The sequence below is a fragment of the Sceloporus undulatus genome, chromosome 5 (assembly GCF_019175285.1).
Source record: "Sceloporus undulatus isolate JIND9_A2432 ecotype Alabama chromosome 5, SceUnd_v1.1, whole genome shotgun sequence".
Taxonomy (NCBI): domain Eukaryota; kingdom Metazoa; phylum Chordata; class Lepidosauria; order Squamata; family Phrynosomatidae; genus Sceloporus; species Sceloporus undulatus.
Window position 1 is genome coordinate 161,024,746 of NC_056526.1, and position 61,833 is coordinate 161,086,578.

General features: G+C 38.7%; 2 protein-coding genes across 3 annotated transcripts in view; one reads left to right on the forward strand and one right to left on the reverse strand.

The window, feature by feature from the left end:
* SEC24D (SEC24 homolog D, COPII coat complex component) overlaps positions 1-28,402 on the forward strand; it is a 68,202-nt gene extending 39,800 nt beyond the window's left edge. Inside the window, 15 exon segments of the mRNA XM_042470079.1 lie at positions 1,724-1,839; positions 4,030-4,154; positions 6,272-6,463; positions 7,512-7,605; positions 13,791-13,907; positions 15,651-15,821; positions 17,570-17,666; positions 18,902-18,936; positions 18,938-19,048; positions 21,295-21,433; positions 22,289-22,407; positions 24,614-24,793; positions 25,753-25,944; positions 27,869-27,958; positions 28,134-28,402. Coding sequence (XP_042326013.1) covers positions 1,724-1,839; positions 4,030-4,154; positions 6,272-6,463; positions 7,512-7,605; positions 13,791-13,907; positions 15,651-15,821; positions 17,570-17,666; positions 18,902-18,936; positions 18,938-19,048; positions 21,295-21,433; positions 22,289-22,407; positions 24,614-24,793; positions 25,753-25,944; positions 27,869-27,958; positions 28,134-28,274 — 1,919 coding nt within the window. The 3' untranslated portion in view covers positions 28,275-28,402.
* A 1,725-nt stretch (positions 28,403-30,127) lies between these two features.
* Positions 30,128-56,078, reverse strand: METTL14 (methyltransferase 14, N6-adenosine-methyltransferase subunit). 2 transcript variants are annotated; one of them, XM_042469303.1, is made up of 11 exons: positions 55,976-56,078; positions 52,837-52,925; positions 51,867-51,954; positions 49,349-49,429; positions 48,748-48,835; positions 45,354-45,444; positions 44,367-44,508; positions 42,590-42,682; positions 41,045-41,161; positions 36,770-36,980; positions 30,128-35,090 (listed from the first exon to the last, which is right to left on the reverse strand). In XM_042469303.1, the coding sequence occupies exons 1-11, from the start codon at positions 56,039-56,041 to the stop codon at positions 34,786-34,788; spliced, it is 1,371 nt and encodes a 456-aa protein (XP_042325237.1). In that variant the 5' UTR covers positions 56,042-56,078; the 3' UTR covers positions 30,128-34,785. The 2 variants fall into 2 exon arrangements, with proteins under 2 accessions (XP_042325237.1, XP_042325236.1); XM_042469302.1 differs by lacking the exon at positions 55,976-56,078 and adding an exon at positions 55,551-55,961.
* Positions 56,079-61,833: the final 5,755 nt, after the last annotated feature.

The following is a 61,833-nucleotide window of genomic DNA, read 5'->3' on the forward strand; positions in this document are numbered from 1 at the left end:
TATCTAGTTGGATTTCCTCAGCTGGATCAAAGTGGCACAGAGCTTTCCCTAATACAGTAATCTTTTCAACTCTGAAACATGAACCTTAAAAGACTTATGCCAACTCTTGTTTGTCTCAAAGCCTAATCTGTAGAATGAAATATAAAAAGCCGTCAGCTGCATGGGCTGTTACTCAGCCTGAAGTTCTCACAAATGCCCACTATTTGCATAATGGTGTACTGCCAAGCTATTATTTACACCCATACTGAAAATTAAATAGAATGGCTTGCACTTCGACAGTGCCCTTTCATCTGTGTTTGCTTGTACACTGTAATTAAAGCTTCAACAACCCATCACAAGCAGAAGAATTAAGAGGAAATTGCCCATTCTTGCTGAACAGACATAGCTGTATTAGTCTGGGATATCAGTATGCAAAAAGATCTTGTAGCATCTTTGAGACTAACTGAAAAAGAAGTTGTAGCGTAAACTTTCATAGAGTTGGCCTATGAAAGCTTATGGTTCAACTTCTTTTGCATGGTTAGTCTCAAAGATGCAACAAGATCCCTTTGCATATTGACAACAGTGAATTTAGGAGAATAAAAAGACCTATAAGGTGGTGGGCTTACATCTGGGACTCTCAGTGAAAATGATAGTACAAACTTGTATTGGGATGGAGGAAAGAGAAGGACTACAGCGTGTTGAAAAGATACATAGTGAGATATAAGGTACTGAACTGCCTCATACTTGCCCTAAGATTGCAGAAAGTGGGGAAAGACACTCTGACCTTGGTGACTATTTTAAAAGACTGCCTGTGTGCATGGCATGGGCTGTATCTAAGCTGCAGGCTTTTGGCAACATCTCAATGTGTATGTTATATTTTGATATGATGGGGGCTTGGCAAACATTCCTATTAATAATAGTAATAATAATAAATAATAATATTTATTTATAGCCCGCCTCTCCCCAGAGGATCAGAGTGGGTTACAATCAATTAGGTTTGGATGGTAGGAAATTTTGGTGCTTGGTTGCACTACCTTGGCTAATATAGAATATTAACAGATATTGCAAAATATTGACTTTACATTAGGAAACCTCTATGGCAAATCTGCACTTGTTTAACCTAAAATATAATTATAGCACGGCATGATGTGTTGTTTAGCAAATGTGTGCCAGACAGTGAGCAGGATCATCCTTGGTGTTTACCATATAACATCACAAACTGTAATCACAGAACTTGTTACAGTGTCTCATGTACAGTATGCTCAATAATATTGCACTTATAAAGAGTTGTGAATATATTTAAATCACATTATTTCTGTGAGTTCTATTCTATCTGGGATTAGATTGGATTTAAGACAAAAATACCAAAATAATTTGGGACAAGGTATGTGAATGTAGACATACATAGTAAGGATTGAGTGATCTTAGCTGGAATCCCAAATGTATATTACAAACAGTTTATTTCTTATTGCTAGCAGAGGTAAATGAAAATTAATGTCAAGTGTGTGTGTGTGTGTGTGTGTGTGTGTGTGTGTGTGTGTGTGTGTATAGAGAGAGAGATTAAAGGGTTAGGAGTAGGAGTACTATTTTGTTCATATAAACAAATTCTTGCAGTGCTCTTCTTTTAATATAAAATCTGTTGGAATTGCTAGACATTAGTATACCTATGAAGCAAGAGTTTCTATTTTTTCATCTGTGTTGAACAAAATGGGAGAAATCAGCTTTCCTGTTTTTGTTTCTTCAGTCCCTCCTTTCTATTTTCAACATCTGGACCATGTTGGCAGAAGAATAGACCACTATGAAAGGCCAGAATTATCTCTAGGATCATATGAATACATTGCTACTTTAGATTATTGCAGGGTAAGTCTCTTCCACATAGAAAAAAGGTTGGTAAAATATGTAGTAAATCAGAGAGTCCAGTATGTTTGTAAAATCTCAATATACACACATGATTCAATGGGTCTGCCATAGCTCAAACTAACCAACAGGATTCAGACCAATTGATTCTTTCATTGAACTAACTGAAAAGCTTCAAGATATCTGTGTTTCCAATTGGGTATTCACAGATTACTGGATTTGGGCTGATGGGATTAAATTATTTTCCATTGTATGAATGTTCTTAATTCAACTTGATTTATAAACTGGCTGTTCATGCCCCTTTTACTGTTGACAGTTCACACTGTAAAGTCCCTCACTGATATGGTACATTTCACTATATAAGAAAAGTGAACTGGATCCAACTCAACTACAGTGATGTATTTCCCTCCCCTCCATTTAAAGAAAACCACAGCTTTCCTTCATGCTTATTGAATAACAATGAGGATGAGCTGCTCAGGGAGATGTTAACAAATAACAGCTGTTGAGTGGTGTTGCCATACTTTGGAATTGATTTAGCAAATACAAAGCATTTTACTTTTTCAATAAATGTGCCAGGAAGTTAGCCAAAGTCTTTTAATAGATAGTTATAGAATTTACGTAAAGTATGAAGATTTTTGTTAGCCGGCTGCAAATGCTGAAATTGGAACCATTTTTAAAAACTCAGAACTCCACCTGGGTTGCTGCGTCTGTTTTATTTTACAGGCTGGGATTGTTTCAAAGACACATGGATATGAATAAAAGGAAAATGGAAACATTATTATACATGTATGATTTAAAGTACACTCACAAAACCTGCACTCATTATCACACTGTAGCTGAAGACTTGGGTTAAGTGAAATATGATATTTACTTGCATTTTTACCATATCAATGTGATTAACCTGTGTGTGTTTATATGAACTTTAACAAGTTAATCATGGAGCAGGAAGTAGTTTTGACATAGCACTTGACACATGCTAAAGCTCAGTCTGATGGTTTGATAGTGGAAATATTATGGCCTCCTCCTCTAAGTGTTCATTTAATTCAAGGAATATCCAGCACCAGATCTGTGACAGAACGAATGTTTATCATCTTTATGTTCTTGGGAACAAAGGTCAACCTGCAAATGATTGCTTTGGAACAGATCTCTCAATTGGCTTCTCATAAATTGTCTTTATGTTTTCTTCAGAAGAACTATAAGAAACTTTTGTGTGGGTCTCTCTTTCTCTGTGCATGTGTGTCTGTGTCTCTGTCTTCCTGAGTACTTGGCTTATATTTTCAGTATTTTAATTTTGTAACATAATAAATCTGTTTTTTGAGAAATAAGCAGACATTTTGCAGATGACAAGTGCATTTGATTCAGATTTTATCATGTTCCTGGAGGGTGTTGTGTGCATTTCTGTGCATGCATTAACTCACATAACACACACTCATATATGTGTGTGCTTTAAAATGATACTTGAGGTTGGATCCATACTTGCTGAGACTGAAGGTCAGTCCCTTTGAGGAAGTGGGGTATTACAGGCAGTCATTTTTGCCAATTTCTCATTTCCTTACAGTGCTTACCTGCTCAATGCTCCCCAAAATCTGCCCTATAAAGTTATAGATGCTCTGAAACAGTACTGGGGTGGGAGAGTTTGCCTTAGGTTCTTCATAAGTCAGAAACTACTTGAAGGCACACAACAACAACAACAACAGGATCTTGCCTTTCCATGTTTTAGTAAAAGTTGGAAACAACAGAACAATATTTTATAATTACCACAGACAGCAAAGGTGATATTTTTGATAGAGAATTGCAAATTTTGTTCAAAAGGAAGAAATGGATAGAAGATTAAGGAATAAAAACGGGCAAGCTACTTGTGAAACATTAATAGAGACAATTGGTGTTACATTTTTCCAGTACTAATTCCTTTACTCAAATGTGAAATAATGTCAGTTTGAAATTATGGCTTGAATCCTATTGCTTGGTGCCAACTAGAATATACACATTAAATCAATTGTTGAATAGTAAGTCCACATAAAGGTAAATATCATTGATTCAGTGAGCCTACTTTAGTTGGGATTAATGATAGGATGGGGCCATCATGCTGTGGCAGTTACTTAAGCATGGGAATATCCAATATTTATTTGAATTGTCTGTAAAAATCTGGTTGCATTAGGAATCTTGGGTATTTATTTTTCTTGCTTTTTGCAGAACAACAAGCCTACACAGCCACCAGCCTATATATTCATGATTGATGTGTCATACAATAACATAAAGAGTGGTCTTGTTAAACTCATTTGTGATGAACTGAAGACTGTACTGGATAGACTTCCAAGGTAAGGACAACTGTAAACATGCAGCAGTTTAGCTTTTTCCATTTGGTAAAGAAGTAATAACAACTACATGTTAGTAACAATTTTTCTCTGCCCTTTGGCTGGGGCAGGGGGGAGGCTTTCCCCTTTCTTCTAGTGATACACTTACATAGTTGTGGTGTGAATTTATTTCTCTTCCTACTTCGACCCTATGTCTTCCCATACTTCAAACAGACATTTGGCTTAAATCAGCCTTCCACAACCTGGTGCCTGCAGAGGTGCCCAACTACAACTCTTAGCATACCCAAGCAGCACAACCAGTGACTGTTAGTTGAAAATGGTGGGAGCTGAAGTCCAATACATGTGGAAGGTGCCATAATGGGGGTGGCTGGCTTAAATAAAAACAAATTTTAAAAACCAGAAGTTTGCCCATGTTAAATGTTTATTTATCAATTCTTACTTGTTTGAAAGAATGTTTTAGGAGTGTACATAATAGGAAGAAAATAACTTCACCACTGCCAAGAGACATTGGTGCGTTACAGACCGCCCGTTTGGGGTGGCCTATTACCGGCCCTTTCCCTGCCAGATCGGGGCCTCAGCTGCCAGAACGGCAGCCTCCGAGGCCCTGATCTGCCGCTTTCCAGGCTGCAGGGAAGCGGCAAAAGGCCGCTTCCCCGTGACCTGGAAAGAGGTGTCCTTGGGGCTTCAAGCCCCAAGGACACCCCAACGGCGGCAGGGACTCTCAGAAAGGGGCCACTCAGCCCCTTTCTGATTTGCGTCGCTGGTACAGCCTTCACATGGCTGCGCCAGCGATGCAAACCAGGAAGGATCTCCGTTTCGGAGCTCCTTCCTGCTCTGCCGAAAGGGCGCACTAAGTGCCCTCGCGTGGCGTGACAGCATCACGTCCGCGCCGCCCTATTTGGAGACAGCGCGTTCGTGATGTCCTCATGGTGGCCCCCATGTGGAAGGGGCACCGCCATTTTGTACGGATTCAGTCCGTACTAGGGTTAGTGATGTCCAGAAGCGACGCCTCTTTTTAACCCTAGTATGGACTGAGTCCGTAGTTTAAGGCCCGTCTGTAACGGGCCATTGTTACCAAAAGAAAGGTGGAGGACAGAGGGGTCTCCACATAGTATGACAGTATTAACTTTAATTGTTGGAGGAATTGGCTTTGCAAGGGGCTGGATAACCTTTAGGACTGTTTGCCCCTGTATATACCATTAATAATTGAAAACATATCCAGGGGTAGCTGTGTTGGCCATATAGGAAAGTACAGCTGGCGTGCCCCTTATGCAGGCTTGCCTTACACAGACTTGAGTTCACACGGAAGGCAAGCCGCAATGGGGGACGTGCCCATGGTGTGCCACAGGAGTGCACCACATTATTTTGAGTAGGATTTGAGCATACGCTCGATTCCCCTTACATGGGAGGGTCCGGAACAGATCCCCTGTGTAAGGAGTGGGTGTACTGTACAGTATCACCCCAATCTACAAAACAATGATACCTTTATAGTGATACAACAGGGGATAGGCAGAAAAGTTATCTTATTGCTTTAGGTGCAAGGAGATCCTTTGTCTTAAGCTGCAAGAGGAAATGCAGAGGACTTGGGGAAGGAAGGAGCATTTAGTACACTCATTTAGATTTGATTGTCCTATTACTGGATGTGCACATGCCTTGGGACATGATCCTTTTCTCCTGGAAACCTGACCTAGTGCTGAAAGGTCATCGATCTCTCAAGAAAATGCTGTCTCCAGACATGAGATATGAAAGATGGAGACTTCAAAATACAGTGTGGGGTATGCAGACTGTGCTAACATAGTAACCTGTGAACTTTTTCTTGAAAAAAGAAGAGTCAGTTGCTCCTGAGCTGAATTTCCAGAGAAATGTTTATGTCTTCTAAAGGTGAGAAGTGTAAATGTACATGCACATGCCCAGCAGAAACACTATTCTGGTTTGTAGTTCTGGAAGTAGACATATTCACTCTGTCTATGGCTAAAATCTGGATATCTCATTGAGATATTTGTTGCTGTTCAGTTCTGCCAAAAATAATATGATTGATAATTACAGATAAATCTGATTTTTTCCCCATGCAAAATTGAATATACTTTCAACCATGCTTTCCAAAATCATTTCTCTTAAAGGGAGGAACAAGAGGAGATGTCAAGTATCCGTGTTGGATTTGTCACCTACAACAAAGTCCTCCATTTCTTCAACGTAAAGAGCAACCTGGCACAACCTCAGATGATGGTTGTCACTGATGTTGGTGAAGTCTTTGTGCCTTTGCTGGATGGTTTCCTCGTCAGCTTTCAGGAGTCACGATCAGTTATCCACAAGTAAATAGTTTATACCATTGTTTTGCTCAGATGGAAATATACTCATCTGAGAAAGTCATTCATTTTCCACTTAATCTGTGACAGACACTTCTGCTTATGTATTATAAATATTTTGTTTTCAATAACCTGCTTCTGAAGATATATGCATGGAAAACATTTTTACATATATACTACTATACACACATGCATGCCTAGAAGTTACTGCCAGTGAGATAGCTATTGGTGTGAATCAGTCTGCACACTGATATTCTAAGCAGAAATGAACAACTGCTACATCTGGAGGGCAATTTTCTGCCCCAGCACCATCTGTGGGCTACGCTGACTGCCACAAGTGGCCAGAAGTCCACACCCAGTTTTGAAACACCACTTTGTGTGTGCATATGTGTGTTTGAATCAGTGCAAGAGAGCTCTGCAACCTTTTTAAAATTTCCACTCTTAGAGGCTTTGAGAAGTTTTACATCCTTTTTACTGTCCAGGAACAGGCCATTCTTAGAAGTATGGATGTTCCAAGGGCCAGAAAAATGGGGGGGGGGGATGTGAGCCCAGGACTCAACTTTGCCCATGCTACTTCTAAACTTTTTTCTTATATAGACTGTTATAGAGCTGAAACTTGGACAGGGTGATGATTTTTGTTTGTTTGTTTTTGGTGAATGTTTATGTATCTATGTAAACATTCAGTATGGTGGAAAACATTTAAATTTATAAAATATATGTAGCTTAATGTTCTAAAGACCTCAGAAAATGGATCTGTCAATGTTTGGAAAATTTTGATTGTTGGCCTTTCATAAAAAGTGGTGTGCTTGAGTAGTGCATTTTGGTTAAAGCAGAATTTTTCTTGGTTCAGCTGAGTAGCACTAAAAAACCCAGCAACATTGAAGTAGCTTTGTAAAGGCTGATAAGCCTAACAACTGTAATTCTCTTTTTCACTTGATGTGGTAATCTTTCAGCAAGGGGACCTGGTGTCATTAAGATTTTCTTGTTCTGAAGGATTATCCTGTCTATTTCAACCTGTTGAAACACTGACACTGACCTTTCTCCCTTTCTGTAGCTTGCTGGACCAGATTCCAGAGATGTTTGCTGACACTAATGAGAGTGAGACAGTCTTTGCTCCTGTGATTCAGGCTGGCATGGAAGCGCTAAAGGTTAGAATGTATTCTGCACCACAATGTCCTTATTAGGACAAAGCTATGGCTGAAAGCTAACATTTCCCACAGTGGGATGGTCAAGCAGTTAGAGTATTGGGAGACTTGTGAAATACAGGATATAATCACCTACTAAATCATCAAACATTCCCTGAGTAGCACTTTCTGAAGCCTGATCTACCTCATAGAGTTGTTGTAAGGACAGAGTTGGAAGGAGGACAGCATGCACACTAATATGTATACACTGAATACATATGTAACATGATGATGATGATTGATGATGGGGAAAAACTGCTAATCCTCTGAGGTGCTAGAATTTTGTGATAGCTCTGAGAGTGAATCAGGCATGCTGCTTTTTCTACACAGGTTCCAGTGTAGGGGGTGTCCATCATTCAGTATATAGGATTATATCAAATATATTACTTTCATATACAGTCCTCCCTCTCTCTTTTTCCATTTTCCTTTCCTTCTCTTTCTCCTTCTCTCCTTCCTTCTTATCTTTGTCTCTTTTCAGAGACAAATGCATGTCCACAGGAAAAAAACAAACAAAAAAACATCTTCTTATTTTTCAACTCCTTTTTTGTTAACTGTATAAAATACAACTTTACACATTTAAAAAAGTTACAAGTACATTTTTTCCACCTTATACTTGTGGAAACATGGTAACCGAAGCAGCAGTAGCTGAAAGCTGAGTAAACAGACAGATTTTATCTCACTGCATTTTCTGAGTCTAGATCCTAGAGGATTGCAGAATCAGGGAGAGAATAGGCATGTTTCACAAATTTTCACTTTTCTTGGAGCAAGGCTACCAGGGTGCTGTGAATGAATTTGAAGGGATGACTGGGGAAAATCCTGACTGAATCCCTGGAGAATTGCAGTAAGCATGGGGTGGGAGGGGAGAGGGGTGGGAAAAAAACTGTTACCCAAAAAAGTGGGGGGATTTGGAGTCCCCACCAAGTGTGTCAGTGTCTTCTTCAATACTGAGGGAACTGATAGATAAGAGGAGGCTTGTGAGAAGTTGAGTACTGCAAGGGACCGTTTTCACCTGTGTATACCAGTAGTAACTGCTGGAGAACTCCAGGTTTGATGAATAAATAAGGTTTTTATTTAGAGATATGCAACAGTGCAGCACACAGTAACAATTCAAGTAGACATACCATACAAACACCAAAATACAGTGGACCACCACCACCTCGTGGATACAAAAATATTTGAATGCTGAAGTCCCACAGTAAAATGGTGTCCCTTATATAAAATGACAAAATCAAGGTTTGTTTTTTGGACTTTATATTTTTTTTGAATATTTTCAAACCATGGATACTTGAATCCATGGATAAAGCATTTGTGGGTACTGAGCACCAACTGTAGAGGTATGAAAATTGGATCAGGGAGGCTTAGGGTTGTAGAGGGGATGCTATTGAGAAGTCCTGAAGAATCCATGGAAAGCTGGGTGTGACCCAGGTGGCATGATGATTGGACAGAGCTGCTGTGGTTCCTCACTACAATTGGTGGTCACAAATTGGACATATGCAGTTTGGATATTTATAGCCTGTTTGGTGCCCTCAAGGGTCTGCGCATACTGTGGGTTGTCAGATTGGGGTTTATTCGAAAGGGAGAACTCTGTGGACATTTCTCTCTAACTCGTTTATGTAGATAAGCCCATGGTTACTGCAGATCAGGGTAACCTGAAGATAACCTGGATTTTTCTGTCAGTGTAGTTGTGCCCTCAGTTCAGGGAAACAAGGTTAAAAAGTTGGCTGTGTTCTTCTTTAAAAACAAAGTGCACAGGGAGTGCTTATCTTGTTTTAAAGCAGAATTGCATTCTTGGAAGCCTCCCAAAAGTATGATTCTACTTCAAAACAAAGTACACCTTTGTGTTGGAAGGAAAAAATAGCTTTTTTGCTGCTACAACATGACAGCAGGATCCAGCTACTGGCAGATTGGGAAGGATCCGACATGCAGCCTCCCACCAATGGGAGACTGTCCAGCCCCATGTAAATGATACTCACTTAAATGGATGAGTGCCCTAACTTAGTAAATGTTCCTTACTGCATATAAATTTGATCCTATTTTTTTAAACTTTCCACATGTTCAAAAATAAGTGAATGATTTATTTCTTGCTATGATGTAATTTTAATTTTGGTGCCAGGTGGCAACAACACTTTTTGGTGTCATTCTTAATTATTAAAAGCATGATTATTAGTGTCTTAGCTCATTTGTACTAAATGTATCCAGGTTTCTATGAAGGGGAGAAGAAATCTGAGTTACCTTTAGTTTTAAAGAAAATGTATTTATTTATATAAATTTAGATAAATGCCCAGTACCATCTGTCATGAGTGAAGGAAATAAATAAATATGCTGAGGGCACACACACAAAGAAAATTAAAACCAAAGGCCATTAAATGAATACATCACAACTTCAAAGGGGCCGTTCAGGGTCCATCTGGAATTGTGTGTGCGTGTGTGTGCATGTGTGTATTTACCATGAAAGTGATCTCAGTGGTTGAGCAGACTTTTAGTCTCTGCATTTATTTGTCTTTGTTTTTTTTACTCCACAATGCCAACTGTGAGCAAATACAGCAATGCATATTATTCTACATAAATCAAATGATCACACTATTTTTATATTTCACCATCTCCCTAGGAAGAGGAAATTAATTCTCAGATTAAAAATTGTGCTGTTTGAAAACCTTTCTTATATATTTTGTGGAGGTTTTTTTTGAGGAGGGATGATACTTTAAGTAGTCCATAAATGTACTTAGATAGGCCTTGGTTAATGTGTATAGTGTATGACTGGAGCCCTAGCTTTAGAAAGGGGTAATCTATTACTCTTATTGTTTGTGTGACAGATGTTGAGTTTGTAACTCAGTAAATGCTAGGTGAAATACTTGTCTGTTTGTTAGTCAGTCCAGAGGCATTCCACCAACTTTGGGAAATTATAATCCTGGGAAAAGCGGTTTATAAATAAACAATTTATTATTATTTATTAAATTGCCAAATGCATTTTAATGCATGTTTTCTAAGATGATCCATAAATTCTGTTTAAGTTGCTCAATGCAGTGGACAGATGATTGCCCTCATGTGGGTTTCCTGGAAACTCTGCAGCAAACCCCATCTGTTTATACGGCCTTCTACAATTCCTACCTTTCTGCACCATTGCTAGTACTGAGAAGTCTTCCATCGTTGTGTCTGACATGGAAATGGGGCACCTGGCCACATGGATGCAACTAGCAGGCCTGTTTCCACATCAGACATACAATTTGGGCTTCTCAGGACCAGCGATAGTGCAACAAGGTAAAGAGCCATGCTGGTAGTGGGTCCAAGGTCAGTGTGGGGACAGGTGTGTAAACATCCACTCATCCTCAAGCTGACCCAGGGACCAACCCAGGTGAACAGAATAACATGGGCTCAGCCCCTTATTCAAATTTCTGAAGGTTGGAGGGGCCTGCAGAGAACCGTGGTAGTAAGAAGGGAAGACTTTCTGTTGTTAGGGTACTGTGCCATCTAGTGACTGAAGGTAGTAGACTATAGCCATATTTAAATTAAGTAAAATGAATTCATTTTCAGAACAAAATCAGCTGGAGGCACATGTCTGGTATTCAAACCATAGTTTAGATCTCTGAACTTCCTGGTCTTTCTAGTCATGGTGTAGACGAGTGGTTCTCAAACATTTCTATTCTTGTGACTCTCTTTATATCTGCATGTGAAAATTCCCCCCTTCAAGATAGTATAGGATTAAAAATATTTTGTTTATTTAGTGTATTTTCCTTCACACATTCATGTGTATTCATATTTTAACATTTTATAAGGAAATAGCTCTCCTTCTCTCTCTCCAAGCATTGTCCCTGACTTTGTTTTACCTTCCAGGACAGAAAAAGTTTGGGAAGGGGAGATAAAGGGGGGATCAGGGCCTTCAAGTCTCACACCCCCCTTGAACAACCCTTGCACCTCTGGGCTCCCACCCCTCCATTTAAAAATCATGGTTGTAGACTGATAAGTCTTTCTCCTTTTCTTTTAATACAATTGTACTATAGATATTCAACTTTCTTATAGTAGACTAAGGATGAGAAAGTTTATTAGGATGTAAACTGATGACAATCCCAGTAGTAAAATGCTAGAATAAGCAAGCTTCTGCTTCTGCATGTATTATCACACCTTTTTGGGAGGGTAGATGGGAGTCTGCCAATTCCTCTATCAAGTGGATGCAAACTCATCAATTTATTTTTATCCAAGAAGACTTAGTATCTCAATCCCTGATGAAAAGGAAAAGCAATGGGCATTTCCCTTTTATGGAAAATTGTGCTCCATGTTTGCTCATTGCAAGGGCTTCTTCCCAGAGCTGGGTGTGTAAAATTAGAGAGCAAAGTAAAACTTGATAGTGTGTGATGGACTGATGGATGTTTATAGTTTTTTTGATATTTGTTTTTCCATGCGTCGAAAGTGCCTTGGGAGCAAAGTGAAAGTTTAAGGAACTTCTTTCTGCTTCTATGTTCAATCCATGTGTAGCGTTAAAAGCACAAACAGTGGCAGCCAAACATTTCCTATAGTAATTAGTCGATACTGTGCCAGTCTGGTCATATCACTTGTCTAGAATGCAAACCTTTTGATATTTGCTTTCATCCTTGAGCGACTCACTAAGCCCTGAAACATTAACTGTTGGGAACGTTGCCATCTTTATTCTCTCTTTGAAGCTGGTTCACTGGTTTTATCTTAGATTAGCAGGTAGCTTGATCAGTGCAGTGGGACAGTGCTAAAGCCATCCCCAATTTTGCACTGGATTAGCTGTGAGGTCTGTCAAAGGTTTAGGGATTGCATTAAAAACATCCTATCTGCTGTGCCAATGGCAGCCAGTGGCTCTATTATCAATAGGGCACAAATCCTATTCCAGGTTGAATCCAGAACTTGAAGGAGTTATCTACAGTGCTGATCCTGTTTCCAAAGTAGATTTAGCATCTTGGATAGTTTTTATTAACCAATTTGGACTAAAACTAAGAGTAGATTCGCCATCCTACTTACATTGGCGCCACCAGCCATTACTGTGCTGTGCTGAAGGCAACCACAAACTGTAATGAACTTTATCATGGTTAATGAAGAGATAATACACTTATCTAATAGCTATTTCACGTGGCTTAAAGAGCAAAGAAGCATTCAAGCTTCTGTTTATGGCCCTGGGCTGTAGCTTGTGCCAGTGTAAAGCCACTTAAACCTGTGTGCTCAGTGTGGCTGATGTTCACAGGGTGAAATTCAGTGCCATAAAATCACTGGGATTCTGCTTATGGGACAGAGGTTTACCCTCTTTATCTCCATGCAGCCCCTCACATCCCTTCAAATATCGGTTCTGGAGGGTCCCCCAAGAGAGGTTGCATGCTTCCTTTATCATTGGTCTATCCTTGGGATGGTTAAATTACATCTTTGCCATACATCAGATCTACCCATGACTACTGAAACCTGCATTGTCTTGTACTGAGAAGGTGCAGTGAATATGGTATATTTGTTGTGTTTTCTGACAGCAGAATCAAAGAATAATATCAACATGGGCAGTTTGACCCTTGCATTTTTGTTTTTATAATGGCAAAATACATATGAATCTAAGCTAGTGTTGACATATACTTCCTTTGACCCAGATAGAATGGTATATTTCCATAGCCAATGCATACAGAACTTTTTTCCCTTCCACTTTAGGCTTCTTTAGCACCCAAAATGTAATCCAGAAGCTTATCCAGACCACTGGGGCAATTTTAGGGGTGGAAGTGCATTGCAGGGCATCTGCTGATTTGGTGAAAAAACTGTGATGCCGTTATCAAATCTGGCATATTGTCCCTGTCCAGCCCCCCCCCCCCCCCAACCTGTATTGGATTGATTTTTTTTTCTGTTTAAGCAAACATTTAGTAATCTAGGAATAGAGTTGTCTTAAAACATAGCAACTACACGATGTATTGCTGATATATTGTTGTATCTTAAGTGATTAAGACATCTCTATGTTACACTGTTACCTGTGAATAGCTGTCAACCTCACAGTTATTTCACAGGAATTTGGGTGCTACAGGTATTTCAGACTATAAACTATTTTGTTTATGAAGTTCACAGATCATTTGCACTAATGTTTTGAGCCTTAACTGGAGATTTGACTCCAATGTTTATAACCACAGCAGAATAAAGGTCATTTTTCTGTGCTTTTGTAACAGGCAGCAGAATGTCCTGGAAAGTTGTTTCTCTTCCATGCTTCACTGCCAACTGCAGAAGCTCCTGGGAAGCTGAAGAGCAGAGACGATAGAAAACTGGTCAATACAGAAAAGGAGAAGGTATTCTTTCTTTCTTTACTTCTTACTGTTTTCCTTTTCCATGCAACTTGTGGTAAACTGATCATGACTATGTTTTTTTTTCTTATCAAATCTCAGATAAGTATTCCTCTAAACCAAATGTCTTTTCTTAAAGCTAAATATCAATGTATTCTTCTTTTTGTGCTTCTTACAGCCCTCTAGCATTATAACACTTCCCATTTGTGCCATTGTAGAAGCATATACCCTTGCCAAGTAGATCTGTCTTAATTTAGGTAGTCAAAGGATGTTTTGGTTTTAGGCCACCTGATACAGTTAATCTGACACCCGGAAAGCACAACAGCAGTGTGTCAATCCTCATGCTCTCTCTCTCTCTCTCGCTCTCTCTGGACTACTATAGCCTCCAGAATCCCAGTACTGTGCTAATTACAGTCAATTCAAATTCCAGTCTTCACAGAGCATAAACCAGGGCTAGTTGATATATCTTTGTTAATGGCTCTGGACATGGATGGATAATTAAATTTGATCCTCATCCATCATTCCTTTCCTTTTAAATTGGTCTTGTTGGTCCATCTGGTTTTTGAGGACAAATAAAATGGAGATAGAACTGGTTCCTTTTAGGGATGATTAGCACTTCATTACTTGAATCAAATGTGTGAACTGTTATCAACTGATCTGAATTAAAATATCCTCATGTGTGAATGTGCTGATAAGAGAAAAATTATATGTTGATAAAGAACAGTTCCTGCACCTGTGACATCACTTTGCAGAGGCAGTGGAGATTGTCACTGTGGAAGGGAAGACAAGCAGAAACCTCCTTCATCCATGTTGAAGGAGTAGTGTCTTCTGTTCCCATGAGAAGTTGTTAGGACCAAAGCCATTGTGTTTCATTTGAAAGCTGTGGAAGTTCTATTTGCAGTAGTTAAGTGGCAGTAAATCATATAAGCTGAATATTGAATATGTACAGTGGTACCCCGGGATACGAAAGCACCGCGTTACGAAATTTCCGGGATACGAAAAAATTCTATAGGAAAAAACTGTTCCGGGTTACGTTGTTTTTTTTTTCCGGCTTACGAAAAAAATTTTTGGTGCTTTTCGGCGCTTTTTCGCACCAAATCGCAGCTTCCAGCGCTAGCGCCTATGGCTTTTTCGGCTTGCGAAAGATTTCGGGTTACGAAGGGCGCCGCGGAACGGATTATTTTCGTAACCCGGGGTACCACTGTATATATGATTTCCAACCTTAATCCAATTTGTAAATGAAGCAGACTGCGTTACGAACTAAGGATCTGATTCTGTCAGAAAAATACATAATAGTGTCTGAACAGAAAGGCCAAAATAAAGCTGCTTCAGGCACTTTGGAGGTATGCTTTTTAAATGACACATGCATCTTAAAAGGCCAGAAGCTGTGCCAAAGCTGCGCTCCAGTCCTTAGGACTGGAGCATAGCTTTGGCGTGGCCTCCGACCCCTTAGGACACATGCATCATTTAAACAGCATACCTCCAAAGTGATCCAAGACAGCTTTATTTTGGCCTGTCTGTTCAGGCCCATAGTTTCCTTTAGTTAGTACCAGTCAATATTTACCCTGGCATAGTTTGTCTATCAAAATTATGTTTTAATTGGAGCTGCATTTTTAAAAAAAAAAACACCACGATTTCCCAGTTAAAACATTTCCCAGTTAAATTCAGCTTTGCATTGTACTAGGTTGTTCTTGTGGACTGTTTTTTTGTTTGCATATTACTCAGAATGTGTCTTTTAAAACTTTCCAGACACTGTTTCAGCCACAGACAAATATTTATGAGACCCTGGCCAGAGACTGTGTTGCAAATGGCTGCTGTGTGGATCTGTTCCTTTTCCCAAACCAGTATGTTGATGTAGCATCCATGGGCCTTGTTACTATGCATACTGGAGGAACTCTGTACAAATACAACAATTTTCAGGTGAGTGTCCAAAGGTTATCTTTATGCCATCTAAGAGTGCATGGAATTTGACACACAAAGCTTGTCTCCACAAAATGTAGAAAAGAAACAGTAGAAAACAGAATTTAATTATTTGAAGGTAAGTCGCAATATGCTAATATTTTAATGTGCTTGACAATGAAGCACTTGAGGAAAAATGTAGAAATCCAAGCTAATCTTGCACGATGAAAGTTTTTCAGCTGAAGTGAGTTCTTGCAAACTCTTGAATTTTTGCAGAAAAATCTCTCCTCCACATTGAGATTTAAAACACAAAAAACAAAAATCCACATGGCAGCATACAAAATGGAGTTGGCAATTTTGCTTGCAGCAGCATAGATTGAAAACTAAATCTATATAGTATTTTGAAATAATACCAGGTGCAGACAATTCCAAGAAGAGTTACAATAATTGCGTTCTAAAATACCATGCTTAGAACTTACTTAATTTTAAAAAAACAACAAAAAGCATTGTGGTAGGGCAGCATGTACATGATTCATGTAAGGATTATGGAGTGTTCCCTTTCTTTAAAATTGCCCCCAAAGCTATTCACTTATGGAGTGATACGTAACAAAAAGTAAAATGGTACCTTTCCAAGTGCATACAAAATCTTTCCCTATGGATTTCTGAATTATTGCTCAGAAAAGCATGACACACTGACTAACAGCAATTGGTTTGAAATAGAGACACTATTGTGATTTTCTTCTTCACTCATGAAAGGATGGAAAAGCATATAAATTATAGCCTTCTATGCTTATCAGTGATGAGTTCCACAGAACAATGATTATTATTAGTGTTTTACTGAATTTTACTTCTTCTTGACTTTAAAGAATGAATTTTAGGTCATAGTCTTGCGATTTTTCATACTACATATATTTTTTATACCCAGAGTGAAAGTAAATGCCATATGCCAAATTATCTGAGGAGGTATACAATGGCTTTTCATTTGTCAAATGACTATTTAGCCATTAAACCCAGATACCAACATGATAACCAAAGCTAAGCCCTAATTTCCAAAACTGAAACACAACAGCTTGTGGCTGCCAGCAGTGTGGTCCCTGTGCATGCATGAAGAAAGTAAGGGTAAACCACATAATTTATTCTGTGTAATATGGGTCTCATTTGCTTATTATTCTAATTATAGTAGCAGTCAATAGTACAGTGAGACCTTGGTATCCAAAGCAAAATTTCTGGCTTCTAGAGTAGGTGCATGCTTCCTCCAGTTATTTAGAGAAAATCTGCTTTTGAAACATTCATTCTTCATTCTTCAAACCATCTGAAAAGAATAGCTTTAGGTAACTAATACTAAAGTAAATGCAATTGCAAGGTTGCATCTGCACTGCAGAAATAATGCAGTTTGACCTGCTTTAACTGCTGTGGCTCCATGCTAAGGAATTCTGGGAATGGTAGTTTTATCATACATTTAGTCTTTGCTGTCAGGGAGCTCTGGTGCCACCACAAGCTACAAATCCCAGGACTCCATAGCATGGAGCCATGGCCAGATAAAGCAGTGTCAAACTGGATTATTACAGCAGAAACAACATGTCATCCTGTACATATGTTCGTGGACTATAGATCACTTTGTCAGGCGTAGGGGGTTAGCTGTGCTCTTAAACAGGATGAAGGGTGTAAGTGATGTTAAAGCACATACTGTATTGGAACCATTTCTGTAGTATTGCTGCCCTCCAGTGGCAGGTATCTAGTGTATTAAATTCTCTCTTTTTTCCTGTTAGGTAAATTCTGACAGCCATCAATTTCTGAGTGACCTCAGGAAAAATATAGAAAAAAGGATGGGATTTGATGCAATCATGAGGGTTCGTACTAGCACAGGTAAGAATACTTTTGTAGATTTTTTGGCATATTAATCTATATGTATATAACAATACTGGGCAAAGTTTAAGGCAAGAGGAAAAGAGCAAAACTACATTACAAATGGATTAACTTGGTCAAGGAAGTCACAGCCCTGAGTTTGCAAGACCAGGGAGGTTAATAACAAAATCTCCCAATAATCTCTAATTGTATTGCCATCAAACAAACCTGATTTGACAAACTTTAACAATAAATGCATTTATGTAGAGAATTCAATTACTGTGTTACATATTAAGTAGAGCACTCTTTTAACCCCCCCAAATTCAGAAGAAGAAAAAAAAACCCAGGATGTCATGGTTTGTTTGTTTTTGAAAAAAGAAGTCAAGTGATGTTTAAAAATAAAAACTGCCATTCACAGGTTTTTTTCTTTTTAGTACTTCCAGACCTGATTGCTAATTACTACCAATGAGAAAACATTATATATATATTTCAATCTTCTCCTTCTTAATGGATTTTTTGTTGTTGTTGTAAGAACAAAGAATATAGTGTAAATGGTAGGAAAACATGGGAGGGTTATAACTGGAGGAGGATTGTCTGGAAGTAGCAGTTGAGTCCCATAGTCTAGAATAAATTCATAACTCCTCATCTAATTTGGAAAGAGGTTGTGATTGAAAACTTTCATTTTGAACATGTCAAGAAATTTTTTCTTTCTAAAAGCCAATTCACATTACTTGTTCAATTGCATAATTGACACTCATAATTGACACTCCGTGAGGCTCAAGAAACAAGAGGTTTCCTAAGAAAGTGGAAATGTGACAGTAGTCCAACCAATCTCTGTTTAAAAACCTCAGTGAAGCAGAATCCACTATCTGCTGAAGTAGTTTATCCCACTACATAACATTTCAGTCCAGATGTTCTTCTAATGTTTCATCATAAACTTCCATACAGAATAACATACAAATAAATCCAAAGAATGGGGGAAACAGGGAAGGAGGAGAGAAGAATGGACTGCCATTTCTCTGATGCTGCAGTTTTATGGTACATTTGTAGGTGTAGTGCTGGACAGCTATTGTGCAATTTTATGGGTTTCAAATCTTGTCTTGACCTAGTCCAGGCAAGGCAGATGAAATCAGTGTAATGATTTTACCTGTGTTATGTACTGATTATATTTGTCATATTTATATGTTAACATTAGTCTCAATTTTGTATTTCTTTTTAGCGATGGTATATACTTTACTCTTTTTTATTTTGCATAGGTTTCAGAGCAACAGATTTCTTGGGGGGCTCTTTACATGAACAACACCACTGACATTGAAATGGCAGGAGTAGACTGTGACAAAGCAGTAACTGTGGAATTCAAGCATGATGACAAGTTGAATGAAGACAGTGGAGCTTTAATCCAGGTAACAAGCTATAGCACCCACATGTGGCCTTTTTAAGGTCTCTCCAGATGACCAATAAATTTCTTACCGTTTGTTATTCTGTATCCAGATATCTTCCATCATGATAGGTCTTGTACACTCCCAGCACTTAGACAGTATTTTTGTAACTGGGAAAATGTGATCTTTTCCACATGGTTATTGCAAATGCTCTGCAGAATGCAGCTATGTGAAGGTCAACAGATACCTCCAGTGATTTTTGTCCTACCAGTATGCTTTCTTCATGCTTGTAATATCTTTCTTTGTAGCAGAAAACATTCTAAGACAGATTGCCTATTTCACCTCTACCTTGGGTATGGGGTTGTGTAAGCTCATCCTTTCTGGTGGAAGGGGCTTCTATCCAGTTTAATTCCTGTTTCTGACTTGGAGAGAGGTTTTCTCCCAACTCCTGCTTCTGGGTGCTGTTTCTTTCTTATTAAGCATGTCTTATTTTCCTGATTATTCAGAAAATAAAAGGTTCAACTACTGGAGAAATAGCTGCCTACAGTGATAACATTGATGTACTATCATTCCATCGTCTTCAACATATTCTAGTAGGTCTGGGGAACATTTGGCTCTTTAGACATTGTGGGCTGCAACTCCATCCTGCACCATGTTAGCTAGAGCTTCTATAGGCTGAAGTTGAAAACCTCTAAAAATGAAAAGGTTCCCTATTTCTACCTCAAAGCAAGATGGCAGAAATGCAAGAGTTTGTGGGTTGTTACTGAGAAGGCATGGATAGAAATGTTCTGCAGTAAGAAGTCAGTTCTTTTCAGTTTCTTGTAGAAAAGAAAAGAAAAACTCTTTTTACTTTTTTTGGCATTTCTGCCTTAAATGTGTTGAGTACTTCTGTTATTTAAAATATAGAAACCTCATAAAACTTTCAGATGAGGTGAAGACTCCTTTTGCTGTGACTGCTTCCTTTTTTTGGAGTAGGTTATAAATCTAGCTCACCCAAGCTTTTTACTTTTACTACAGTTAGTCATCTGCTCTTAAAATATAACTATGAGTTAGTCACAAATCCTTGTGTAAATGCAGTGCAGTAAAACATAATTAGATTTGGCAAGGACAACATTATTCCTAAGAAAAATACACTCCTGCAGTGAAGCAAATAGGTGTCTTTCCTGGGATAGCTGGATCAGAAACAGAAGGGAGGATGTATTTCAGTCTGAGGCTTCCTTTACACTGGCATAAAATAACACGATGGATGCTGCAACTAATTTTGCAAGTCGTTTTGATACAATCCCTATAGTTAGCCAAGGCTCAAGGGGTTTTCACTGCTTCCTTCACTGTCTGGGAAAACTTGCTGTTTTGGACTGTGCTTCTTGAATCACATGTTTGCAAGGGATTCTGGGAGTTGTAGTCCATAAAGATAACTTTTCCAGTTCTGTTCAGGATAGAAATAGAATCAGAGTCAGAAAGGACCTCAAATGTCAACAGTCATCTTGAACAGACATCTTTCTGGAAAAGACAGACTGTAAATAAATACAGTACATGGAAATCTGCAGCTACAGCATACCTAATCATCCAACCTCTGGTTAATAGACCTTAATATAGCAGGACATAGAAGTTGGGGGAGTGCGGGAGAAAGCTGGACATAGCTTGAAGTAGTTTAAAGGTTTAGGAACTACCTAGGCATGGAAGAAAGAGAATGTCAGAGCTGGGCAGGTATACCAAATTAGATTTCTAGATTGGTGTGAGGCAAGGAAACCTTTTAAAGAAATGGTGTAGCTTCATGAGAGTGAAAAACAATGCAATAAAGCAGTTGCTATGTTATGCCTGATTAAACTCAATGATAGAGCCCATATTTTGCATATAAAAGATTGTAGGAACCAATCAGCTGCTCCATGCCTAGTAGTAAGACTTCTTCTTGAGACTTAGGCAGGCCACTGGCAGTTAGAATTAGCAGTATTCCTATAAAGCATCCAAATATTTTAGGGCAAGCATTCTTCCTTGTCATAGTGAGTCTCCCCAGACAAGAGGAATAAAAAAAAGAGCTTTACTGATTGTAATTTATGGTCTCATTGTATTCTCCTTCATTATCACAGTGAGCCTCGTCAAAACAAAGGGGAATAAAAGAAAAAAGAACTCCCCTAATTGTTATTTGTGGTTTCTTGTGGTGTATTATGATAGATCTGATTTTTTAAAACAAGTTTCAAGCATTGCAGAAGGCCCAGAACTAAAAGAAAATGGATTTCAGCTCAATTTAACTTTGATTTTTCTCATTGCAGTGTGCAGTCCTTTACACATCCATGAATGGTCAAAGACGACTACGTATACATAACACTGCGCTTAATTGTAGCTCTCAGTTAGCTGATGTCTACAAGAGCTGTGAGACTGATGCACTCATAAATTTCTTTGTGAAATCAGGTAAGTTTGTGATTCATGATGGCCGGAATCCTTTTGGTGTCTTACACATGCATACGTTTCCTTATGCACAAGTTTTGTCCAGTGCAGGATGACTTGCATTGTTCAGGTTTGTGGAAGTGGAGTTACATGTGTGATACCATTGCACATGATGCACTTTGCAGATTGCACATGCAGATGTCAATGCATTTTTGGTTATGCAGTTCTGAAATTCATTAATGAGGTAGTGTTGTATATTTGCCAAATAACTGACCATGTATGAAGTTATTCTGTGTCTCCTTGATGTAGGATCTTAGCTGATGACTTCATGGTTCAAGAATACTTTTCCTGTAATGCAAAGTATTTTAAATCACAGAGAACACATTAAAAGTTGAAACAGGATGGCTGCAGATTTGCCACATCGCTGATATTTTGTTTAATTAATAAGTAATTGGGAAAATAACATCTGTTTCAGTTGGAAATTTGTAATGAGCAAGTCAAATCTACAAGTCACATTATGCCTTAGAATAGTGGTTCCCAGCATGTGCTCCATTGATCCCTTAGGGCTTTGCAGGTCAAAAAGGTTGGGAACCCCTGCCTTAGAAGCATCATAGTAACACATGCTGAATACAATTTTTCATGTGATTCATATTTTTAAACTTAAGCATCCATAGCTATGTAAGCAGATGTTATGTACTGAAATTGTATCTGGTTTCAAAAACGTCCAAAATGTTGTTTGAGGGAATTGATCAAATGAAATTCATGGTGATTTTAACATTTGTTGTTCATTTGCTTTATCAAAGAGTATAATATGATGTCTTGCTGAGCCTTCTGAGTAACTGCTCCACATTTTTAGACCTCTAATTCATATCCTTATAGCTTACAATGCCATTCTCAGCCAACCCCTGAAGACTGTCCGTGAGATCCTGATGAATCAGACAGCTCGCATGTTAGCATGTTACAGAAAGAACTGTGCCACCCCATCTGCTGTGAGCCAGGTATATTATATTTTAAGCACTAGTTGTTTGAGTTTTGTATACATTCTTTAGTTCTAGCTCTGAAGACCTGGGTTTATGAACATGCAAAGAGAGAAGGTTGAATTCACCACAGAAATATTGACTCCACCAGTTTTTATTTACTACAAGTCTAGAACGTAAAATTGTACTAAATACAACTCATGTTCTGTATCTATCTCTAGCACATACCTTCTCTCTCTCTCTCTCTCTCTCTCTCCCTCCCTCCCTCCCTCCCTCCCTCCCTCCCTCCCCACTTCCACACCAGTGCAAAGGTCAACTGTGGCTTGAAAGGCTAAAGATATATAACAAGAAGGTCAGGAAAGATGATAAAGGAATGGACATTCTTCCAGATATTTTGCCAACTTTTTGTTGCTTAAAAGGTTAACACAAGAGAAGGCTGGGTAGTGTCATGCTAAAGAAGCAGCTAATTCTTCTCTTTTCTTCCATCTCCCCAAATGTTGAATCTACCCAGATTGCTTCACAATTTGGATAGATTCCTTCCCCTCCCACCAACTTTTTCATCACCTGTGCAATGAACATGCAGTCAGCAGTTTTACTAATTTTATAGGATTGGGCTGCAAGGCAGTTAACCACAAATAACCGGATAGCTATTTAAACATGTCTATGAGGAACATTCAAATAGTGTTTATTGAACTAAGCAGAGGATTGAGCAAAAGATTACCACTGCCAGGTCTTCCATCTATGATGGAAAAGTGAATTACACCTCATACTGAACCAATATTTTATTCTAAAATAATTGAACTTAGATCCTAATATTTTGTTCTGTAAACAGTGGTTTCTTCCATTTAAAGAGCAGAAAGTGCAAGGCATTTTTCAAGGAACAGTTGTGTGTTCAAATGGACACCTATTTCTAGCTTCCAGGCACCCAGTGAAGACAAATGTACATATACAATTTAATCAGTGAACCAAAAATACAGATTTAAATTGGAAGCTACACAAGCTAAGATAGAATGGCTGGCATCTTGTTGGTTAGTCCCAAGTACAGTAGAATGGATCCATTCAATCAGTGGCTGATTGGTGACTCTACACATAGGTAAATCCCATTGATCCAGTGATCCTATTCTATTAAGGTCTAACAACAGAAGTTGTGGCATTTTGTGTAAGTGTATTTGAAATTGTATTTACTCCTTTAATCACATTTGTCTCAATCTGAATTTCAGGATTGTGTGTAGCTAAAAAGCTTTCACTCACAAAGAATTAGAATCAGAAAACAGACATCCAGTAATAACAATGTTTAAGGAATTGCATGGTATATCCGCCAAATAGTTACTTATTCTTATCTATTAGACACATATGTGTTTCTGTTTATAAAGAAACATATGAAAAACAAAGAGGGGATTCTAAAGGGAAGATTCCTCCACTCACTCAGCTAATTTTTAGTGGGACTCAAATGAAGTGCAACATAAACATTTTTAAATATACCACTTTGCTTAAAGTCTAATTAATGAGCAGATGAAGCATAACACATTTTTATTAGTTAAATCATACCAGGGAGGTAAACACCACCTGCTAAGAATCTTGGCAGAGAAGACACTATAAATTAACTATGACAAAACAAATTCTTTCATTTTATACAAATGTCTTCAGATAGAAATTTTTGAAGCTTTAACTGGCCCTTTTCGTGGTTAGCAACATTTTCAGCTTGGTCTAGTTAAATTTACTGTGCTGTGTGTACCACTCATTACATGTATATATCTTATCATAAACCATGCATAATTTGTGATGTGTGCAAGCATGATATACCGGCTGATGTTGTCCCTCCTCACAATTTGGGTTCTTGTTATAGCACTGGAGGTCTCTGACAGAGAAGATTAAAAATCTGACAAAACTACAAATCCCAAAATTACATAGCATTGAGCCATGGCAGCTAAAGCAATGTCAAAATGCATTATTTCTACAGTATAGATGTGGGCTATATTGTCTTTCTGTCAAAGCATGTTGTAGATTGCTGTTGTGGGCATAATGAGAGGGAAAACATCATTTCAACATGAACAAACCCCATATTATTTATTTATTTATTTATTTATTTATTTATTTATTTTAAAGACAGTAATTGAGATAAGTCATGTTTCAACTGACTGGAATTAAATTGCTGCATATGGAAATGTGAAGTAAATGAATGAAGAACATGACCTGGTTTTGCTTATTTATTTATTTGGTCTTCTAGCTTATCCTTCCTGATGCAATGAAAATATTCCCAGCCTACATGAACTGTCTTCTGAAAAGCTCTGTTCTAATGGGCAGGCCAGAAATCCCTACAGATGAAAGAACTTTTCACAGACAGCTGGTCATGTCCATGGATGTTGCCAGCACCCAATTATTATTCTATCCACAGCTTCTGCCAATTGTAAGTATGTCAGCAACAGGGCATTATTATTACTGTGTACTCAAATATAAGTCTAGAAATTTTAGTCAAATAAACTGACCCAAAAAAACCTGAGTTGACTTATCCATGAGTCAATGTCAGTACTGTACTTTAACTGTTATTTTAAAAAGGAACCATCCCCTCATGAAAGGCAAGAGTGTAATCTGTCCTGGAAGCACTATCCCCTCAACTATTCATTCACTCATCCATACAGCCTTTAGTATGAGCACAAACATGCCTGCTGGAATTTTGTAAGTTTTTTGGCATTTTTTGCCTTTGCCTCATTCTTTAGATCATTTGTTACATGCTTGTAAATTTTACCTTCAACTTATCCACGGGTCATGTCAAAATCCATAATTTAGTCCCCAAAATTGGCCCTCAACTTACATACATAAAGTCAACTTATAGTTGAGTATACATGGGGAATTATTTAGAAAAGCTCCTAGATCATCCAGCAGGCATGACCAGTAACTTCTCCAAGCTCTGTTCTGTGGTATTGCACATTGAGTCTAGCATGGGTTTGGATAAGGGCTGAAGCACTGTTGCCCTAGCAGGACTCACTGCTACTGCTAGTCTTGCATCTGCTTAACTGTACGACTTAGCAAGCTTGCACAGAATGGACACCACCATCTTCTCTATGACACAAGCATGGGTCTAGCACAGTGACTCCCAAACTCTGGTCCTCCAGGTGTTCACTGATCATCAGTGAAGAAAACAAGAAAATCTAAGTTTCAAGGCACATGGGAGGAAGACCAGTTCAGCAGTCTGTAGTTGTTCTGGCAAGACAGAGAAGGGTGTCGAGTTTGGCTAAACTTGGTTGGGGAAAGGTATATAATGACCATAACTAATAGGACAACTGGTTCCATTTCTATCATTTTGTTCAGTAGCCACAATGTTCTTCCCATAAACGGGGCCTAACAACTTAACTTTTATTTTTGCAGCATTCTATGGATGTAAATAGTGATGTATTCCCCTCTGCTGTCCGCTGCTCAGAAGAACGCCTGTCTGAAGGAGGGTTATTTTTATTGGCGAATGGGGTACATATGTTCTTATGGTTAGGAGTCAGTGCCCCACCAGAGCTTATCCAGGGGATATTTAATGTACCATCTTTTGCACATGTCAGCACTGAAGCTGTGAGTATGTCATGTCCAATATTTGGGGAAAATTTTGATGAGATGGGAAATTTTTATCTCCAAGTTCATAATGCTGAAAGTGTACCTTGGCAACTTTCTCTCCTTCCTTTCAGCTGTGAGAACTGCATATACAAGAGGGCTGAGGGAAGGGAGGCAAGCACTTGTCTAGCAGTGATGGGTATCTGTCTTAGGTTTGGGGACTCTGTCCTTGCCCTAACCTACCTCTTCCCATCACCAATCCAAATTTATTATATAAGTTGTAGTGGATGATTTTGCTGTATTTGGAGCCTTTCTAGCCTGTTTTAGGCCCTCAGAAATGTCATATTTTCAACCAAGAATTGGCCAAAAACTTCCTGTTTGGGAAGAAGGACTACCGCAGCCAGAAATGGATGGCGGGGGGGGGGGGGGGGACTCAAAATGTGACAGAATTTCCCTCTCCCACAGTTCCAAAAGAGTGCAGAGAAATCTGTTCAGCACATTTTTGGATTTTTTTTAAAGTAAAAGATGGGCTGGAAGGCTTCATGTAATCCATTGGCAGCATTTTGAAGATCTCTGTTTTGCAGTGCAAAGGACTAGATAATATATGAAATTACATGGGATGCTGACACACACACACACACAAAACCAACCAACCCTCAGTTAGTCAACTGCTACCAATATAAGGCCTAAATACAGTTTCTAGTCCTCACTAGAATACAGTCATTGAATCAATTGCTGAATGTCAAGTAAATTCTATAAATCCCACTGCTTTGTTGGGTCTACTCAACAAACTTTATTAGGTGCGAATTAGCCTCCAGTGTTTCAATCCCACTGGGACTTTCAACAAATTCCCATGTCTGGAATTTATGACCAGTTAGGAACGTGTAACCTAGTAATGTATTTGTAACTGACTCATATTCAGGATCCCTATGTATTCAGTCATGTAAGCAGTAAGTAAGGACCATACCCCCCCCTTGCAATTCTGAATTACTGGGCAACAGCTGCTGCAACTGTTGAGGAATCTGTTCTTCTGTTGATTGGGGTGCAGGAGACTTGACATTGCCAACTCCCTCCAGCCAGTGATCATCCAGTGTGACAATTGGCAGCAAGATCCCTGTTGCATTTCTTCCTTGCACTGGAGATCATTGGTGGGAGGATGTGGAAACATCAGTCTGCTTTGTCCTGACTGACAGAACAGACTTTTGTTACTTACAGCAGTTGCTGTCCAGGCAACTGGTTAAGTGTACTTAACTAATTAGCTGATCTAGAATTCTGGCCTATATTTTCTGGTGTGTAGGATTTAGTTGCATGAGTCGCCAGGTACAGGGGAAACAAGCCATAAGGCCCAAGGAATATATATATGTATGTGGCATTAATTTATGCTGCAATTACAGTCCTCCCCCATATGCACTTCATAAAGAGGATCAAGTTGAAGAGCAAAAAACAGGGCTGGTTTGCTTCCCTCAGTGCTGGGAGTAAGGCTTTTTTTCAGATGTCTGTACCAACGTACAGACATGGAAGGAGCTGGAAAAAAACAGCACAAATGGTAGCACATACAGCTGTCAACAAATGCAGTCTCAATCTGCTCTGTATCATATCCTTGCTTCTTGGGGGTTGGATTGTACTTCCCTGTTCACACTTTTAAAAAAATAGGCACAGAATGTTAGCAGTCCCTTCTGTGTTTCTCTGTAGGGCAGGGGTGGGGAAAGAGCAGCTTCTTAACCCTATTATATTAGTAGTGCTTATCATCTTGTGATACTGAAAAAGCTGGCCCATTTTGCTTTTCAGTATAATGATGCCAAATAAAGCTAATTCTTCAACTCTTAATAAAATTTGGTCATCTCCTTGGATTTCCCCTCCCCATCAATAGATAAGCTTATATAGAACATTTGGTGTAATTCTAATTCCCATATATGCTTATTTCCTATATATTGTTATGATTCAGACACTCCTTCCTGAAGTGGAGAATCCCTACTCTACCAAGCTGAGGTCAATTATAGATCATCTACAGCACAAAACTCCGTATACCATGAAGGTATGTGTATTCATTGAGATTCTAAGATGTGCTTTTTTTGGCATATGGATACCATTAGGACTGGAAGCTCATCTTTTTTCAAACCTTTCTCCAGTCTCTGTCAGGGTGATGCTAGCCTCATGACAGTATTTTCAAATTATGTTGACACCTGAACCACTTTTTTTCTCCCTTTCAGATCCTGATTGTGAAGCAAAGAGAGCAGCCAGAGATGGCTTTCAAACAGTTCTTGGTTGAAGATAAGAATATTTATGGAGGAGCTTCTTATGTGGATTTCTTATGTTGTGTTCATAAAGAGATTTGCCAATTACTTAATTAATGGATGCATGAATACTAATTCTTTGTGCTTATCAAGAGGGACTTTTCTTCAGTGACCAACCACCATAAGGTGCTTTTTAATTATACCATTTTGTACAGTTTCTAATTTCATATCTTTTTGCCCTTTTTCATAAATGTAGGTGGGCTACATTATAATGTAGACTAGACAATTCTATGCTCAGGTATAACTCCTATGGGAGAGCCTTAACTGTTCTTTAAAAGGATAGTTTCTTATGACAAGATTTGAATCTTGGAATCTGTCAAAGCTTAAAACATGTGGTTTTCATTCCATAAATTTTAATAAACTGCAAAGCATAATTATGCATGGTTTTCTTTAGTCATATAGAATCATATATTGTCTGTTTTGTTGAAGTCTTACAGCTTGATATCCCCTGAAGCACTATGGCAGGAAGTGGAATAACCTCCAAATGTTAATGGAATTTTTATCAGCCACAGTGAGCAACAATGAAAGTTGCAATCCAGCAACATCTAGAGGATCACAGTTCCCCCATCACTGCACTCTGGTGTAAAAAAAAAAATCTCATGAATTTGAAGCACCTTTCCTCTGAAGAAAGTCTAAAGACATTGGGGTTTTTATAGTTTCAGAAAAGATTATTTTGGACATGGGACAGCAGTTAATAAAATCGTTAAGGGATTCTTCTTGCAACACTAGAATTTACTTACCCAGTAAATGGCTTCTAAACTATATGGACCTTTACAGTGATCTAGCAGAATTCTTCTTCTTCACTGAACTGCTGGCCTGTTGATTAACATATTCTTAAGACGGGGGGGGCAGGGGGATGATTTGGACAGTAATTCCCACCAGCCTTAGGCAGCATAGCTAATGATGAAGTTGGGAGTTGCATTTCAACAATATCTGTAGGGCAGAAGGATTCCCCACCAGTTCTAAGACAATGGTTCTCAACCAGAATTTGTGAACATTAGCAATATCAGCTGGGCCTTATGAAAGCCAAAGTTCAAAATATCTGAAGGATCAAGGTTGAAGACCACTCCTCTAAGAAACTTACTGTTCATAGGAACTTGACAGAAGTGCTTCTTCCCTGTTATCCCTTATATTCCACCACAATTAAAAATTGCACTCTAAGCTATGCAGTACAAATCTCTACAGGAAGCTTCAATTGCTACCACCTTTCTATACTACTCATGCACTTTCAAAACATCTGCCAGGCCAGACCGAAATCCATCTAGTCTGCTATGCTACTTTCAACAGTGTGACAGCCATACGTTTCAGAGTTTGAGGGCAACAACCCTCTTCTGCTATTTACCTTCAACATCTGGTATGGAATTTTGCAATGGTATTTGCATTTAGCTACTGGTAAAGTATCCAACTGGATCTTCAAAAAAAGATCCTGGAAGAAAGTATTTTTCTTTCCATGCAGCACATGCAAGGTGTTCTCCTTCACCTCCTCACCAAAACCATGATGTTACTCCAAACTCTGCTCTGGAAGGTTTCTCAGCCATCTACAGCAGATATTGAAGGTACACAGGGATTGTGCATGGGAGTGTAGAAAATTGTGTCTTCCTCGTTAAATACCCATCACTTGGCCAGTGACTCAATGGGATCTACACATGCAGTGACTTAGCTATTTGCCATTTGATTCAGGGAGACCCCCAACAGCTTTGAATTGGTGTCCTTAATTAAATTAATAAGCATCTGTTTAAACCTGATCTTAAAGGCTGCAGAATAGACCAACATTTTACTTCATGATTTCTTCCACTTCAATACACTGAACACCATCATCTAGTGTGTAATCAATGAGTAATGGTTATGTAAGACATTGACATATACTGGTGATTATGGTAAGATTAATGAAGTTAATCAGAACACCACGCTGTTAGAATTTTATTTTATTCCCATTCCACTAGATGGCAGCATGAACCAAACTGGCTCACATTTTTCTAGGATAACTACTTAAACAGTTTCATGGTTCCAGTTAGACTTTCACATCAAGTACAGTCCTATTTTTTTGCAGCGTATGTAAAAATGTATTGCTACAGTCAATTGTCCAGATGGGATATTCTTCCAATGAAATCAAGTTTTCAATTAGTGAATCTTCCACATCAGTGCCATCTAATTTTCCTCCACACTGGAGCCTGCTGCTTTGGAATTATAAATATTTATTCAGGAAGACAGAAGGCTGCTCGGTTAACAGAGCATGTATATTTTTTTTAAAATTGTAAATCAGGAAAATTGCCCAATCCTGCTCTTCTATAAACTTCACCCCCTGCCTTTCTTCCCCTGAACTACACAGTCCCAAATGTTACGAGTTTAGCATGGGGGGGGGTATTTTGACCATGGATCACTGGTTGCTCTTTTCTGCACCTTTTCCAGATCTCCAGCATTATTTGGGGGGTAGGGACCAAAACCATACAATGGACTTGTAGAATGCCAGTATAATATTGGTGTATCTGAGGAAGTAGGATCAAATCTATGCTACCAACATCTCTCAGTTAGTTTCAAAGGTGCTACAAGGTTCCTTTGCATAATGGATAATAGTCAGATAGAAAAGTCATGCCTGCATTTTTCACCATTGAAGAAAATACTTCTACAGAAACATCTAGTTATGATAGCAAGGAGATGAAACATTTGACTAGTAACATGTGGTAAATCTCCAGTTCAAGGCAGAGCTAATGAAACAATGAAGATTTTCATATGAAAGAGGTAACAAGGGGTGCTGTGAAAAGCTTTGGCTATACAATATATAGTAAATCCATGTCAGACTACTAAAAGCATGATTTTCCCCTATCTAGCCCATCTTTAATGACAATTTTTACTGACTGTTAATGGTCAGACTAGACATGAAGACACATTTCCATATATACTTTGTCTGAGCATCTGCTCTGTTCACAAATAAACCAGGGCTGCCAAGTGTGGATATGCTCTTACACAAACAAAAAGAATACACAGGAAAGAAAAGCAGAACTGCCCCATTTTTGCCTCACTGCTCTGCAGCTTTTAGCAGCTTTATTCTGTCTGGGTTAGGTACAGTATTAAAGGCAGGCTGGGAGATAATTGTTGAAAGCAGATAATCAATTCCAGTGTTTCTTATTTTTAACTGCAGCAGATAGATGCATGGTTACTCAGAATATGAGTCATAAAATTAACTAGTTATGTAAAATTGTAACAGTGGTGTTTTTTGAATGTTTGTGTACATGTTAGAACTGAGTGCAATGTTAGAAATATATGCTTGAGCCTGACATACAATTAGACCAAATAAAGTTTGGCATATTGTATAATATATAACATTCACAGTACTTACACAACATAGACAGGAATTTACAGACAAATACCAAGTAGATATAATTTTTTGGCATATGAAGCATTTTGCAGAGAGGGCACTTAGTTACTATAAAAATGGAGATAAACAGAGTTGATTACTTTTTGTCATTTGTTCTTTTGTACATGTTTTTTTCTTCTTCCATACATTTCTAAATCAGAGACAAAACAGAGACAATAAATAACATACCTTTTGAGCTTCAAGCAAAGAAGATCATTTTGAGAGAACATCTGAATACTAAGAACATTATTAGAGCAGGTGCAAGCTCTGTACAATAGGACAAGAAATGTCAAGCTCATCTGTCAAGAGAGAATGCTTATGATGAGCATGAGCTAGTGAAGATCAAGAAATAATCATATATCTTGAACCCATGGGTTGCTACACTAGTTACGTTTTACCTGCAGGAATTTCTAAATGCAACTGGCAGGCAATGCTGCATTACTAACACATCAGCTAGGTAATACACCCTACCTGTTGTGACATTCTCTTTTCCAGTTAACATCTCTAAAATACTACCCAACCAAACAGGATAAGCAAATGTTGATTAATCCTTAGAATGTTACAGGAAGCACTCTGAAAGTAATGATATTGAAAAACAACACCAGCATGGTATTTATCCTGTAAACCTGATTTAATCACTTACAAATATGTCTGATTGTACCATACTCTAGAATATTACAGGAGGGTGTAGAGTGTGTACAGGAGAATAAGACTCTGAAATAAAGCCCAAACATTTTCAAATTAAAAATGACTTGATTAGTAGCTACATACAGCTGTTCCTATGTATGAGTTGACAACATGTTTATATGCATTCCCTAAACTCTTCCATCAAAATGACTTTAAAAGTGTTATACAACCCCACCATCTAAAACAAATTATTCAATAACAACCAAGAAAAATAAAACTCATTCAAATGCTATATATCACAAATTCTTAAGTATTGTTCTAAAAAAACAACCCACTGTTGTTGTTTTAAAAAAAACTGTTCTAAAACGTGCTCTAAATATAATTGGTATACAAATTTGGGAACCCAAGGGCTTCAATTAGCCTAGTCAATCTTTCTTTACTGTATTGTCATTAATACAGAGCAAAAAATAAAACCTCATAATATACAAATACTTGCTGAGTTCATATAGCAAAGCTAGAAACGTTTAAAGCAGAAACTGGAAAGTGAAAAGTAGGAACCTGGTTAGGAAGAAATCTCTCTTTCTGAATTAAAATAAAGGCAAAACTCCAAAAATAATCAAATATTTATCAAAATAGTAAAAAAAAATCCATTGCTTTCACATCAAAAATATATTTAAAAGCTTGTTTTCAAGAAAGCAAAATACAAAAGTGATGGACCTGAAATTTAGTTCCTACAACATCCTCCTGTGGAATTACTTGTATATAACCAATCAATAACACCAGCTCTCTATAGGCATATCATCTGGGCCAAAAACAAGACACTCTCCTTCCTAATAATATTTGCATGGAAAAACAGTATCTCACTGTGGTATCAGGGAACAGGTTTCCTTTACGAGTAGCATCCTAGCATAAGTTAGACTACAAACCTGTTAAGACTACAACCTCGGAGGGGTCCACAGGATTTTTAAATCTCCTCCACCAAAGGCAGACAGGAATCTATTCTCAGAAAGGGAGATCTCTCAGATTCCCTATCCTCAACTAGCATGGAAAATTCTACAACAGTTCCTTTTAGTTCCTTTGGAAGGAGTAAAAGAAAGCAAGTGGGCATATATGGGCTTGGGTGCACACTTTTGGAGAATGCACACCTTTAGTGACCCCAGAAATGCTATCAAATCAGTTGATGTAGGTGAGCCCTAATGCTGGTGAAAAATAAATTAACTCCCATTAGTATTAATAGAAGGATTTGGGGTTGGTTTGTTTTTTGCTTTAAAAAAAAACACTCCAAAAAGCAAATCCAGCAGAGAAGGTAATGCTGGGCTCAAACTGGATTTGTCAAGGGCTCTAATGCAGGAGGTTTTTACAATGGCTTACTTGATACTTTTCAGTTCCAATATCTTTACCATGCATGTTAAACCCATATATACTTTTTTCCCACTAAAGGACAACGATGTTTCCATTTGGTTGGATCATTTTCCAAATTATGAATCTTTCTAATGTAATGAATATGGCAAATTTTGATAAATATAATCTGGTATTTAATTTTGGGCTTTGTGAGCGCTGTGCCACCACTGTTTTCAGTATGATGAACATGCAGCAGACTTTAGTATAAGGCTAAATCCAGTGTTTGATCTTACAAATCAAGATGTATATAAGTAGAGACTAACAAATCTCATTGTTGGGTCTACTCTTGTTGGTTGTAACAATGCAGGTAACACTTAGCAAAGTATACATTGTTATGCAGATATGAGGTATAAAAATACTCATAACAGTTTTCCTCTTTGTTTTCTGTGTACCATTAACTAGCTTTTAAAAACAAAAACAAAAAATAAAATTTACACAAATCATTAAAGATAACTAAAACATAATGTTTTCTATTACTGCAAGAGAAAGTCAAACTGTATGTCACTGGCCCAAGAAGAAATGATGGCTAGGATAATCTCCCTTTATACTGCACTTCCAGATATATTAGATGACAACTTCAATAATCTCCATCTATGTATAGCCAAAGGTCACACTGGCTGAATTGATGCAAACTGTAGTCCAACATACCAGGAGAGTGCCAAGCTAGGAAGCGGGGGACACATTTTTTAAAATGGCAAGTGATGGATTCTGTTCAGCATTTTATCCACTATGATTAAAACTGAGTTTTTAAAAAATAGGAAAATGGAGACCAGATTGCAAGGATACTCTGCATTGATTTCAGTTTTAGTGAAAGGCATCCATCACAAGTTCCAAAGCTTGCCCATCAAATAGAATGTTGGGCCATATCCAGGGACTATTTCATGTCACAGAATTACAGTACTATGAATCCACTTCAATAGGCATGGCTGCATCCTATGGAATTCTGCAATATACAGTTTGGTGAGGCACTAGCCTCTCTGGCTAAACATTCTAAACTGCAAATCCTAAGATTTCATAGACAGAACCATGGTTGTTAAAGTGGAATCAAAGCACTATAATTGTATAGTGTGAAAAGACTGCTGTATGACACACACAACGTATACTTTAAAAAATATGAAACGGATATTTTACAAGTGTGGAAAACTGGTAGCATTAAGGCAGGGCAAAATTCAAATTGAGATATGTTCAGCGAGGAGGAAAGCCTCCTCGATGGGTGCCGCCCCGTCCACCCCGGAATCCACCTCTTTCCCCACGGAAATTAGTTCGATTTCTCTCTCTTCCCCTTTCTCCTCGGCCAGCTGAAGTTCCACCTCTTCCTCCACCCCTTGGTGCGCCACCTCCCCGATCTTTTGGTGGTGGTGATTTAGGTCGGAGTCTCTCAATCTCTTCTGTACAGCCAGTAAGGTGGGAATTTGGAGCTGTGAAGTAAGAAGTGTATGTTTCTGCATTGAAGTTACTGTTTGTCAGGGTGGGTCCCACTGTTAGCCAGCCTAAAAGAAAAAGCAGAAAGCAACTGAGAAACAAACAAAGCATTAAATCTCTGGATGATTTCAGATCAGACTACTGATGTAGTACATAAACTTAGCCAGAGCTTGATACTAATGTTTCTTGAAATTAATATTTTGGAAAATAACTATGAATAACTAAATTATATTAGGATTGTAACTTTAGGATTATAACTTTTTGAGAGATAACTTCCTATTTAGTGATGTAACTATGGTAGGGTACAAATGGCGGAAAAGAGGCGGTCCGCAGCCACCCCTTTTCTTGCCGGGTTGGAGGCGGGGCAGCCTCACCAGCAGCCCCTGTGGCTCCAACCCAGAGCTTTTCCAGGCCACGGAGAAGCAGCAAAATGCTGCTTCCCTGTGGCCTGGAAAAGGGGTGTCCTTGGGGCTCCATGCCCCAGGACACCCCGACAGCCGCAGCCAGAGGAGAAAGGGGCCCTGGCTCCATTCCTGCAGTCGCTTGGTGGCTGCGGGAACAAGGCGCGTGCCAGAAGGAGCTCCATTTCAGAGCTCCTTCTTGCGCTGCTGTTAGGCCGCTAGAAGTGGCCTGGGTTGGTGTGAACATGTCATGCCTGCGCCACGCCGTTTGGACGTGGTGTGGCCGTGATGTCATAATGGCGGCGCCTGTGTACACAGGGTGCCACCATTTTGCCGCCGCCGGCACGTACTAGGGTTAGGGAGCGTGTACATGGTGCGTGCTCCCTAAGTCTAATACTGGAGCTGGTACACCGCTTTTTGGCGATCTGTACCGCACCTATAATATTTTAGGTACTCTTATGGTTATGATTGTGCTAAATGTTGGAGGAGGACTATCACATGGCCTGTTTCTGTCTCATGCTTAATTGTGAATAATAATACATTGATAAGGTAGATTAGAGGAGAGAGTGTTTTGTACCACAGCTTGTGGCATTCAGGTGTTGCTTTTTAAAATTTAAAAAGACTAACAGCTTGTGGCATTCACATGCCCCCCCCCCAAAAAAATAGTTACTTTCAAGAAATATGAAAAGGAACAGTTACCAGTAATTTTAAAACACTATTTTGAGGGCCTTGAAACTTTAACCAATTACTTTTACAAGCAATAATACAGGCCCTAAAGTTAACATTACACATATTGCTGGAGAAGAAGCAAAGAATTACTATACTGTAAAATAATAAAAGGCATTGGCAATACAATGACTACTGCTGAAGCCTCTATAAATCACTACAGCAGTGGTATGTAGCTTTAGTTACCATCTCAGTTTCTCTTTTGTTGTTATTATGTGCCTTCAAGTTGTTTATGACTTATGGCTACCCTAAGGTGAACCTGGGGAGTGTGAGTGGATTTTCTGTGAGTGTATGACTCGTCCAAGGTCATCTGCTGGATTTCCATGGCTGGGCAGGTAATCAAACTCTGATCTCCAGAGTTGTAGTCCAATGTTCAAACCACTATACCATAATGTTTATCTTTTAGTGTGCCTTAATACTCAAGTGTACATATCCCCATCATGTTCCACATACACTTAATTGGAAGTCTTGCCCATAAAAGCTCAACCTCCAATGAATTAGAAAAAGGAATCTGCAACGGACTGTGATAGCTATTCCCTCACCATACTCTGCTCTATTATGGAAGTTCTTCTGTACAGACTAAAATTATGGTTGAATAGCAAAAACAAAGTAGTATTAACCTGGTCGGATTGTGCTGTCCCGGCCAAAGAGATGAAGTCGCCTTCTTCCAAGACAAAAATGTTCAATGATGTGAAAGATTTCTACCGGTTTCTCTATGTTGCCAATTTCTGGTTCTTCCGTGATAATTAAGTCAATGTCAACATTAGCATGGATAAAGTCTCCATCTGTGCTACGGCGGACTGTTCCTTTAATGCCCATAAGACAATGTTCCTGAACAGCACAACAACAACAACAACAGTTTGAGAAACTTATCAAATTAAAAAAGCCAATGCCTTCTAAAGAGTCAGGCTGCACATCTGTAACTGAACAGAGAGAAAAGCATGCCACATATTTTGAAGATTCAGTTAAACAACTAGCTAGAGAAAGCTACAATAAAATGGGAATTTCTATGATTTTTATAGTTGCACACATCAAAATTCAGAAATAAAGCATAAAAATCCTCCCAGTGTCCTCAGAAAGCATTTCTAAAACACAGGTGTCTGCCATAGGCTACTTACATTATACTTAAAAGGATGCAGAAGAAGTCTTTACGAGCAATAATTTAAGGTTTTCTACATGGTGAAAGATGGAAGATCAGGTTAAAGACACATAGCTACATCTAAGTTTGAAGTCAAAGCCATCTTAGGACTTGCAGCACTTAAGGTTAGCAAAGACATTGTCTAGTACATTTTAGGACATCTCTATGACTCTGTCATGGCCAGCCAAGAGCTGGACTCAGAGGATGAGAGGAGGATGTGATTACTCCAGTGCAAGGGGAAATTGAGGCTACACCAGGTGCTAATCCTGCTCTGCCAGGTCCCAGCTGCGATCTCTCAGCCCCAGAAGAGGCTAAGCCAGGTCCTAGTGCTGGTGGGATTCCTCTTGTGGTGCAACACCCTAGTGGTGACTCTGGGGAGGAACCATGCCTGGAGGTTCCTTCCTTTAGGCAGCGCAGGGCTGAGAGTGCTTGCGTGCGTAGATCCAGGAGGATTGCTGAGAGGCAATTAACAAATCAGCCTCAGGTGGTACAGGGGTGAGCATCTCTTACTTAATGAGCAGAGAGGCGCCAACTCAGTGCCAGAGTTTATTGCTGCCTGCACTGGCTCTGTGTATCTTGACTCCTTGTTGCTTTGACTCTTGACTTCGGAATGAACTGGACTATTGCTACCTTCTGGCTGACCTGACCTTGGACTGGACTGATTATCGTGATCTCTGTATTCCCGACTTCGGCTTTGGCTTTCGGCTTGCTCTCTCGCTCACTCCTTGCAAGGTTTGTGGACTGTTTCCAGCTGTGCAGCTAATTACCTTGCTGAGCCATCCTTATTGGTGTGTTTGTTTGTTTGTTTGTGCTGGCTGCAGTCCAGGACAGACTCAGAGCATGGCCCTGCCCTCCCCCAGTAGAGATCTCTCCATCACCTCTACCCAGGACAAGTCTGCATACAAGGAGAGGAGGGGATGGAAGACCAATACATAACAACAAAATAAGGTCATACTCAAAATGGCTATTATGTTGGACAAATAACACAGGAAGTAGAGAAGTGCTGCTCTGAACTTGGGGAGAGGTCTAGATGAGGAGCTTTTATATGATCCCACAGCTTACAAGCATTTGTGGGCATGTGTGAGGGCAGAGAAATGGAATTATCTCATGCCTATCTATGAAGACTAGCCAAACCAAGTGGCAGTCAACATTTACTCCCCCCCTTTCTCAAACCCTGCCTTCTTAGACTAGATTTGATAGGCAAAGTCTATCTCATTTTTGTGTTCAATATAACTGCTGTAGTTTCTATTTAATATACATTTACAACCCACAATTAGATGGAAACAAGAAATTTCCAAACATTATAAACTGTGTAGCTCCACAAACCTAAACCAAAGTTCACTGGAATGTGCTAGAGTATCAATACCAAGTGGTCTGAATAACACAGAGAACTGTGGCATGCTTACAAAATGGATGACACTCAATGCCTTTTCTTTTACAAGATTGAAGTTGAACTGAAATGGCTGAGAAGGTCTACACTCTACGTGCAGGAAGTATACGTAACTACATGTAGTTTGTGCAGACTACTCTGGTTTTGGAAAAGAAACACCCAAATGGGCAGTTTTCTCTAGATCATAAAATCCTGATTTACTGAAGTCAACAGATGGTTTTCACAAAACTGCAGACATGAATGAACAATGATTTCCAGATATCTGTTATAAGCATAAGCTTTTCCAGTTCTGAAAAACCAAAGAAATAAAAATGACCATGAGGCTGCTTGTGTCTCACTGGTTTAATCCCTGTAAATGCCATGCTAGACAGTCTGCTTTCCAGAAGCCAAACTGAGGATGCATATCTACTTCAAAGGACTCCAGGAGGCTCTACAGAAGGAGCTCAAGTAAGGAAGTAGAGATGCAGGGAGACAAAAATGAGCTTGACTGAGATGTGGCTTGCACATGTATTTTTGCAAGGCATTTGCTCTTGAGGAGCATAACATGGGTAACTAGTGATGTCTGAATGTGTAGGCTTGGTGAACTGAATAGATCATTTCTTAGCTGGAGCATAACAGACAAAGGGAAAGGGATCAGAAACTGACTGAGTAACAGACATTGTAGCACAAGCTTTTGTAGACTTGGTCTACTTCCTCAGATGACCAAGCAGATCAAGTCTATGAAAGGTTATGCCACAATGCTTTTCACTCAGTTAGTCTCAAAGGTGGTGCAAGATCCTTTTGGATACTGATATTCCAGACTAACATGGCTATGTCTGAAGACCAAGGGAAAGACAGGAAGAAAGGAGCTTTTTGGTAAAACGAATAAATATGAAGAATGAACAGGAAAGGATTATTATGTGAAGGCACAGAAATACTGAGAACAAATAGGAAACTGTAAGAAGGACAGTCTTCATGGGTTTAAGGAACAGAAAGAGGTTATTAAACTTAAATATCATTCACCATACAATTACTGACTTTTCTAAAAAGTGAGGAAGCTTAACCCATTCTTTGGATATCTCTTCACACCAACAAAGAAAAAGAGCCACTTGGACCAAGTCTACAATTCTCATTTAATGGAATGGCAAATTTCTTAACCATTATATTTTGTACACAGCTGTGCTAAGAAAAAAGTACAGTAACAAAGAAATCAATTACTGTACTAATTAATTGACTGGTATTTGTGAAAGTACTATTAACAATACTTTCATTCCCTTACTAGATTAAGCATATATGCAAACAAATTTATCATTTCCCAAACTCCAATTGTTGCAAATTCAACATAACAAGAGTTTGCTCATCTATCTGTTTAGTGGCACTGTACTTAGTGCTGCAAGCTTCAGAAAAACGTATAGAATCAAATACCAAAGACCTATAGATATATGCAACAAAAGCTTGGTTCTGCTTTTCCTAGGGACCAGCTCCCTAGGAGAAGATAGCTTGTAATAGAGAAGTCATGGCAGATGAAGATGTTTAACCATTCATCAGTAGCTGTAATCCAGAACTACTGTTTCCTAAGAAAGTAGCCATTAAATGTGTTTTAATAACAAGCCCTTTAAATTACATCTCTGAAAACATTTCTCCAGGCAGTTGTAATGACATTTTTCAAGGGTGGCAAGCCACACACAATTATCACTGCACAAAATTAGTTCCTCACCACCTCAGTTCCTTAAAATGTTCTATCAAATAGAAAGTCTCATTTTTCCCCCAAAATGGTTGCTCAGCTCTTAGGCTAGGCTGTGGCTCTGATGGAAAATGTTCTGGGTCTGGTAAAGCAGTGAGAATAATCCTAAGTTGCTCTTGGAAAAACTAGAAGAGTGCACTTCTGCCTTCCTCATAGCAAAATATTTAATTTACATTTCAATGTGATAATCTTAATAGTTAACAAAATGAAGGTCAATCCCATCTCATTGCCAACTATAGCAACAGGTTAGCAACTATACAAGGCATTCTAACCCTCTTCCATCATCTTTCCGAAGGATAGAGAAGAGTAAAGTGTTTCCATAAAGCTCTACTCTATCTGATCTGCATTTCAATAAGAATGAATGAATGCACATTCAAAAGTTTCCCAGAACAGCTCCACGAAACTGTCAGATACAGACAGAAACTTCAATATTTGCTCAGATGAAGCAAAGTCCACAAATGTTAAAACTCAGTCACCCATTTACATTATCATATAAACTCATCTTTGAAAGAGAGCAAGAGAAGTAAATCTCTCCGTGACTGTTTTCCTAAAACTCCAACAGCTCTGAACAGTAAAAACAGGTGTGATTTAAAAAAACAAAGATTAACTGATAGAGAGAACAAAAGAAATTCAGTCACATGTACCTTTGTTCTTTGAAAGACAGCCTTAGGGTCCAGAGTCTTGGTTTTCCCAGGATTGTTTTTATTGGTTTTAATCCAACAGATATCTTCACATCTTCTATACCCCCATTTGCGCAAACACTGAAACATTTCAAAGAAATAAGACAATTGTTTTATGCTATATATCACAGTATTGGGTCCAGGCTTAGACACTTGCAACTGCAAAGGTGGAAGAAGAATGCTCTGTCCCCTCATTCCAACAGCAGCCCCTCCAGCCTCACAAAAAAATTGCACAGAGAATCCTGTGGGGTGTTGAATGGGGTAAGATGCAGTGCAGCAAGATCCCCCCCCAAATAGCAAAGGCAAAGTTGCTCACAATGTGCAGATTGACCCTCATCACATCACAGGAATTCCCATTTTACATGGTCCTCTCTGACCATCTATATATCATTTCTACATGATGGAGGAACTATCGTGGGAAGGAAGGAACAGAGAAGTCTGAAAATACACATGTCTAAATCTGGACCCAATCTAATGTTTCACTGCTGACATTAATATCTCTTTTTCAAATACAGATTAATTAAATTTCACGATTAATCTGGATCCAAGCATTCCAGCTGAGTTCCAGTTCTGGGGAAAGGGCAGGGCATTAAAAATATGATGCACTGATTTCATGCAATGGTTGGGAAAGATACATCTACAGCTTCCCTTGAAATCCCCACAGTAAAGATTATTCATGTAGCATATGATCTCATGTAAAAATGGTATATACACTACTACCTTAATGTGTGCTACCATTTTGTCAGTACATTGTGTGATCCTAAGCAGATTTACCACACAACTGTACACATGCTTATTTCAAATTAAGTACCACTGTACTTCTTTCATTCTCTTGCAAGTATGCATGGTAAGGAATTGTTTTTAAAATGATTGTATAAAACTGAAACAAAACTCTTTCAGATTGCTAACAGGAAAGACTAGGAACAGGTGAGAATGACTGTTGATTTAACAGGAGCAAGAATATTTGGATTTACTAAACTGTAGTTCTGTTCCGTGCAAAAGGGTGATGTAAATCCAGTCAATCAAATGAGTAGGTAACTAGGACCTTGCCTTCAGGAGCCAGAAGTCCTGTTCCTTCCCACCCTCACCCCGCCTGTTCTTGGATGAAGCACAGCACAAACCCCAGTTCTGGAAAACCCATTAAATAGAGCAATAGTAAAACAAATATATATATATATATATGAAATTTTATTCAAACTGGGCATTCATGAGTAAGTCCAACACAGAAGCAGAGACCAAACAGCCTGCTGCCTAAGCATCTACTGGTTGAGATGTTTTGGGGCAACTCTACATGTGCAAATACTCTTCTCTGAACACATTCTTCTGCCTCAGTACAGACACCAGGTGCATGGGCTACCTAGAACATGTAACATTAGTGGGAAAACTAATCAGTGCAGCCCTGTTTATATGTTAATCTAACTTTCAAGTGTGACACTTGAATAGGGTTTGATCCATTTTACAAATTCTATCAGTGAGGTGGTCCAGTGTCAATATACAGTATCATCTTACCACTCTGCCAAGATCCAGGCCCTCCCCAGAACCACACCACAGAAAGACAAATGATCGTGGAGCAGCAATTTCTTCAATGTCTAGCTTCATAATCTAAAAAAAAAGGAAAGAAAAACTGTAATGTTTGCAATAAAAATATTTTATATGCATAACTGGTTCATGGATACTATAAATATAACTTGTGTTCTTCCTAACAGGCTGCTTTTCAAATAAACCATTCTGCTAGATTCAGCAAAGACAAAATATTTCAATGAACACTGCAGACATACATATGATTTGAAATCAAATCAAATATTTTCTTACCACTTATAATTTGCAATTTCATTTGCTATTCTAAAAAACAGTAAGAAGTTCTTTTTTGGATTATATTCCCACTATGACAAATTCACCACCTTTAACCTAATATATTCCTGACACAATGTATATATTGTTTCTACATCTACCTGATACAAACAGAGAGAGAAAGCAGAGATTTAGCCTCCTGTAATAGAAGTTTATACTGCATAATGCATTCACTGGATACATTCACTGGAAACATTACAGAATTATTATTAACAAGCAGTTTCATTCATCTTTTCTGCCTTCAGAGACCTCCTAGGGAATTATAGCAATAGCAAGTACCTTTCTATACCGCTTATCAGTGCCCTTAAGCACTCCCTAAGCGGTTTACAATGTGTGTAAACTAATTGCCCTCAAAAAGCTGTGTACTCATTTTAGTGGCCTTGGAAGGATGCAAGTTTGAGTCAAGCTTGAGTCCTTGGCTGGTACTGAACTCGCAACCTTGCAGTTTGTGAGTGAGTGGCTGCAGTACAGGCATTTAACCACTGTGCCACCAGAGCTCCTGGTGCACAACACCAGAAAGTGCAGGGTCAAAGAACTAGCTTTCTATTAAGTCACACCACTAGTTCATCAACTCGGCATTTATGCTGATTGGCAGCCATGGTCTAAATTTTAAGACAGGGGTGTTTCCTAACACAACCTAGAAATGCTGGGAATTAAACCTAAGATCTTCTGCATGCACAATAGACACTTTACCACTAAAGTATGATCCTCCCTCAAAACATGCTTTTCTTATTTCAGAAATGCTAGCACCACCTTGAATATATCAAAGGATCAACACAATCAAGTCCTGTTATTGCTTATCAATTCTTAAGCCCCAGACATTTGATAATGCCAGTATGAAGCATGTTCTAGGAAAATGAAAATCATATTACTGGTTAGTATGAAATTTCACTTATATCATCAATGGGAGCAGAATTGTAAAAGACAAAGAAAAGGTATACAAAATTACTTTAAAAAGAAAAAGGAATGGCAGCAACATGACCTATTTTTAGGCCTACATTAGGACAGACAAATGGAAAGACAAACAGAGGAATCAAGACTATTCTGGCATGGATCAATCAACAATAATATAGACAGATAAATGTTCCTGGAAAGTAGCATTCTGAAATGGGGTTAGACAAGAGAGCTTGGAAAAATGAGCCCATACAAACAGGGAAGGTCACTTAACATTAGATGTAAGACAAGGGTTCAAAACATACTGCAGAAATAATCCAGTTTGAGACCACTTTAACTGCTCTGGCTCAGTGCTATGGAATCCTGGAAATTGTAGTTTATTATGGCACCAAACTCTCTGAAAGAGAAAGCTAAATATCTCACACAACTACAGTTCCCAGAATTCCCTAGCATTGAGCCAGGGCAGTTAAAGTGATTTCAAACTGGATTATTACAGCAGTGTGTTTGGGACCAAGGTCATCTTTCCCTATAGTGAACTCACATCATCCCAAGTCCAGCATTTCTCATTAGCTGTAATGCCAGTCTCCCTGTAGTATTCTTCTAAAGGTGGTTCCATAAGAATCACATCAAACTTGGACTTGAGTTCACGAAAATCAAAAGCTTCCAGGTCAGCTTGTAAATACCTATCAGTACAAAAGGGGAGAAATGAATCAGCAAAGGATATTCTCAACTGATACTTTCTCAGAGTTCAATATCTAACAGGGACACGGATCTTATAAAATTTGCACATGTCAATCAAAACCGAAATACTTCAAATATGTAAAATAATCTTAACTATTGTTTACCAGTAGACATCCTAGTAAGTAGAAGCTGGATTGATCCAAGAAACCTGAGTTGACTTAAGAATGGGTCAGCGCAAGTATTTATATTTAACTCTTATTTAAAAAGGAACCATCCCCTGGTGAAAGCCACAAGCATAATCTGTCCTGGAAGCACTGACCCGCCTCTGTTTTCTCATCCATGCAGCCTTTAGTATGAACACAAAAAGTTATGCCTGATGAAATTTTGCAAGTTCTTTGGCCCCAAAACATGCCCTCAACTTATACATGAGGTCAACTTATAGTCACATATATACAGTAATAACGAGGTAATTTTTTAAATAACACTGTAATCATAAGAATGATAACAGATAATTGACACAATATAATGGTCTTCGCTCCTGTTATTTTTATTTATCAGTTTCAAGGAATCTGGGTGACTTTACTCTTCTGCAAGTAGACAAGAGGAATCCAAGAACAATCACAGTCTGTTGACAAGATCTCATTTTAAGTGTACCAATCGAGCCTCCAAATCAAATAACCAAAACAAAATAGATAGATTTCTTTGAAGTTCAAATGGCTGTTTTATAAAGGCAACCCCAAAAAGAGAACATGCAAATCTTAAACAGGTGCTGAAAGAAAGGATCTTAGCAGACAGCTAAATTTAAGCCAGTCTGTGGAAGAGAATCCAGTTCATTAAATGTACTTACATTGGAGGCGTGTTGGATTTAGATATTAGCTCATCCTTCAACCTAATGAGCTCCCGGAGCTTTGGATATTCTTCAAATCTGTCTGCTAAGCCTAAGAGGAAAACATGCCTGTTTTATGCTACTACATGAAACTTTCATAAAGCAGTGATCACAAGGAAACAAATCTAATATACCTGACAGAGACTGGCATGAACTACTGCCTTTCATTATGATTTTAACCCAATATTATTTAGTCAAACATCTAATAATACTGTGTCATTAGCAGTTTCAATAGTGTCTAGAGCTAGGACATGCATAACTCTATATAAAGGCATTTTTAAAAAATAGTTCCACTGGGTTATAAGTTACATCATTTATACTCATGACATTACATAAAATATTTTTTTCTAAAATATATTGCTTTAAATTGTTTTTAATCATATTTCTTTGGCTGTATGTTTTGTTGGAACACTGATTTTAAAATTCAATTATTTTTTTAAAACGCATTCTGTACTTTAGTCTACGAAAGCTCATAGTGCCAACTTCTTTCTTTCAGTTAGTCTCAAAGATGCTACAAGATCTCTCTGTATCTCTGATTCTACAGACTAACACACCTATGTCTTTGAATTCTTGATTTTGTGTGTCTTTGTGTGTGTGCGTACCTGCTAGCATATTTGGTAGTATTTTGGTTTGCATATAAACAAAACACATGCTAGCATCTTTAAGCATTTTCAAGTACAGTATGCTGAATGAACACATACTAAAACCACCAGTTAACTAAGGAACAACAATGGGAGGGGAATAAAGCAGCTTTGTTAGTTTTCATGCCCACTACCCTAGTTCACTGTAAACAATCATATGTAGACTGCTGTAGCACTGGAAGTCTGTGAATGTTGTTGTGCCATCAAGTTATCTTCAACTTATGGTGACCCTATGAATGAGAGACACTAAAGTTATCCTATCAACAACAACTCTGCTCTGGTCTTACATACAAAGGGCCATGGCTTCCTTGATTGACTCTATCAGTCTGGAATGCAGTCTCTTTCTTTTCTTATGGTCTTCTACCTTTCCATGCATGATTGTCTTTTCTAGTGAGCACTGTCTTCTCATAATATTAGTCATCTTGGCTTCTAAGGAAAGTTCAGGCTTGATTTGCTCTAGGACCTATTTATTTGTCTTTTTAGCAGTCCATGGTATCCATAACACTCTTTACCAGCACCACATTTTAAATGAGTTAATTTTCTTTGTAACAGCTTTGTTCAGCCTTCACAACCATACAGAGAAAATGGGAAATATGATGTCATGGACAATGCTAATTTTAGTATTCAATGATATTATCGTTACATTTCAGGATCTTGTCTGGTTACTTCATAACTGTCCTTCCAAGTCCTAGTCTTCTTCTGATTTCAGGACTGCAGCCTCCAATCTGAAGAATAACTGAACCAAGATATGGAAAATCTTGAACTATTTCAATGTTTTCATCATCTGTTTTGTAAATCACCTGTGACCACTAAAACAAAAATAATGGCCACAGATGATTTATATAACTTTAAAACAGATGATGTAGATATTGGAATAATGTTCAACTGTAAACCTGCCTTATACTTTCTTCCTTGTACATTCTTCCTTGACTTTCTTCAGTAATTATTCCAAGTCTTTGTTATTTTCTGCTAGTAGTATGGTGTTATTTACATATTTTATATTGTTGATGTTCCTTCCTCCAATTTTTATGCCCCCTATCTCCAAGTCTAATCCCGTTTTACATATGATATGTTCAGCAAACAAGTTAAACTTAAAAGGCGATACAATAAACCTTGTCTCATCCCCTTGCCAACTGAAAACAATTCCATTTCTCTGTATTCTGCCCTTTTGTCTTGAGTACATGTTATGCATCAGGGCAATCAAATGTTGACACATCCATTTCTTTAAGAGTGAGCCATAGTTTTTTATGTGCAATACACTCAAAGGCTTTGCTATAATCTATAAAGTACAAGCTGATTTTTCTTTTAAAATTCTTTGGTGCACTCCATTATCCAACATATGTTTATAATATAATCCCTAGTGCCTCTTCCTTTCCTGAACCCAGCTTGGACATCTAGCATTTCTCACTCCATATATGGTAAAAGTCTTTGTTGTATAATTTGGAGCATCACCTTGCTTCCATGAGAAATGCAACATTTCAATATGGTATTTTCCACATGAATATTCAGATCATCTGACATAAAGAAAGTAATTACTTCTCACAAATTTGACTGAATGCTTACTATTTTAGGAGGCAAAAGACTGCATGAATCTAAATTGATTTTTTGAACATCACAGTTCAGGAAGAATTGTAAAATGTTATGTTATGTGTATTAAATTGTAACTTATCAATTGTAGTGTATTACATGACATGCAAATACAATATTACATGTCACTATATATATATATATATATATATATATATATATATATATATATATGACAGGTTGAACCTTCCTTATCCAGAAATCCAAAAACCTCCAAGCCTGAAGCCACCCAATTCTGCCTTCAGTGCTTCACTCAACTGCTTGCATTTTCCCCAGCTATAAGAACTATGGAGAATGAATGAGCAGGAGGCCAAATGAACAGCCAATTGGTGGGTGTGACGGAATATGTTTGTACTTTTCTTCCTCTCCCCAGCTACAAGTGAAGCACCAGTTGGCAGTGATGTCCAAATCTGCTTGGACATTTCTCTCCCCTCACAGCAGTATGGGTTACTTTCCAAAAAGGGTAGAAAGCATGCTGACAGCTGGAAGAGCATCTGTGATATCTGCTTTTTACAGGGGCTTTGTGAATGAAATTACAGGAACCTCAGTCCTCGCCCCTTTCTCACCCTCTTCTCTAACCCATTAAATTTCTGACACTGGTGGAGAAAAGACTCTTGACAAAACCTCAGTAGGCACTGAACTAATCCCTCTTCCCCTATCCTTCGTTCACTATGTTAATTCACTATATGCAAATACAGGTATTTCAAAATCTGAAGCACTTCTGTTCAGATAAGGGAGACTTAGCCTGTACAGTCAGGAATCAGAAAAAACTACGTAAACTTAGGAAATACATAGGAAAAATCCTAAAACCCTATGGCCATGAAATACCTTGATTAGGATTTACCAAAAATGCACAAAGCTGTGGGCAAACTTTTTTAGTTCTCCAGATTGTTTCATCAGGTGTTACAAACAGGGAAGGGGCCAAAAGCTGATTTTGGCCATCATCAGATTTGCCTAAACACAACTTAATATATCATTTCAAAGGCACCACTCATTAGGCTGCTCCAGTGACTTTATAAATATCTTTCCTTGGGACAAAAGTGCACAGAATGTCATACAGCCCGCATGTAGCAAACATACAGCAAATATGGCAAAATTCTGTTCATTTACTTATTATTCTGACATACCCACATCTCTGATGAAGTTCTGAGGTCTGTGCCCAGTATCCACAAAATGCTGGCAATAGTCATTGTGAGGATTTAAGCTCTGGGTTCCCTATGTAAAGAAAACATACAACGATTATCAAGATGAGGCATATCCCACACACATAATGATTTGACTTTATTGTTTGTGTATGGAAGATCCCAACTCTACACATAAGCTTTATCTACTGTATGTTAATTTTAAGATTTTCCCAGACCAATAATCTGTTATTCCCACCCTGCTACAATGAAGTTCCTTAAAGTATACCCCTTTTTAAAGACTACATAATGTGCATACTCCAAGTATTCCAAATAATGATTAGCTACTGAGAAGCAGATAGGGTAATTAGAGCAACAAGTATTTTACTGTTTTCTGTTTTCAAAATGCCACTACATTATTGTGGAGTGCTGCAGCTTTGGTATTTGCAGTTGACTACACGGCTTAAAAGTAATAAAGTATTAAATTACTGTAATGGACTCTCTATGAAGAAACATTTGTTAATCCAAGAGAATATCCACACTCTAAATCTGTATTTCCAGTTACTTCGGGGACACAAAAGGAGACCAACACCACCATACTGATTACCTTAAGAAAAGTACTGGAGTCTTTGTAAATTTCTTCTTCATATGGAAGGTTCTCTTCATCTTGCTGCAGCTCTACTTCATCCTTTGGAATAAAGCACATTTTATATGCATGTAGAGACAGGATGTTTCTCCTCACATAATGATTCCGCTTCTTAATGAAGAAAGAAGAGGGCTGTCTATGAACATTAGCATCCTGCAACAGCAGATCATTAGCAGTTCCAATGCAAATTTGAGAATGCAGAACAAAATTTAATGCTCCTTTCTATCATCACTGTAATTACTGAACCAGTTAGATTTTACCTGGATGCCTTGAAAGACCAAAAGTCAAAGGATCAGGAACACCTCTATGCATTCTATAATGCATGTGATGATTTTGTCCCATCAAGACTACTAATTGTGAACTAGCAGGTTTAGCATACTGTTAGCTAACTAAGTCTGTAGCTATGGACTCTTGGTATTCAATTATGGTTCTCTGATTGCACAGTAAGCCACTCTGTAAGAAATACAAGACTACAAGACGCTTGCAAAAAAGATGGGGAAGTGGATGGCTGCTGAGAATTTTTTTTTGGGGGGGGGGGGGCAGGATTCCATGGCTACCTTTAGCAGAAAAGAAGCAGGTCATTCGCAGGAGCTTATGTACTCCCCTGCAGACTTGATCAGCACTAGCATGGGCAACATGAGATCATGCATGCAAGACAGGAAGGTCCTTTGGAAACTCCGCGAGATACAACAAAAAGAAACAGCCATTCAAATTTTTCTTCCTCAGAAGTCAGACTAAGCCTTACTACTCCCCTATCATCTGCTTTTTTTTTTTTTTAGCCCAAGAGTGTCTTGAATGAGAAAGTGCTTTTGCAGCTTTCCTAACCTAAACTTTAGAACAGGGTGACTTTCCAGGTAATGTTTTGCTTCCCACACAAAACAGCTGAAAAATCACTGCAAAACAGGAATTTTGCTCCTGCAGCGACCCCAAATTCCTTTAAAACCTGCTATTATTCCACAAATTGGCCAAAACTAAAAAAAACAATATAGAAATGTTCCTGTATTGATTTTACTTGATTTGCGACTGAGGGTAGTGACAGTCTTACCAGGTTTTTAAGATAAAGGAAGATGATGGAGCAAAAGCACTGGGTTTTGAAGTAATTTAGTCCATTTAGAGGGGGTTGGGCAAAAAAAATATCACCCTGACAAAAACTGTTTAAAATATTGAGGGTGGGGAAAGCAGGGAACAGAGGCAAAAATTGGCCCCCACCTCATCCAAAGCTGCTTTAGAAGAGGTTAGGGCCACACATCTGTGATTCAAGAGAATTAACTGGGAACACTATCATTTTCAGAGCTAAAAACTATATGACAGAAGACAAAAAGATGAAGCAGAATATCCAACTGGAAGTTGTATTTAGAAAAGGATTAAGTTCAAATATTTTTGGTCACTACGTCGGAACAAAACTCTTTCTACTGAAATACCTCCATGGCAATACAAATTTGAGCCCCTTAAATAATTTGTTGAATGCTTAGAAAGGAAATAGTAGTATGGTTGTAAAAGAAACACTGTTTGCACAAATGAATATTCATTCACCCTTAAACTTCTAAAGACATGATATTAATCTAACATACTGAGGCTAATACCTAATTCATATGCAGTAGACTTTCAACTGTTTGTAATTCATCCCTACAACGTCACTACGGAAAACAAAATTAACTCTCTTTTTTCTGTTGCAGTCTGAATGATACAGTCATTAAAGCTGCAACCATACATTTCATGGCAAGACAGTAGTGAGATGTCAGAGCAATGTAGGTACTAATGGATGCAAATGTGCACATTTTTTTAAAAAAAAAACCTCAGATTAAACAGTCCTTGATTTTAAACCACAACTTTGTTTTTGCTCTAAATTTACAACCTACTTTCTAAACTTGAAGCAAATGTAATACTAAACTCCTTACAAGGGTGGTGGAAGAATAGCGAGACAAACATTATGTGTACCAGCAGAGGGTGCACACACCTCTCTGGAGCTTAACAAGTGCTTCCTTCTTATTCAATACTACAGTAGTTTTTCCTGACCTTTTTAATGTTACAGATCAGGTTAGCATCCTGCTAGACTAGAGGATTCCCCATCTAACATGCAGCAATATGCTCCTATATTAAGAGATACTGGCTTCACTGGAAATGCAAGGCAAGGTATTAGAAGAGGACTCTGCATGCTTATCAGCAAAGTGTAATGTCAAAGTGTCAAAAGGTTCTTCTTCACTGTCACTATCATTGTCAATCATGTACCAAAATTTAAGATCTAAATAAGATCTAAATCCAAGATAGGTTCATTAAGTTTTAAAAGACATTAAATTCTGTATTTTCATCTGAATTATTAAAGGATATATTGTCAAAGTATTTCTAAAGTATTTGCCTTATTTATCATGATGTCTTGTGAGGTAAAATCAGAGACTATTGCTTTTCACAATTCCATTAGGAACAGCCAAAGCCATCCGCTTCATTTGCTGAAAGACGTTTTATTTCATTGTTTCCTTACCTTATATTCTTCTATTTCCTCTTCATCTGCTTCTCCCTCATCTGGATATTTGCGTTTGGCATTTGATCCAGATGTGTCATAAGCAGCCCTGAAAATTTGAAGAAGAAAGTGTACAAGCCTAGAAGAACATATCATGAACATGATGGCTCGAAATGCTGCTTCGCTTGGGTCCATTTTTCTTGAGTGTTTGTTCTGCTTTCATATGCTTTAGTACCATCTTTTCTTCCATGGCACATGGCATTAAAAAAAAATGTTTGTTGAGAAGGTGAAAGGTAGAGATTCTTTTGCTCCTAGAAGTGTGCTGATTTCTGTAAATCTGTGCTAGTGAGATGCCACACATAAGAGGAGAGGAAAGCAGCAGTCCAGGGTTATGTCATCTTTCATTAACCATATCTTATCCAGAGATGGGAAAACTAGCATTATGTATAAGCTGAATATTTAGGATAATTATAACCTGAATAAGACAATTATATTGTACGATGGATATCTCATTCAGCACTGTAAAAGAAATCCTACTTGAAACAATGGTTTACTATAGGTATAGAATGAATTCTGTCAATAACTATTTAATAAAATATTGGTATCCTGGCTTTCCATCAAAAATAGTGTGCATGACAACACCAACACTAAAAACAAACTGCAAAACTTAATAGGACACAAAATGCATTTGTACATAATTCAGAAATGGTAGGTAATGAACATTTTTAGCTATTGCCCAGTTGGTTTATTGGGCATATCCTTACTAACTTTTGAACAAACTTGAAGACCAAGGAAAAACATTTTATGTTTCAACTCTTTTGTTCCTACAATGAAGTCTATTTCCAGATTTTCACTTAAAAATTGAGAACTCAACTTTGCCTAAACCAGTCAAAAGCAAAATTAATTCAAGTAAATTTGCATTCTCTCTCTTTCCTCATCCTCTTGAATGCCTCTGTTATGAGAAGTGTAACAGATTTCTTTAAGCACAAACCTGGAAGTTTCTCTTGTTTCGGCAATCTCCCTCTGCTCATCCTTGCTATTCAATACTGCACCAATACTATCAGCACTTTCAGCCCCCAACTAAAATAAAAGCAAAGCCAAAGAAATTATTATTATTAATAAAGAAGTAAAAAAGAAAGCTTTGATATAAGCATTACATACTTAAAGTTTTTATAATATAAATTTTGATTTCTAATTCTCATTTAAAGCCATCCAATGTTTCTTCTTTGAAATGTTTTTATGGGAAAACCAATGAAACATTTCTGCTGATGTTACTATTTTCATCAATTAAATCTCTGTGTGTGTATTTCCCCCTTTTCCTTGAAGGCCTTCCAAATCTAATCCAGATGCTTAGGGGGGTCTCTGCAGACTTGATTTTCAGGTGGAGTTGGGGGCTGTGGAGGTGGAAGTACTAGGAGAAAGGAGAATAATTCCTGTTCTGTTAACAAGCAAATGTAAGGCAAGTAACACCCAAATGACCTCAGCCAAGGATCCCATGTAACAGCAATAATAACATAAATAACTTTGTATACCAGTGTCAACCATGCTCATTTTAATAATTTATCTCAAGTGTTAAAGTAGCCCAAGATTATCCCTATAGCATAGATGAAGAAGAGAAATGTTAAGAGAACATGCTAAGGCAAGATCATGAGTTCACATATATGGTTTAACTCAGAATGACATCACAATATTTCAGCCTCCTTGCCACCAAAAACAAAACATAACCCTCAAGGTGCTAATGCACCCTTATAATTTAGCTCACAAAGGTTTGCTTTCCCTGCACACAAAAAGCCTGCTACTCAGGAGACACTTGTGAATGATCAAAGGAGCACCTTCTCCTTTCTTTGCCAGTTTCTCTTATAAATGCACACCTGTAAAACATTCTCCAAGCTATCAGCAAAGGGATGGCAGTAAAGGAATGAAATTCTCATGCCTCTACCGTTAGCTTGATTCATTTATATACAGTGTTGCCAATTTCCAGGGAATTTCCCCAGAATCCATGGAATTTAATTAATTTCTTTCCGGGAATTTTGACTGAATAATAATAATAAATATTGGGGAATTCTGGGGATTTTGGATTTTGGTAAAACATTCTGGAGAATATCTTCAAGGCTTGTTGGCAAGACTGTTTATATAAGAGATGAGAAACTACAGATGGTCTCCTGCCTTTTTTTGAACACAGAAGTAACTGGAAGGTCATATCTAGTTGTTTTTAAGGCAGACCTGCACAACTTGGGAGTAGGAAGGGGCCAAAACTAAAATGGGTTAATTTCTTCGGGCCACAGATAGGATTCAATCAAATATAAATTAATAATAATTAATTAATAATAATTAACATTATTAATACTAATTCCATTTTCCTCTTCCTCGTCTTTTTCTCAAGAGAAAGCTGAGCAGCAGAGGAGCATTGCAAGTGTTCACTCATCCTCATCCTCCACCCAACCTTCTCCTCAGGAAAAAGCCTAGCAGCGGAGGATCCTTGTAGGGCAAGTATTTGCCCATCTTCTTCCGCTGCTGCCGCCTGGCCTCCTCCTCAGAAGAAAGCCAGTTGGTAGAGGAGCATTGCTCAGCAAGCATTTGCCCATCCGCCTTCTCCTCAGGAGAAAGCCAAGCAGTGGAGGAGCCTTGAAGTCGTTCCACATCCTTGTGGGCCACCTGAAATCCTTTAGTTTTAAGGGATGTGAGGCCCCTAGAAAATGCAGGAGAGAATAAATTAACTTTTCAATGGACAATTGTCCCTCCTGGAAAGCCCCATGAACTCCACATCCCATGCTAGATGTAAAAGATGGGCACCAGTTTCAGTGCATTCAACAGAGATCATGAAAGGCCACAGATCATTCTATCTCTTCACAGCCATCTACAAAGTCACTTTCTGCATTTCCAGCCTAAAAGCCAGACAGGTTGGCAGCAATGGGGCAGAACTTGCCATCCCTCCAAACCCCAGCCTCTTGTCACCTCAGGCAGCCCATCTGCTACATACAGAGCACAGAAACACAGCAGGCTGGAAGCGAAATAGCACTCCTTCCTCCCTTCCACTACCAACGTCTTTGAGTTTCTGTGCTGGAATTGCAAAGAAAAAAGCCTCATTTCCAGTAGGGAAACACAGATCGATACCTGATGAGGAATAAAGTGTTCAAGAAGGTGACAATTTCTTCTTTTGTCCTAGAAAAATATGTGTCAAAGAAGAAGAAGAAACCTGGAAACCACATTTCTCTGCCACTGGCTTTAATGATTATAAACCTGTTCTTATGCCGAGAAGGATTTCTCATATATTGGTCATCCAAATCCAAAAGCATCATGGTGTACATATAAGATTAGGTGCTTAAGTCTAAGAAGAATGCATTGGGAGCTGTTCCAAACAAATGTGAATTTACAGAAAAACTTCCCTGAGAGCTGTACAACAATTACAAATGTGTTGGGCACCACGGCCATATACAAGTTTTGTGTTATCTTTTTTGTGTGGCTCTTGACCAAAACACTCTTCATCACAAATCCCCAGTGCTGAGGATTGTCCGTCACACTATGTAGCTTTCCATGCACACTCCTAAGCAACGACACACATGAATAAAGGATGCACACAGAAAGAAAACAGACACGTGCGTTGTAGCAATGCATGGACATTATTATCATGTGCTATAAACACTCCTGATGTCTTTTAAGAAGAAATCTTCCCACATGGCAAGAGAAGAATGCTGAGCACAGTACATTCTCTATGGAAGACCTTAGATACGTGGCACTATTCCCTGAAGAGTCCATCCACACTTTGTACACGTGAGATGTCCAAAAGGGCATGCGCTTTCACTGTCCACGAGTGCAATGATATATAAATGATAGGAATAATAAGGAGGGGGCTGAAAGGAAAACACAGGAATCCATCTCCCACAAACAACTTCTGGGGCCCCAAAGAGGCCTGCATAAGCCCTGCTTCCCCATCACCCTCCATCTCCATGGCAACGGAGTGACAGCACAGCATCCCGCAGCCTCCTCCCTCCCGTGCGTGACGTCACAGCGGCTCGCTCAAAAGGAGCACCACTCACTCTAACTGGGAAAGCACTTCCCCAGCTGAGACGAGGACGCGCATGCGCGGAGGCTCCCGTTACCCCCCTGTCTGTCTGTCTGTCTGTCTCTACCTGCTGAGCCAGGAGCTGCCGGCGCAACTTCTGCCTCTCTCGGATCTCCTGCAGCCGGCTGTTCATCCTCACTCGCGGCGGGCTAAAGGGACGGGGGCGCGCCTCTGCGTCGCCCGCTTAAGACGTCACTTCCGCTTCTTCTCTGGCCAGAAACATAGACCTCCTTGAGGCAATTTTAATAGAGCTACGCAGTGCACATAGGTGGAGGGAGGATGTGAGAAGATGGTGAACTGTGGATTAAGAAACTTCAGCAGGAATTTTTTTTAACCGCGCTTTTCATGAATAAAATTATTCCTGTGTAAGCCGCCTTGGGTCCCTTCCTGGGAGAAAGGCGGCATAGAAATGAAATAAATAAATAAATTTTAAAATTTTAATTTAATTTCCATTTAATTATTATTTTTTTTAAAAAAATAAATGTTTGTTTTAATTTAAATTTTAAATTTTAATTTTCCTTGCTCTGGAAAATTAACATTTGAGACATAAACATAGAACTGCAGACTACAACATTGTTCTTTTAAAACCACAAAGTTACAGTGCAGTTTATTATTATTATTATTATTATTATTATGAGGCATCTTGGTGTGTTATGTGCCTTCAAGACATTTCCAACTTGAGGCGACCCTAAGGGCAGCCTATCATGGGGTTTTCTGGGCAAGATTTGTTCAGAGAGGGTTTGTTTTTGCCTTCCTCTGAGGCTGAGAGAGTGTGACTTGCCCAAGGTCAACCAGAGGGTTTCATGACCAGTCTTTTCTCAATGTCCTTTTTGAATTGTGGCACCCAGAACTGGACACAATATTCCAGGTGGGGCCTGACCAGAGCAGAATACAGTGGCACTATTAGTTCTATTGATGCAGCCTAAAATCGCATTGGCCTTGTTAGCTGCCGCATCGCACTGTTGACTCATGTTCAACTTGTGGTCTATTTGGATTCCTAGATCCCTTTCACATGTTGTCTGCTTAAGCCAGGTGTGTCCCCCATCCTATATCTGTGCATTTTATTTTTCCGCCCTAAGTGCAGTCCAGCACTCAACCCTTTTATCCCATGCTGGCTCTCAAGACGTCTTTAGAATGTTTTCTTTAGATGACAGTCTGTTTCAACCTGTTTGAATCTGCGTAAGAAATAAATGGTGCAATTAAGAAAATGCACATAAGACACACCACAGTTGATAATTACACTCTCCAAAGTGGAGTGCCTATATGTTTCATAGTATCAGTAAAATATACTATCAGTAAATATCAGTAAAATATAAAGTTAATATACAAGTAGTTAAGGAGGGGTGAGGGTGGCTCAGGACTATAAATGCAATCAATTACTTTTAAATGACTTTTTGACTTATACATTATTACATCTCTTTTAACAAACTGGATTCACATCCCTAACATGAAAAAAATCAGTATGTAGAGAGATCTTGTAGTACCTTTGAGACTAACTGAAAGAAAGATGGCAGCATGAGCTTTTGTAGACGTAAGTCTACTTCCTCAGATGCTTTTGGGGAAGTAGAATACACGAAAGCTCATGCTGCCAACTTCTTTCTTTCAGTTAGTCTCAAAAGATACTACAACATCTCTCTACATATTGATTTTACAGACTTACACAGGCTCACAGCTATATATTTGAATGAAGGAAAATGTGTTGATGAAATACTCCACGCTCCCAGTCATAACTTCTGCAATAACCAGTCTGAAAACTGCATGATGCTGTAAGCGGAAGCCCAAAGGCTGGCCTTACAGGGATGCCTAGTAAGCAGGAATTCTAAGGAAAGATTACTAGCCGTCTGTTTTGAATTGAATTGTGTATAGAAGTGCAGATAAGTAACAGACTTTCTAAGAAGAAAATGCATTTTCAAGTACTAGAAAACATGATTACCTAGCAAGAATGGGAGCAAAATAAAACATGAAGTCATAAAGCTAATTTTGACATGGATATGCACTGTCATATCAGGATGCAGCTAGCTAGCCAGGCACATGAGTTGTGGGCATTTGGTTGCTTTTCTCGCAGGAGATTCTTGATTGTCACTTGATAAGGAAGTGGCCAGGACATTCCAGCTGTGTGTGAGACTAAACTTCCTCTTCAGTTTTAAGTTCTTCAGTGTCTCTTACCTCCCCCCCCCCTTAAAAAAACAAACCCAAAACAAGAGTTACAGTGATCAAAGTAAATTTGATTGCTACCAGACAGATGGAACATTAACTTTAAGAGTCATTTTAAAAACTTGGGATGATCTATTGCCACAAAAGAATAAAGCACTGGCACTTGCAAGACTTTTCTATGCATGGTATGCATCATACAAGTTCTCTTGGCATGAAAATGGTATGCTTGCTTTTACAGAAATGGTAATCAAACAGCTTGCATTGGATTCTATCCAGTTTTAGTTATACAATTCATACTAGCCATGATCAAACCCAATGAAATCACTAATAAGTCCCTTTTGTTTCCATCGGTCTGCAGTAGATATGGCACTAGCCCATGAACTATTTAATATCATCATAGCTGACTATCATTGGTTGTATGCAGTATGGAGGGTTGTTTATTTGTTGCAAAGGTATTGTTTATTTTTTGGTGCTGGGTGAACTATAGTTTTTACTTTGAAAAAAATCTTCTCCTGCAGATATTCATTCTTTGCTCTAGCAGATGCTTTGTAGAAGGCGCTTGCTCTCATATCATATGCATCTATTGGATGGTGTCTAGAGTGTAAATAGTGACAAGTAATACAACTCCCTTCACCTAGCACCTGCATAACTTTGTGGCATTTAAAATGTTTTTCATACTTCATTACTCTCCCATTGTATCATCCCAGCCTAGGAAAATACACTCAGCCCAAAGCTGAAAATGTTATTCAACCCAGGATACTAATCCTACTGCAGAATGCCCAACAATTTCATTAGTGCATGTAGTTGCACAACGGTTGCACTACATCACTCACTTGCTAAACACTGACATTGTGCAGCAGACAGTGTATCTGCCAATGCGCCTGCTTGTTGTTCCATGCTGTCAATGGGAGTGCATAATACCTTTTTTCTGTAGCCACAGTGAATAAAGTAACAGATAGAAGGCATTGACTAATAGTTATGCACCATCCAAAAATGCACAGTTAAATGGCCAGAACCCTGTCGATTAGTCCCAACTAAAATGGAACTACTGAACCAATTGTAGAATGGAAAGATTTACCAAATCTAGGAGATTATCACACTACCAATTTCCCGCCGGGATAGATGCAGGTTTTAACTGTAACGGATGGATCTTATCAGACAGCCCCGTGGCCGGCAGTTCACAGCTTGTATTCAATCCAGGTTTCTCCCGCAGCTTTTCAAGAATGAGATTTTAGCCTTGGTGAGAAAGGACTTTCAAGCCTTTGCCAGGGCCACAGCCAATGTGTGTGTAGAGGGTTTACAGAGGCCACATGGTTTGAAATGGAAACTGACATGGACAGGGAAAGGGGGAGATTTTAACTCCAGGAACTTCTCTAAGTTGAAGGACTCTTTCCAAGAATTGACCCCAGATACTCCTCTCCCTCCTTCCCAAGAGACATGTCTTTCCTACACAGCTTCAAGTGGTCTCCCACAGACACACATACACAAACATTGCTTCTTCTGTTACCTCTTCTTACAGCCTGTCCAACGAAAGAAAGCAAGAACAGGAGTGCAGCTCCAAGCTGTCAGTCAAGTCCTGGCAAAGCTTACAAAGCAGGAACTCAAATGTGAAAGCTCAATTTTGCCATTTCTTTCCCCTCATCGCCATATGCTCTAACTCCTTTCTCCAGTCAGTCAGTCCCAAAATGTCACTGCTCTGAGCCACAGAAGCAATGTCATGCACCCAAGCCTTGTGAGAGTTTCCCAGTCACCACCACTGCTAGTGAAAGTAGCTAAAAGCATTAGCTCATGTGGGCAGGTGAAGAGTGGAACACACCACCACACAAATCAATCAATGGGTCTGTCTTGTGGTTTTAAGGGACCCTGAAAAGAAGTTTCATGCAACCCTGAAAAGAAGTTTCATGCAACCCTCATCCCCACCATGTCTTAAAGGTCGCTGGTTCCTCTTGTCTTTCTGGCTCACCAATACTTTGACTGAAGGCTCCTCCACTGCCCTTATTTTCTCTCACTACCATCCTGGATCTTTCTACCACCCCTGGGGCCTTAACGTCCACTTTGGAAATCACTGGCTGAGATCCTAAGTAGGCTACAGTGAAAGGAAAGGTTCTTGATTGATCATATTCTGAGATCTAATACTGTATCCTTCTGGTGAGCAACACTGTGGGAAAGAACTGGCTTTCCCTGTTCCAAAGAGGTCTCCAACCCTCCAAATATTTTTTGGGATGGGAACGGAGCTTGAGGGAAAAGGATGAATTAATGCAAATCTATTTCTACACTTCCACTGGGGGTGGGAATAACTAGTAGCGGAGCTCTGCTCACTGGATTCTCCCACCAGCAGGAGCGAACACAGGATCCCTGCCAATGTAATGGAGCTCTTGTAATTTTGTATGTTAAAAATGTCATTGTGTGATTTAGTACTTCCTGAGTTACCAACATGCTACTTTTATGACACTGTAGGTGGAAGCTTCATCGAGAGAGAAATTTCATCTCAAAGCACATATCTCCTGTAGTGTTCGTCGTAATTAATATAGTGGAAGGTCTCTAAACAGTAACTAAATCACTTCCTCCTGGATATTCAGACTTCCCAAATATATACTGTATACAGAAATGATGAAGGAGGGGGGAGTGCTCTATTTTTAGGACTCTAGTAAGAAGGTAATTTTATAGCTCTTCTTACTAGTGATGGAACAGGGGGAGGAACTGTGTTATGTATTTGTGCCACTGGTTCACAATAAAAACCATATCCATGGAAAATGTGAACTCCTTGCAGCTTTCAAAGTATATTAATTGCAGGAAAGCTGTGTTGAATTTTCTTTGGGTTAAATAAATGCCGAGGTAAAGCCAGCAAGGGTTGCATTAATTCAGATTTTAAATGGAGAAGCAGAATGTAGCTCAGACAAAGTTGAACACTTTCAAGTGCAGCAGGTTTAAATAAGAGACCAGAGTGCAAACTTGAACTCCCTTTTTGTGAAATCCATTTTCAACAGTCAAGGACACTGATGTATAATGCAGTCAAAACTTAACCTCTGTAAGAATTTGAGTGCAATGTAAGTAATACATGTTCACTCAGAAGTAAGGCCACTGAGTTCAAGGAGGCTTACTCCCAGGTAAGTATGTATCACATTGTAGTTGAAAGCTACATAGGTCTGTCAGCATTGTATCATTGGTAAACTATCATATACTCAGCTATAGGATTTGACAAAAATTGGCTTCAGCTGACTAGAGAAAACAAACTACTTTGGTCTCTTTAACTTGAACTCCAAAAATGAACGCGTCAAGTTTCTAACAGCATAGAAGATTAACAGTGGGATTTCTTCTGTGTAAATCTGTAAAGCAGGGATAAGGAATATATGGCCCTCTAGATGTTATTGTACTGTGATGAGGAGATGAAAGTGTGGCTCATGGTCATAGGAGATCCCTTGGCTCCCTTCCCATTTTTTAAAATGCTCTTAATTGTTTTTGAGTTACATTAAGTACTAAATAATTCTCTCCTAGAATACCCTAATGTGTTCCTCTGAATTACTGGTATAAAGGTCTTTCAATATCCCAGATTTACAACTTCAAATCTCAGGATTCCACAGAACTGGCTGTGGCAGCTAAAGTGGTATCAAGCTGGTGGAAGTGTTTAATTTGGATATACTCAAAGGGGGCAGAAACTGTGCCTACAGCCCAGTGTTTGATCCATGCATTTAGAATACACTGTTCAGGCTGAATGTCTTTCTATTGCATGTTTTAAACAGAGTAGAAAACCACTGTTAATAGGTGCAGTAA

Excerpts from the sequence above, each read along its gene's own strand:
- METTL14 (XM_042469302.1), bottom strand. The coding sequence starts at position 55,637 with ATGCCCTTTTGGACATCTCACGTGTACAAAGTGTGGATGGACTCTTCA. Across the intron at positions 49,430-51,866 it reads AGGAAATAGAAGAATATAAG|GATGAAGTAGAGCTGCAGCA; the intron begins GTAAGGAAACAA and ends TTTATTCCAAAG. Across the intron at positions 35,091-36,769 it reads GGACAGCACAATCCGACCAG|GCTGGCTAACAGTGGGACCC; the intron begins GTTAATACTACT and ends TTTTTCTTTTAG.